Raw genomic sequence first — 60,948 nt, forward strand, 5'->3', positions numbered from 1 at the left:
AAAATGGCCTAGGTTAAATAAAATGCTAGCATGAGAGAAATTTTCTTCAATGAAACCGTAAATAAATTTAGGCCAAGAATTGGAAGAGTATGTTTTGGAACACCGTTTAATTAGGAACTAGGAGGGGCAAGAAACCTAACTGGTTTCAAGGAGGACCACTGATAAATTCTTGTAATGCACTAAATGCTATAATTGTCTGTGACAGCAGAGCCTGATCCCAGATGTCTGGAGGTTCTGGATCCTAGATTTCCTATTGGTTTGTATGACTGCTCTCCAAAGATCTGCAAGAGCTATTTTAATGAGAAAAAATATAACTCACACCCAAAGAGAAAAATAAATTCACCACAAAATTTATGAGCAGAAATCAAATAAATTTCTGCCTGCAACCTGGAGTAGGTAAATTGAAGCTAATGCCCAAGTAATCCCTTACAAGCTGTTATATTACTTATTCAAGAAGCACAGGACAAATATTTTTAATTCTCTTTTGGCAATAAAAATATAAGCCAAGAACACAGTAAACCATTGTTTTAAGTAAAAGAAAACCTAAAGGGCAGGAAGGGGAAAACATGTCTTCAGCTGCACACATCCAAGAAGCAGCAGCATTTCTTCAGCAGAAGGCAAAATTAGTGAGTTTTTTTGTGGAGAATCTGGCACCTGCTAAGGAAGCCAAAAATTGTGGAAATGCAATAACATGAATTACACACACTAGAAAAACTAGAGAACTACTAAACCCCCTTAATTTACAGGTAGAACAAGGTCTATGCTTTGGATTCATGAGTGTTCTCCTCAAGAAAATACATTTTAAAATTATTACTGTGAATGAAACAGCTGCATATAAATTAAACCAATTGTCTCTGACTCTCAACATCAGCTTATGTCCGAGACTTTGTAATCCACATTTTTGAATGTTTGAGAAACTTCCTTAGATAAAGCCAAGTCTGGTAGCACCAAAATGCTGTGGGAAAGGGTGTCTGAATGGCACTTTCAAAGACAGAACATAAAAGTGCCAGAAAACTTTCAAGAAAGCCTGGTCTCCTGAGGCTTCCAAACCAATTTTGTTCACCTCAGAAGTAAGCATACATTTTGGAGAAGCATCAAACTTCCACTCATTACCCAACAAAATCTTGAAGTTTGACATATAACGATTAATGTTAAGTCTGAGCACAGAATCCTTTTGTGTTGTCTATAGACATCATTTTCTCTTTGATCACCTTTATAATTTCAAAGCAGAGAAGCGTTAAGAAGCTTGTCAATCAACATTTGTTCTGGTAAAGATTTTCTTTTTACTGTTTTCTTTGTAGTTTTTCAGTAAAAATCACCCTATGTTTAGTTTAGGCTCTAAAACTTAAATAAAAGTAAAGAACAGTCTAAAATGGCTTCCCATGTTTTCAGACTATAAATGCTACATTTCAACTTGATCCACTCAGTATATTTCAGTGTTGACATACCCAAAATGCACGCAACTGCCACTAAACATTTTGTTGAACTGGAATCTGGCTGATAACAGAAAGTTACACAGAACAGGGTTTTTGAAGACAAATACAACCATTTTTGTAAGCAAGGGACCTAAACAGAATGTTCCCTCTGCTATCCCTGTGAAAATCTACAGTAAGTCTATCGATGTCAATGTTGACAGAATTGTGAACATACCTGCAAAATCAGACAATCAATTTAATTGAAATCAATGGGATTCACCACAGTAAAAAAGGGTGTGTGTGTCCTGGTATAAATGTGACCTGCAAGGCAGAGTTGTGTGACCTGAGGTCACCACTACTAGTTTTTCTTACAAGTCACACATCTTATCTCTGCATCTAGGGCAATGCCACTACACACTGGATTAAACTGAGATATGATTCTAGACCATTGAAAACTTTCTAATCATGGGTTCAAACATGATACTGTTTTTATGGTATATAGGAAAACTCCTTTTTTTCCCTTTGTTTTCAATCCAGTTAGGGAAACTTTGCACACATGGGGTATGTGCAGTGATCTAATCATTATACATCTTATCGCTAATACAGTAAAGTAATAGTCAAAACACCATAGAAAAAGCAATCCTCTTCTCAGATGCAATACAGTATCAGCTAACAGGGCATGGAGCAGTTAGACAAAGTAGTTTACGTTGGTCTCATCAATATCAACAATAATAAAGGAAATACTTGCCAAAAATATACAATGCATTTTTTTTCAATGTGTTGCACATAACATACTTTCCAAACCAAACGCAATAAAACTCAAAAGTGGGATGAAAACAACCTACAGGTCAAACTCAGCTCTAAGCACACTGAGTAGAACAGTTCATTATGTTTAGTACAAAGTAGAAGCTTTGCTGACAGCACACATTGCCCGTTGTCAGTAATGCTACCAAGATCTAAATAGCATTAGGTAAATTCTACTCGTCTCAGGAGAGAAAGAAAAGCTTTGCTATCCACAAGCCATGGAGCTGCTTTATTCAGACTTTGCATGACAGCTTCCCCGTTACATTCCATCTAACTGTTTACTTATGTGAAGCAATTCTAATGCAGTTTATTAAACTTCCACAATAGCAGCATGAGCGAATGTAGAAGCACATCAGGAGGGAATGGGGCTATATATTGGTGCTCATGGGCTTCTTCATGTCCCTTTGCTTTAATTTGTTGCATTTCCAAGCCTAACATCACAATCCAGAATAAATCAATTCACCTTACACTAACTCATTGCTACAAAAGGCAGGTGGCAGCTGGATCACTTCAAGTTAGTTTGAGGATCACCAGTTGTATACTTACCACAGCTTAGGCAAACTCTGAACTGACAGACAAAAATTAAAAAAAAAAAAAAATCAAAGTTTCTGCTATAGTCTGAAATAATTAGAATCAGAATCAGCTATTCAGAAAAATTAAAGCAGTAAGGTTTAGATATAGTCTGTGCACTTTGCAGATTGGAGGCACATAACAGCTGCCGCCTCATTAAGACTTTTATTCGAGGTGTAATAGGATTGTGAAAGAGTAGGAAGCAGCAAGGAAGAGGCAAATACATGGTTCTATTCCCTACTATAGGTTAGCCAGAAAAGCCATAGGATATCACAGGACTTAAGGAAGAGGTGGAGCAACAAAAGAATTATGACATAGAAAGAAACTGTTGTCCAGAATTTTAAGGCTACTTCTGAGATGCTGGACTTGCATGCTACTTTTAACAAAGGTCTGAACATAACCTCTCAATTACAATGCAAACACACATGCAAGCACTCCTACAAGTTTTTTCCATTCTCCTGTCATCCCTCCGTACAGCTACCTTTGCATATTTGTTTGTACGTCAGAGACTGGCTGACGTTAGTAAAAGAAAATGACATTATAACTCCTAACAGCAATGGCAGAACTAGCACACAAAACAACACTGCCCAAGACAGAATAGCTTTAGAACAGCCAGAAGCTTGGGGGTTATATTTGTGTGCCAAATTTAATCATTCTATGGTTACATTTCTGGCGCCAAGAAATGTTAGTACTGATACAGCAACACACCATTTTTGCTTAGGAAACTTATTCCTTACAGGTTGCAGGCTGTGCTAGTTATCTTTCTGTGACAGACAAAAACAAGTATAAAGTTTACAAGAGGCAAGCTGCTAATGTAAGGATCTATATATATAAACCAGAAGTACTTTACTGGAACAGTTTGAACCTATATTGTATGAAGGCACAGCAGTTTGCCCAGTGATGATGCAGGTTTTTAATAGTAGGCTATGGAGAATTCCAGGCTACTAAGTTACAGCCCAGTACTGATACACGTCCATAATGTTAGACACTGAAAGATTCAGTCTTCATTTTGAGACAAAATGTGAAGTCATCAACCAGAAAAAGGTCAATTGCTTCCTATTGCATGCCTTTTTCAACTCACCTTTTGGAGTGTTTTACTAAATATTATAAAGTATACATTTGCAATTTAATTACATCATCTGCTTCCTTCCTATAAGGAAAGTGCCAGGAAGCAAAGGAAAACATACATTGGCTGTGAGCCTGGCATCTTCTACTGAAGAAGCATACCTTGTACAATGACCCAGGTACAAGGATGAAAAAACGTGTTCACCTCCACAGGGATTACATATTTCCCATGCCATATAAACATTCAAATATAAACTTGTTCTATAGATTGCAAGCTATCATTTATTATCTACCAGATCTACTTACTCTAGTCATACTTATTTGTGGGCTATGTTATTGGATACGCTCTACAGCATGTCTCTCTATTGAAAGGAATTTTGATTGCATTTATAATAAAGAACATCTTATCCTTCTTGTAGTGCTGGAAATACAAATAATTCTTCTTGGCAAGATATATCCTATGTTTTTCACCCTCTTTCTCAGGGTCTCTACTATCTTTTGTCTTAACATCTGCATTCAGTCCGGTATTTCATCCTGTGCACTTTCAAAAGTCCTACAATTTACTTCCATGGTAAGAAAAAAAAAATATTCTTGTTTGTAACATTGACACAGCTGAATGCCTTTACACCTGTCCAAGACAAGCTACCAGTTCTGTATCCACAGTATATTCCACATCAGACACAGGAAGGGGAAAGAGGTTTAGAACCACACTAAAAGCTCTATGAAAACTGCTGAGATGTTTAAGTCCTACTGACAGCAGGTCTCTAAAGTCATCACTTTGGTGGCTGTGACTTCACTAAGCATCCCTTCCAACATGGAGCTCATTATGTCTGCAGAGTTAGTATCAACCCCCCCAAATCTTGAATGCTGTGGGTGATTACCATTCTTCCACAAAAAGACTAGTGTCTAAAATGCAATTTGGAATAGCATAAGATTTGAGTTACTTGGGGTGAAATTCTAGCTTGACTGAGAGACAAAAAGACTTTTCCAAGTGACTTCAAAGTGGTCAGGATTTCATTCCTTATGTGCTTCAGATATTTTATTTAGAGGAGGAATAAGCCGTTGAAGTTTAAAAAATATGCTTCATTTAGTTAATTTTCAAATGCACCAAGATGCTGGAAGTATACCAATTCTTAAGTTGTAAATGGGGAAGAAAACCTTTGAAATGTCATTTTAAAGAGAATAAGCAGGCTTCTTATTAAAGGGTCTTACTTGGCAACAACAAATTTTAGCGTGCCTTCCCATTCCTCGTTCTCCTCTTATAACTATTATTTATTGCCATTACTGGGATGTGTTCTATAATTGGATTCTGGCACAGATCAGTGGAAAGAGAAAGATCTTTCCAATCTGATTCAAAATAGGTTTTACTTTGTAAAATACACATGCAAAGAGTGAAAGATTATCTCTTTGCTCCCCAGTAGTTATTCAAACCATTTAGACATTTTAGTCTAGGCAGACTTTAAACCTGCAGTTTCTGGAGTTGTTAGTTTATAAACTGTGTGATTTGGGGTCTGGGTAAGTTTTTTCATATTTGTTGGATAGCTTTCTACTAATGGATTTTGGCTGAGCAAATAGCATGTTGCTTTCAAGAAATATACTTTGAACAAAGCTTCCCTCTCACCAGAGTCACACACTCTACAATCATAAATGAAATAAATGTGGTACTTTACAGTCAGAGTTAACAGCTGAAGATCAGGCATGTTGATGAGGCATGAATCAGTGATTCTACTTCAGTGTCTATTCAGAAAGCATATTGAAGGAATTAAGAAAAAGAAAACCATAAAAAGCATAATAGTATAATATAATAACAAATAGAAATAACAAGAAAAAAATAGCACAAGGAAAAGCTAAACCTTCTCCCTCTGTTTAGAAGATGGTCTTCCACACTTAAAGAACTTTTTCAATCAATTGATTACAATGCAAGTGGCCAAGCTAAGAACTGTCAGCACATTCACATACTCTTCAAGAAAGCACACACTGTTTGGACTCCAGGCTAACCAGAACAATACTCAGACAAGGGAATACAAAAGAAAAATGTAAGGAAAAAATCAAACTGTGCAAAACAGGAAGCTGGAAACATTTAACTAAAACATCAGTTTGTTTCAAATTTTATTCCTTTCTATAAAGCTTAAGCTATAGCAACTGCCAGCACCCACTAGTTAATAGTATCAGCCACTTAACAAATCAGAAGTACTCTGTAGTTTTGACATAAAAATAATTGAAAACTTTTCTGAGCTTTACAGCACTCTTAGAGTCATAGCCACCAACTGCTGTCTATTTTGCAAGAACTTGTGTCTCTAAGAACTACTTTACCCTTACCTGCTTGTCACTGCCAGCTTTTTCTCTACAAAGGAGGGCTGCTCAAGGATCCCTTTATTTGCTTCAGCCCAACTCAGCTGCCCTAGTTTAATGCATAAGTGCCAGTGGGTATAACTATCAGGTGGACTTGGCATGAGGTGAATTGGAAATATGTACTCTATTTCTTCTCTTAACAGAGCTTTAGGGGAGGAATATGTTCAGCTTCTGACTGGTGACAAGCAATGGATGGGTAGTGCCATCTGAAATTTGGGCAACTAAATTCAGAAGATGCCTGTCTGTGGCCTACTTTGAAGGAGGAGAGAAGCGCTGTTTCACTTCAAAGCAGTCAGGGAGCAGATCCTGTATACCAGTTCCTCTTACTGAAAATCCACCACAAACTTGCAGAAGTGTTCCAGTTTCTGTGCAAAGATATTTTTTCTAGTGCCAGCCATTTTGAGTCTTATTTTAAAAGCTTAGTACCAGCTTGTTTTTATTAAGTGGTTGAAAACTTTTGACTGAACCATTTTAAAATCTTTTCTTTCTTTAAAAAAGCCACAGGACTGCCACTGAGAATTTCATATGCATCTACAGTGATGTTACATACAAAGGGTGTATTTTTAAAAAAATATTGATAGTTTCAATTCCTCTGGATGTTTGTGAGAACACAGAGGAGAGAAATAGATATCAGATATATCTGAAAATGTAAATGTTTAATGAAAGATCTGGTTAAACTGACAATTCAATTTTTGGACGCTTTCCAGGATAAACACAGCCCATGAGTATTTCTCTGAGTATGGTTTATCGTGTATGCATAAACAAAGAAAATGGCAAAGGACCCCCAGCCCTTCAGATAAATGCATGCATATCATGATATGTGTTGCCTTCCAAACAGAACATTGGCTTTCATTAGAATTTTGGATCTATCTCAGCTTTTCATTATTCAAAGTTCATCTTAAGAATTTAGTTTTCTGAAACTCTAGCAGGAACAACGAAGCTTAAAACCTTAGCAATAAGGATAGTGCTCTAGAAATAGCTGACCTAAACAAGATACTGTAAATAAGTCATGAGGACTGTCTGTAATTAATACAGTCACATAATGTTTTTATCAGAAGCGCATGACCTCTAAGAAGCATAGACTTAATCAAAGCAAACAATAATACACTACAATGGTACCTTTTGCAGCAGTACCTCAGCAAACAGGGTAAAGTGATACATACTTAAGTACAAATCTTAAAATACAATGTCTAGCCTGTAGAATACTGTAGGTCACGATAGGGTATATAACCCGGTGAAGTAAGGAAAATATTATAAACATAAATACACACAAGCAACTTGGAGAATAAGAAAGCACAAGAGAGAGCTGCTTTCTTCGAAGAAGATCTTTCCTAAGATGGTGACTGACTGATGTGATGACTTGTTTAGCAAGCCAAATGGTGTTAACATCAGCTAGGGTAAGTATTAAAACAGGATAATGCTCTATGTCACTCCCTTTACTTACCTGTGTTTACAACTGTTCCAAGCATGCTTTCCATAAAGGAGTGTTGTGATTTCTATAAGAAACTTAAGTCCTATGGCTTTTCACATAAATGGTTTGACGGTGGTTAAATAAGAGACCAAAAATTGCTGTGCTCTACCAGAAGAAATAAAAAAATGATTCGTTAATACCATTTCATATGCAAAGCCCTAAGTGAAAAGGAGACTGTCTCTGAAAGTATTATTCATCCACCTTCCTGAGCACTTGAGATGCTCAGTCAAGGGAAGTGTTAGTTCACAGAACCACCAGGTAACAATGGAGGGCACGGTGTACTGTAATACAGCAACTTTATACACGGAAATAGCCTGAATCTGAGTCTCATCATTTTGATACAATTTGCCAAACATAGCTGTTCAAACTAGCATTTCTTAATACACCAACTCATACCAGCCCTCCAGGGCAGAAGGAATTAAACTATCAGTTGCTATTCACCACTTAAAAAGCCCTTAAACTTTGTTTCATGTTGAGACACCTCATTAGGGGTGGGTACTTAAATCTACAGACAGCATTATAATAAGTAATGATTAATTAAAATTTTTTAAAAACACAACAATTGAGGATTTGAACCCTGTAGAAAATTGCAGACACTAGGCATGTGACTATCTGGAGGCAACAATTATTGTTACTATCTCTAGAGAGTACTTGGCCCAGACATGTCTATTAATACCAGACTTATTAGGTCTTGACAGCTTATAGGACATCTGTTTGTTTCATTTCCCTTTAGTCTCGCCAAATGCTAGCAGCGAAAATCATACAGACTTTTTTCCTACTTCTGCATAACTTGAAAGACTGTTTTGCATATATGAATTTTGACAATAAACAAGATCTTCTAGTGTTCTGTATCTGATACAGATGTACAGGCATGTGTATTCAAAGAACTGCAAAGGTGGGTACATTTCTTTAATCTGAGGACATTTATCTAGGAATAAAGGTGCAGTTAGTGGAGCTAACAAACATTCCTCAGAGGTACGACAGTTTTAATAGATTAGTTTTTTAACTTGAACCAGAAAAGGTTGCAGAGACCAAAATATCTCATCAGAAGTTTTTCACAAGCAACTCCCTCAAGTGTTTCAGTATATTGCAATATTCCAAGAAAGCATTGCAAAATTCCAAGAAAGCATTACAAAATTTCAGAAAATAATATTGAGGCTTTTGGTACGGCTTTCCCCATTTTTCCACTTTTTAACATAAATGGAAGAGAAGTCGTCAGCACACAGATCCTGACCCAAATAAAGTTCAGTCTAAGGTATAAAGTACAGGTTCTACGCTAAGCTGGAAGCAGTTTTTTAGTCCATCTCGCATTTTGCTAGTCTGTTACAGTATTCTAAATCTAAATCCGAAAGGCATTTCTTTGCCATATTGTTCACAATTCTTGTAAAGCTTCTATTGTTCTTGGCCATTATTTCAAAAGTAATAGTACAGATGAGATTGAAATAGAACCAACTGAAAAAACGTAGGAGATAGCTACTTGTATATTATAAATCAATCACAGGCAGTTGCTGATGCTTTGATCCAGGTATTTTGCTATGAGTATATGCCAAACAGCTAAACTATTTAATTTACAAGAATCTAGCTTCACCCACTCGTTTGATCTTCATATGGCTGTACAAATAATTTGTTTGAATTTTTAAAATAACTTCATCTTTGATTATAAATGTAATGTGAACCATATAATTTCATAGATACACATTATTTGTAATTATTAAAAAAAAAATCAGCTTCACTCAAGCTTTGAGTAAGGTCCATTCACAGACTCAATACACAGGGTTTTTATTTCAGTTTAAAGCTTGTTTGGATGCAGATTTCTTTAAATATTTTCACTCCCAGGAACCTAATTTACAGTAAGAATGTTTTGCATTACAGATTATTTCAGAGTCAAAATTTGATTTTCAACTATTTTTTAAACTTATTGAAAATTTACTGATCTAGATTATTATAGCCACTAGTGAATTAATAATCATTAAAAAGTCAGGAAGTACTAAAAAAAATTATGAAAATCAATCAAAATTCTTAACTAGCAGAAATAGCTTTTGCAGAAGACTGCAGCAACTGTCCAGTTTCAGATATATTTTGAGATACATGTACATGATGGCATGGTTCCCTACAAAGTTTATTAATATGAGTCGGAAAGAATTACATCATTTATGATCACTCCCTGACAATACAAATAAATATATTTCCGTTTCCACCAAAAGATTTACACTCATTTATGCCAGCTGAGAGTCTGACCCAACAGTGTTGTAAGAGTCCCACAACATATCTTTGATTTCAGTGGGTCTGAAGTAAATAACATTTGATCACAATATTGAGTATGTTTTCAGTATCTGTTTCACAACAATATGCATGGTTTTTAGTATATTCTTAATACACTAAATAACTACAGAGCTTTCATTGTGCAAAAGAGATCATTACATTCCCACCATCTCAAATCTGGCATTATACCCTTTACTTACGGATTAGAAAGTATGAGTTTTACATCCATAAGGAAGTGGAAAGTGTTTTTCCAAATGTTCTTCCCTAGGAAAGTATGATGCAAATTATAAATTCACTAGTTCAAAGAGTACATAAACTTATATTTACTTGCATTTATTGGTTGTATTTTTTAACCTACTTCCTGAATAGTTGAATTGAATAGCGCATTAAATCAATTAAGAGTTGATGAAAGTGTGTGACTAGGATAAGTAGTAGTTAAAAATTTAAAAACTGAGCTATACTGGTTCTTGTTACCTAAAATACATTATTTTATTTAATTACTCACAATAGTTTGCTTTTGGCTATATTCATAAGAATTACCATGGGAAGCTAATATCATTGGTGAAACACTGGAATAAGCTACCCAGGGAAGTGGTGGAGTCACCATCACTGGAGGTGTTCAAGGAACGTGTGGACGAGGCATTGCGGGACATGGTTTAATGGCATGGTGGTGTTAGTCGATGGTTGGACTTGATGATCTTACAGGTCTTTTCCAACCTTAGTGATTCTGTGATTCTGTGATTATTTACCCTACTGTGTCCAGGAATTGCATAGGTCTCAGATTTTAATTTTTTTATCTATACAAACAGAATAGTCTTGTGTTACAGGTTGATATAAAGGACTTGTTGTAGGACCTTCTTCTGTGTGTTACTTATGATCTTATTACACTGGATTTTAACATGACAAAAATCCAATATTATAAAATGAAAGTCCTTATAACTGTAGTGGAATATCAGATAGGAAAGGGAGACTGGCAAAAATATCTCTTGTTCATTCTCATTCTGAAAAAATCTGAAAGGATTAACTGTGACAAGAATAAAAATAAAATTAAATAATACACATATAGTATTAATATGCCTGTATATTTTAACAGCATTTCCCTTTTTTTGAGAGGACATAGGTTAATTCACAGTGGCTTGACACACAGAAATCAGCTCAGTTTCAAGTTATTTTGATTGCTATCACCAGAGAAAGAAATGTTTCTGTCCAAAGGCAGCAGAACTGAGTTGGATCTTTTGTTTAGCATATTTGGACTAAGACACATAAAATCACTCCTTATTTTCTTTCCAGCATGCCCTCCCTCTGCCAGGGAACAGCAAGGGCCAGCTGCTCCCTCGGAGCTGGGGAGCCAGCAGCCAAGGGGGATCCCATAGGCAGCAAGGCAGGGTCAGAGGCTTGACATTCTCCCAGTTTGCTCGTCTGTCTTTCCTCACCACACCAAACCCCAGCACTGTGACTGGGATTAAGGGTAAACTAGCAAAATTCATCCGTTTAGTGTTTAGTGTATGAAGAAATTGGCACACTACCAACTGTGTGAGAAACTACAGTAGATCATCAACGGTGGGTAGCACAAGGATCAGCAGAAGAAAGATGGCTGATGAACACTGTTGTCAGCATTTGATGCCTACCAGGCATATGCGGAAGATATGAGTAATTCTCATTAGAAAGAATACAGCGAAAGAGATAAGGCTCTCTATGAACTAGCTGGGATGGAAGAGGAATGAAAGGAGCCAGGCTTAGTTGGCTCCCAACCCTCTGAATCCTCAAGACAAATTCATATTTCTTGACAATTCTGAAACTTAGTATCACTGAATTGTATTAACACAGCCAAGTACCACTAAAAGCATTTCTTCCACATAGTGTCTAACTTCAAGAAACACAAAACAATTCCCAATGATAAAATGGGTCCCACGGCACTTTCACTGTAAGAGATTTTTGTGAGATTGGATTCTGTTGAATCAATCTATGGTATTCTGAATTGTGTCTCTGATCAAAAATCAGGATTTCAAAATAGGTCCTTAGCATCAATATGTTATTATTCATTGTGGATCTGTATATGACTGTTAAGAAGTTCCTGGATTATGGTAGTTTTATATCAGTCATGCAGAAAATGCTGGATTTGGTCTAATAAAAAAGTTTAGCATGACATTGTCCTAGATTTTTTTAATGAGATTACTGGTATTTCTTTACTGAATGAAGTAAAAAAACCCCACAAAACATGTATTTAGGTACCAACTGCAAGGAACTAACTTGAGGCCTTAGCATAAGGACTTTAATTTGTCTCTTGACATAGTAACATTCATGCTTGTTTTTTCTCATCTACGTAAAAAAGGGTCAAAGTCATTGCAATGGAAGTCCATGTCACAGCAGGGTAATAAAGGTAACTTGCTTAACAAAAACTATTGCTATCTCCTTTAGTCAGTTATAAGTATCACAGTTTAGGTGCTCATTTGCCTTGTACAAAGGCCGTGACAACACGTGACAGCATATCATACCAATCCCATACCCATGAATCCAACCATATCTTAACCCAGCCCCTCTAAACATGGGATAGAGCCAGCTGTACTGTTAAAACAAACAGGATACTCCACATGCATAAACATAAAAATAGAAGGATCATTCTTGGATGGTTGGAAGAGTTCTATCATGAAAATCTAAAGAGCTGTCTGCTCCTTGTTTCTCAATTATTACAAACCTAGATTTTTCTATTTACACTGTCTTAATGCTATCCTAGCTACATATAACTGTGCTTTGGTTTCCAATAAAGAATGTTTTTCTAGGCAGCAGAAAGGAATAGTGCAGCCTTTTCCAGAAACCTTGATAATTTGAAAAGTATCCTAAAATTGAGTTGCAGAGCATTCCTTACACCTATAAAAACATGCAGAAGTTTGTAGATCTATCACTTAATGATGAGCCTGTAAATTGGACTACATGTATGTTTACATAGGCCTACATGTGTAAATAGGCCTACATGTGTGTTTAGTCTGGAGGAGGCTGAGGGGAGACCTTATCGCTCTCTAAAATTACCTGAAAGGGGGTTGTGGTGAGGTGGGTGTTGGTCTCTTCTCCCATGTAACTAGTGATAGAATGAGAGGAAATAGTCTCAAGTTGCACCAGGGGAGGTTTAGATTGGATATTAGGAAAAATGTCTTTACTGAGAGAGTGGTGAAGCATTGGAACAGGCTGCCCAGGGCGGTGGTGGAGTCATCATCCCTGGAGGTGTTAAAAAACCGTGTAGATGTGGCACTTCGGGACATGGTTTAGTGGGCATGGTGGTGTTGGGTTGATGGTTGAGCTTGATGATTTAACAGGTCTTTTCCAACCTTAATGATTCTGTGATTCTGTATCACGATAAGATAATGTGCGAAACAGTATATACTAATCATTAGACATTGAATAATATAAGAACGAGAGTTTACTGTATCAAAGTAAATGTACAAGTGGCTTATTTCAACTTAGCTTTAGTTAGGCCAACAAAAAATTAGATAACTTAGAAACATTAGAAATAAGTGAGATGAGTCAGGGTTTTCCATGAAAAACAGCTTCACTGCAGAGTAGCCAATAGAAACAATTTTAACCTTATTTAGATTAAGATAAAATGTCATTCTAATATCTCACTATCTTATCTAGATAATTTTATTAGTGCTTAAGATAATAAAAGAGGCATCTGGCAGCAGAACAGCATTCCTCTATCACAGGACGTGTGTTCTGCACAGGGTCCCATCTGCAAATGCAGAATGAAAGTTACTTTTGTGAACTAACTTAAGTTATGAAAGAATTTCTAACCTAATATATTCTCTTCATCTTAGTGTTCTTTAAATAAAATTTTAATTTGTCTTTATATCTGTTCTTCCTTCTTCCATTTTTTTCTTTAGTATGCATATAACCACCCATTGCATAATTTCACTCATTGCACGAATATGTAACAGGCATCTTCTGTCACATACCTCTATTTCATTGTTCTTTATATATACATTTTTACTGCATATTTAGGGTTTTATCTAAAAATCTTTTTATCTATTACCATTAAAGACTGGTCTTTTTGGAGCAGGTTCCTTGAACTCCCTTAGATCACAGCTAGTTTCAGGGTTGGCTGAAACAACGGGGATGAAGAATGAGAACAGCTGAAGATCCCTGAATGCTCTCTACAGTCAATCGCTTTGCTGTCTCGGCCTCAGAAGAGAAGAAAAAACGTAATTTCTTTCTAGAGCTAACATTTTAAAAATACACTATTTGGTAAATATTTCAATAAACATCGCACAGTATTCTTTTGGACAATATCCAACTTGCCACAGAATTTACAAGTACTCTTCTTAGTGTCGTTCATACTCAATTCAATATCATATCATTTTCCAATAGAAACAGTGTAACTTGAAGTATTTTGAACACTGTAATTCTAAAGCTCCAGTCAAAATACTCTTGACATAATGGACATTTCATCTGAATCACAGAATCCTAGAACTGCAGAGCTGCTGAGGTTGGAAGGGACCTTTGGAAATCACCTAGTCCACCCCCCTGCTCAGAGCAGGGTCACCTACAGCAGGTTGCTCAGGATTGTGTTCAGTTGGGTTTGAGTATCTCCAAGGATGGAGATTCTCCAACCTCTCTGGGCAACCTGTTCTACTGTTTGATCATCTATATAGTGAAAATGTTTTTTCCTATGTTTAAATTGAATTTCTTGTATTTCAGTTTGTGCTCATTGCCTCCTGTTCTCTCACTGAGCACCACTGAGAAGAGTCTGGTTCTGTCTTCTTTACTGCCTTCTGCCAGGTATTTATACACGTTGATAAGATCCTGCCTGTGCCTTCTCTTCTTGAGGCTGAACAGTCCCAGCTCTCTCAGCCTTTCCTTGTATGAAAGATGCTCCAGACCCTTAATCATCTTTGTAGCCCCTTGCTCGACTCGCTCCAGTAGGTCCATGCCTGTCTTGACACAGCACTCCAGATGTGTCTTATCAGTGCTGAGTAGAGGTGTATGTTCACCTCCCTCGACCTGCTGGCAACACTCTGCTTAATGCAGCTGCAAATCCCATTGGCCTCCTTTGCTGCGAGGGCACGTTGCTGGCTCATGGGCAATGTGTTGTCTACCAGGAAACCCAGGTCCTTCTCTGCCAACTCCTCTCCATGAGTAGCCTCTTCATGAGTAGCCTCATAATGACATTGGCCAGCTCCCTCAGCACTTATGGGTGCATTCTCATCAGGTTTTATGGAACAAGAGCTTGAAAATTAGGGATTCTATCTATGGAAATGGAGACCAACAACATTACCCCTCCCAGTAAATCTTTCCTGAAACGTTCTTAGCCTATATTGCATTTAACACAGTAGAAAAATGCTCCCCAGAATAAGCTAAAATGCTCAGTAATTGAAGGGAATTAACAATACATGTTACTACTTCTCCAATCTGCACACTAAAGGTCCAGTAACCTCACTTCTTACTAAAACTTTTCTATCACGATTTTGCAAAATTTTTATACACCCAATCCACAGATCCTGACTAATATTCCCATTTGGGGTGCAATAGCTCCTGCAGTTGCTCCTATATTAATTGTCTGGCACCATGATCTATTTTGTCCTTTAAACTTCAATCCTTTTTCCCTTTTGATTCCATCACAGCTTCAGGTTTCAACTTCGCGTAGTCCAAGGGCAGGAATATTTCAGTGGTTCTAATACAAATACCTTTCCAATTAGTAAAATAAACTAATATAGAAGTATTCTCCCTATAATTCTCTTTGAATTATAAATTCATATTGTAAATTGCCAAAAATTTCTAGCAACATGAAGGGAAAAAAAGAGAGAGACAGAGAAGGGGGAAAAGAGAGATGGAGGGAGGAAAGGAGGGAGGAGGGAGAGAGGAGCAAGATACTCTTGCCAGAAAGAAGATCTATTTGTGGTAAATAAAGAGAGTTATAGATATGCCATTACTAGAGATACAATTTAAATAAAGCAGCTACTGGGAAACAGAAATGTTATGTCACAGAAGCAAATAAATAGTTCAATGATCACTGGAAATAATGGGCCCTGAGTTTCAATGAATTTATGTTTTCTGGTAGGTACTCTTTTTAACTGAATTATTCTAAAGCCACTGTGTAAGTGCATCTCCTGTCGAAGAACAGAAAACCTACACAAGATAGAAATACTGTCTATGGTTTGGATTCTTCCTCTTTTTTTTCAATGAAGTACAACTTCTGACTGAACCAGGGTTAATAAAAAGTTGAAAAACCTGCCCACCAAATATTTTTCAAACTAGCATCTTTCTATGAAAAGTTTGGGATTTGCTGAGTTCCTTTTTATTTCAAAAATGCAAAGCAAAATTATTCACTAGATCTACATATTGACTTCGAACTGAAACAGTTATCCAGTATTTTAATCAAAGCATCTAGGTTCATTTTTCCAAATTATCCAAGTGGCTCCTATTTTGTATCATTTCTTGAGGGAACAAAAATTATAACAGAAATGAAGAAAGAAGAAAGCGAAATAACTAGATATTTACATACTTTGCCATGAATAACTCTTCTGATTTCCCGAAAATGCTACAGATTATAAACTCATCAACTGACTGCTTATGAAAATGCCAATTATAGACAATATCTGGTTTTGATTTTGGTCTTTTGAATCTCAGAAATGTATTTCAGGACCCCATGAGCTGATGAATGTATGTTCCAACTTCATACCAAATCTGAGGAGATAAGTGGCTTAACAGGTAAAACATTAATTTCAATCAAATAAAATTAACTCCTCCAAACATAACTAAAGATCCTCTTTTATTGCCTCTGAGGTAGTTGTATAAAAGGTCCTGCAGTGTTAGTTTCATTAGGCTAGTAAGACTTGCAATGAAGAATTCCTTTCTAATACCTGAAGGCTTCAGGAAAATTAATAGCTTTACAAAATGTTGAGCGTCCTCTTGAAGCACAACTCCAGCTGCAAAACCCAGGTATCCTTAAAACTGAAGTATAATGGGTTATTTTGTAAGGAGACTAACACGCTACGCTTACTCTGCATCTTTGAAGTTGTGCAAGACAAGCTAAGTCATTTGTTGAAGACAGAAAACAGAAGAGGTCAGAGGAAACACTTTCACTGTGCTGAATCTGGAAGAGAGAGTCCTCAGTCAAGAACTCTTCCATAAAAGAGTGCACGCGCAGGATAGCAGTCCTACAATGATGGTGAAAGTGTTTCTAACAGCTGAAAATATCTTAGTGTAAAGGACTGTATTTTATCACTTTTCTTAGTAGCTGAGGTCAACTGCATTTGCAACTGCCGTTTTTGGATAATTCATATATGGTAACTTCCTTTTCCATGTTACTCTCCTGAACACAGTAAAAAAAACCTAGCAGGAACAATTAAATATAACCTTTGAATTTAACTCAGTTTAAGACAAGAATTCAACTCAGTTTTAGACACCTGAAAGATTAAAGTCAGAACAAAGGTCCAAGTAATAAATAAGCAACAATAATAATACCAAAGAACACAGAACGGAGCTATTCAGTAATTTCTAATACTTAATACTACTTATGTGGGCTGGCAATAATAGAAGCATTCACAATGGTAATAAAGAACTCTCTTTTTTCATGTTTTGAAGTAGATCTTTAACAGCATTAGTCAATTTTATTATTACATTTAATAGTAAATGCATAATAGTAAATAGCATAACAGTAAATAGCATGGTAGTGTCTGAATATATAATATAAACCTTCCAACTTAATGCAGTTAGGAACTGGAAGGACAAATGTGCGTTTGAATGAGATCAGAAATATAAATTTCTTTTTTTTTAACACTTCTAGTTGCTTAGACATAAAGGTCAAATGATCCTAGGAAAGGAATAGGGTGTTAAGAATATTTAGAGAACATATAAGAGATTTAAGAATTGCATTCAATAAAGCACTCCATAAAGTACGCATGATCTTTAAGCCCACCCTTTCTAGCCCTTCAATAGTTTTTCCAACAAGTTATCATACAGATGATTCTTGACAAAGCAGATAATTAATACTACGCATCTATGACCACACTGTAAAGAATTAAAAATAACTTTTACTACTATATGGACAATTTAGTGGCTTATCAGCATTTATTCAGCTTCAGGGCAACTTGAGATTTTGAATTAAACTTTTCTACCTGATCTGCAAACAGTAGGCTTCTTGTGATTCTCAGCCTGAACACTTAAGTTCCTTCAAAGACCTCGTGTGTTGACACGCCATTTAACCGAGACGACTTTCTAGAAGAAATAAAGTATTGCTATTCCAGTCAATCCAGATGCTGTTTTTTCCTGTTCATGATTTAAAATGATGTCTACAGAAACATTCTTTTAACTATGCAAAACTCATAAAGTTCAAAACAATTTCTTATATGATTTAGTGCCAGATATTTTAATCCTGCAGGCCACTAGCATCACATTTTCTATTGTTCTTTTCAGTCTGTTTTTATTCTTTTAGGACCACGTATTTTTCTATCATATTTAGGAGGACTGCCTTTTTGTATTCAGAAGAAGCCCATATATGTTTAGACAATAATTATTGTGGTACGGCCAGATGGAAACTTGCCCTGAAATGAGGATCCTGAAATGATTCAAGAATGGACTCAATTTCTTGAACTTGCTAGCATGAAGGGCTTTTGAAACTGTTTCCACTACAAGCTGCTCCCTCTGATGCACTGGTATTTTTTTATCATGAGGAAAGATTAACTATAAGAGAACTTCCCACTTTTTCTGTTCAAGTTTTTTGTACCACTGCATTGACAGAAGAACAGTATTAGGAAACATAGGAATGCCAGAAAATGCTGCACTTTTATTATCTTTGTAAATGCATTTTTGGTCTTGAAAGCTAAGTGGTATTAGCAAGGTGTGTCCTGGATGGACCACAGACATTTTCACCCAGGAACAGTCACTGTTTACAGACCCAGAATTCTCTTACACGTCGAGTTTCACCGATTGTCTTGGAAACGTAATTCTGGCCAAACCCGGGGAAAATGCAAAGCAAAAGCTGTATATTTCAACACGAGAATTTTTTTCCCCTGCTTTGCTCATGGCTCCTGCGTCGTCTGGTTCGGTCAGATACACAACCTCTGTGAGAAGCCTACGTGCTATGAGCAGGCGGCTACAGCAGTGGATTCCCAAGGCTGTTGCTTAGATGAGTCCAGCGAAGCAGTTCAGCTCAATTTCAGCGAGGAAAGAGTTAAAGAGCTCAGTGTTCCCCTGTGCCCGGGAGGCAGCCTTTGTGTTTAACATTGGCAGGGGCTCAGTTTGGGCTGGAGGTTTGTTTTAATTGGGGGAGGGGGCAGAAAAGAGGGGACGCTCTGACTTCTTCAGTCTGTCCCTTTCTTTCACCGCTTTAGCGGAGGTGGAGATTTTCAGTCCCACCCCGTCAGAGGCAGGCAGGAGGATCTGGTCAGACTATCCCAGGAAAAGCCGCTCGGAGGAAATTCCCGGCAGCAGCGGCAGCAGCCACAGCATGAGCCCGAGCCCCAGCCCCAGCCCGAGCCCGAGCCCGGCGGGGGACCCACGCCGCGGGTGAGTGCGGCGGCGGAGCCGGGCGGGAGCCGCTGCCCGCTCCCGGGGAGAGCCCGGCCCGGAGCCGCGGGACACTTTGGGCCCTTCTCGCTAACGCTCCAGAGAATGATGAGGTGACGGTGGTGCACCCCCGTGTGCGTGTGTGAGTGAGTGTGAGAGAGGGAGAACAAGAGGCAGGCGCAAGGCAGCTTGGGGTAACGATTATTAAATGAAGTTTAACAATATCTAGATCTTGTCAGATGCTCTATATAGGCTGCAGGGGAGGTAGTACTGATTGGCCAAGCGCATGCTGGAATTGATCTTTTGGTAGTGTTGCAAGCGGAGAATCTTTTCTTTTGTGCTGGAGGAGGAAATAGAAGGCAATTACCCCCGGAGCCAAGCGCTCTGCTGTCCGCGCCGAGCGGGGAGCCACGAGAAAGCCGTCTCGCCGGCAGCCTTTCCTGCGGCGCTTCCCTGCCCTGCTCCTGTTACACCTCAGCAGCCTTTCCGGGCAGATTCATCGCTGTTAACGTCTTAGCTCGTCTTCAACGCTTTGCACTATTTCATTTCCAATGGTAGGGTCTCTTCTTGCGAAGAGGGAATTTTTCTGGCCTGATGCCCCAGGCAAGTCAGGAGTTTTGCCCTCCGCGTCTGCGGCGGCTCCTGCGGCGCTGTGGGAGCGCAGGCACAGCACGCGCCTGGGGCCTCCGCATCAGCACCACAGCCTCACGCACTCCGGGCAGTCAGATCACGCGTGAAGGAGAATACTAGACTACGTTATTGCAACAAGTTATTACGCATGCTAGTATGTGACTTCCATGGGGCGGTTTGCATGTCACGTTCTGCAACAATAGAAATACTTTGAAAGTGCGCACAGAGGCATGAAGGGCTCCCAGGAATCTGTAAGAAGAGATCCTTAGAAATTACGGTATTACATTTTTTCTAGTTTGGCATCCTATGGAAAAGTTTGTTCCGGGAAAGGGAAGAGATGGTCATTGGCAATTTTGTACCTAGCTTTGCATGCTGGCTGCATGATTGCTGTGCTACCACCATGTTCATATGAGAGATATAGATCTATCTCAAATTTTCACAAGCAAACGTCATTAAATAAGGAGGATACTAATGTAACCACTAAAGCATAGGGCTGTGGGTTCTGTTCATAGCTGTATCACATTTCTTTGGGCAAGTATGAACTTGGGAAAATCATTTAAATCATTAGTGATTCAGTTTTTCCATTTGTAAATTGGGGAACCATAGTCATAGTAAATAATAAAAGTATTAATACTTGCCTGAAAAAAGTTACAGTCAAATATGTCTGTTGTTTCTGATATGATTTAGAAACCTAAAGAGAAAGCACTTATATGATGCAAACTGTTACTAACTGCCCTGAGGTACCATCGTAACCAGCATTTACTAAAGAAGGATTTACTACTTAGTGTATTAAACTTTCAAATCGAGTGCAGAGGAACTCACAATTGGTCAGATCCTCATCTCAAATACAGCAATATAAAAGACTGCAAACGTGGATCCCTGGTCTGTGAGGGATAGCACTCTACGTGCCAGACAGGAATCCTCAGGTTAACCTTGCGTTCGCTGCTGTATATAGGTACAGGCACGCTTCTACAGACCACACACAACAGAAGAGGGTAATAGTAGTAAATATTTATACTGTGGCTGCATCCAGAAGTCCTGCCAGTAAATTGTCTCCCACTTTCTTTCTCTGGTAAATTTCTTGCTATAAACTCTGACTTAATAGCCCCATAGGGAATGAAATTAGGATGCGTTTATTTACAAGGATCCTCCTAAATCCTTCATGTGAGTCCCTAGAAATCAGAAAGTTATAAATACGTTACTTTCTACTCTTCTTTTGGCAACACTGCAGCACTTTGTCTTGGTTTGCAGATACAAGCCATGTAAAAAAATCTTTATCTTAAATTCAACGGAGGCTTGAAGGAAACGGTCTTGAGTGGCCTCCTTGGTTTCACTGGAGGTGCAGTATCTACATCCCCCGCGGCAGGGAGCCAGCTCAGGTGGTTACATGTAGGCAGTTGTACTTACTGGGACAGAATGCTATGAGGCTTCCCTTCCTATCTGGAAATGTCATGAGTTGTTGCTTAGAATACTAAACCAAGTATTTGTTATCTTTAAAAGAGCTTAAATTTTTATAATTAGCTTTGCTGTGTCTAAGTACTGAACATGAGTTGCAATGCCATTTGGGAACCAAATGACACATAAAGTTTGCAGGTCTTTTCCTGGCCAGAGGTCTACCCTGAGACTATAAAAGTCTTCCTCCTAATATTTCAGGACTTGTGATTCTGTCCAAAATTTGATTTGAAATACATGTATTTTCAGTCTTCATTTGAAATCCAGGTAATTATGAAGTCAGAGAAAAATAATATAAAGCCTCATTGTTGCAATATACCAAAATACCCAGAAAACTAACAAATTTACTACCTTTAATTATAAATGCAGTGCTGTTACCTTACTTTCTCAAAGAAAAAATATTAACTTTTTATTTTAACTAAAATATCATTCAGCACTCTCCAAGGCCTCTCTTTGCTGGTACACTTTTCTTGCAAGAGTATGTTTTAAAACAGAACTTCATCCACCATATTTTTTCCATTCATATACAGATTCTGTCTCAAACTAAAAGGGTTTTGCAGGATGTCATTTGTATAAGCTATCAGTTACTTATGGAATTTTTTGTGTTTGCCTTTTGTCAGACAGTTAATGCGGGTAATCTAGACTTCAGAGTAGCACAGTGATTAGAAACAGGTGTTAATACATAGGTGCTGTAGAGACTGTACATTCAAATACCCTTCCTAAGCAAGAAACAGGGTGTGTTAGTCCACCTGTTGTATTGATTCTGCGTTTCTTTCTTCTTTTTTGTTTTTGCTTACTGTTTCTCTCTGCAGGTGAAGAAGTGAGAATTCTCTCACTGAAATACTGAAAAACCCCTGTCTCACTGAATTTGCTCCTTCGGGACTTCAGGATGGAAGCCTTGTGTTTAAGAGTGTCCTTGCTGCTGCTGGTTCCAGGATTTGTCCTCAGTGACAGCTCTGACAGATATGCTGCCAATCAGAGTGACTTGGGAAACTACCTATCCACTTCCTCAGGGATGGAATCCAGCATACTCCTCACCACCAGACAGCCCCTGGTCTCCAACCAAACTGTGAAATGCTCCCAGCAGACTAAGATTGCGGAAACGTTTAAATACATTAACACGGTGGTATCCTGTGCTATTTTCATCGTTGGAATGGTTGGGAATGCAACTCTGCTGAGGATCATTTACCAGAACAAGTGTATGAGGAATGGCCCGAATGCACTGATAGCCAGTCTGGCACTGGGAGACCTTATCTATATTGTCATTGATATTCCTATCATTGTGTACAAGGTAGGATGCAACAGCAATACATTCTAACTGCAGTTTCCTTACAAGTACACTGTCTGTTCTCTGTGGTTACTTCTTTGTCTAAGTAGTGCTCTTTTGTCAATGAATAGTCCACTTAAGAAAAAATACAACTCCTTTTTGATCTATAACAAACCCCTTGCTCTCAGGTCTCACCTCCATAAAGAAAAAAAGTGTATCTCCTTTTACAGATGATGCAGCGCTTAGCTCTTAACCAAAGCATGGCCTTGGGCATTTCACAGGAACTCTTCATTTAGTATAGCTGCTAGAGCTAGCAAAGAATTTACAAGGGAAGACTTTTGATAAACTGTTCTCCTCCTTGATGGACATACAACATTGGACTAGTTGCTGTTTTTGGAATATCCTACCCTTACTTCATGTTTTTACAGAAAATACTCTCTGTGATCTGCAGGCTTCATGTTATGACTTTGCGGAGAGAGATTATGTCAGTTAAATTGAGCATTAAGGTTTTAATTTAATATTCAGTAATAGCAGATTCTCAAAATTATTCCCAAGTTAGTAAAATCAATTATATCACAGAACATTTTTGAAATATCAAATTTCATCTGGATTTGTCAAAGTATAAAAAGGATCCTCAGCAATTCTTTAATCTGGTATAAAGTTATCCTGTCCCAGTTTTTTATTTTCCTTTTTAATTAAACAAAGCCATAAAGCAGTGCTTTTTCTGATGCAATATATGTTTACTAATGTAACTCACATGATTCCAGGACAGGCTTGAATGAACAGAACTGAGTCCTTTTTAAATATATCTTGCTGACACTAACTTATCTTAGAAAATCATCAAAGAATTCTGTACGCTTCTATCTGTATCTTTGTGGACTGTATACAGGTGCATATCTGATATGCAGGTGCATATCGGATATTATAATTTTTCTCTTTTCTCAGTAAAAACTTAAGGTGCTTCTGTTAGTAAATAAAACACTAAGTAATATAAGGAAAAATACCCATTCCTCACAACTTTGGCCCTTAAAGATTCTAGAGACTTGACTTCTGTTTACACGTGTTTTAAACAAAACATTTTAATGCATAACTTTATAATAACTAGTGTCCTGTGGTTTCAAATTGGATTTTAAAATTAAAGAAACAGTGAATTGAAAAGACATATTTTGTATCTCTATAACTATTGATATCCTAACTATTGACCTGCATTATAATGCAGGTATAGATAGGACAAGATCATAAAAATTTGAATACAGTAATGGATTAAAAATATGTATATGTGCATACATTACATTTGTACAGAGGCATGTTATCTACGGTAAAATGCAGTACCTGGTTCTGACCTTCCAGTAGTATAAATTACAGATGAGTCTTTTAACTTTATCTGGTTTGAATAGAATATGAATTTCCAACTAGGATAAAGACTGTTAATAATAATGCATGTGATTTAGTGGAAATTCTAGTTTCCACTTTTCAATATTCCTCCTGGAAAAGGAAATAATCAATATGTTGATAAGGTTGCAGATATCTGTAGAGTATTTTGGATTAACAAGTTGATGAGAAAGAGTAGCCTCTGCCTGATTTGAGATTCGCCTGTCTTCCACAGCTGTGTGGATGCCTAATGGGACTTGGGAATGGGATTCTGCATGTTTTTATTATTCTTAGCGAACTGGACGCGTTGCCTGGACTGCATTTCCCATGATGTGTTACAGTTTCCTCCTTGGTAAATTATCCTGATGTCTTTATGGATAATTGCTAAGGCAGCATTCTTACTTCTTGTGGTATTTCTGATAAGAAATGTTAAGGAAAAATGGCATGTGGCTTTTTCACAGCTGAGTTTGGGAAAGAACAGGTATTTTTATTACATGATTTTTTCTAACCTTTCAAGAGCTCTGCTGCTTCTTCACAAAGAGGAATGGAAATCTGGAATTAATTTTGCCTTTGAGGATTGCCTTTTGATGGTCTTCTGAAAATTCTTTAGAAGTTTAGTTAAAAGTAACAAACTATTTTTTACATTCCTTTTATTAGTTTGCAATACATTTTTTCTATTAGTTTTCTGATACTTCTTTGGCATTCTATAGGTTCACTTACCTTGCTTTATCGTATATAATGAGTTGAACTGTGGTCCTGACTATCTCTGTACAAATGAAATTACCTTAGCCTATATGAAAAATTATTTCTATACTGCAGAGAAGTATTGGATAAATAAAGGCTGTGAATGAAACTGCAGCCCCTTGACATCAATGTATGTCAATTCCCACATGTAAGAAGGCAGCATTAAAATTGCATTTACAAGCATAATTCTAGCTTTTACTAATTTTGAGTGCTTGGACCTCCAAAATAAATTGTTTAAAAATTACCATATACAACCGTCTTGTTGTATAAGGTTAGTTGCATGCATTCTGATACAGGGAATCATTTATAGCATTTATAAGGGAACTCTAGTACTTCTGATAAGAAATTCTATTATTATTTATAGTCCCTTTTTCATATAAACCATTCAGTAATATGTCTGTTTACATTAGGAGTTGATTTTAAAGTTTGTTAAATGGCATTCTTCTTTGTATTGCTAGGGATCCTAAAATCTGTGGCACCATTTAGCTCCTCTTGTTGAGTGACAGTATGAAGGGTGGCCACTGGAAATGCCACAATTTGAAAGTGGAAGTGATAGTCTTTTAAGGCAAAAAATTAATGGGGGTGGGGAGTGTTTGTTTTAAAGTTTAAATTTTAAAGTATTTTATACACTTATTTCTGAACTTTATTTTAAAGATCCTTTTAGCTTCAGAGACAGCCTCATGTTGAACCGTATATTAGTATCCTATATAAACAAATGGTGTCAAACACTTAATACCTTATAGGTCAGATCTTCATTTTTAGGACAAACCAGCTCTGAAATCAGAATTAGAGTAAACAAGCATTCATCTGCATATTAAAATAGCCAATGGTACAGTATTAAGATGGCGACATCATATAGAACAAAATATGTAATACCATGTAATTACAATGTAATATCAGAAATAGGTGTAATCACTTTCCTGAAACATAAGATAGCCTTAACTATTTTGAAACTACTTTCAAAAGAGAAGTAGGTAATGTTACTGATATTCAAATCCATTTTACAAATCCTTAGAAAGAAGCATCTATAAGATTATAGTAATTGAAAATGTGAGGTCCCAGGAGAATTGAATCCATCATTCTGTTAGGCATTTACACTATTAACAAAGATGGGATGCTGGGAAGAAAAAAAAGAAATTATGTAATTTATGTCAGCTAAAGATATGGTCACAGTTGACTGACATTTTTATCCTTTCCTCATGGTACAGTAGGCTCAAAAATTCCCCCCTACTTGCTCCAATTACTGTAATTATATAGTGGATTCCCCTTAGCAATTTGTTAAATGGATTGAGATGTGAGTAATATTCACTAGCCTCCTTTGAAGATATGTATTAATGCCCTATTACACTTAATTACTGCTAGTATATCCACTTGTAGTATCAAATCAATATTAAAAATTGCAATGAATTGAGTTTTACAGGAAGGGTGCCAGTTATAAATCCAGCCTTAATAGATTGAACTAAGACAATTTTTCAATCACATGTTTATAGCACCTGGACCCAAATAGTTTCTTCTTTACCCAAAACATACCCATTTCAGACATTCAAGATGTCAAAGCCTAAAGCCTCCAAATCAGTAAGAATGACTTCTTTGCAGTGAAAAGAAGATTGGGAAATACAACTTTTATGTTTTATGCTGCTGTAGAGGTAGGGTTAAGGCACTGAAGAAAAGACAGGTTTCACACCTCCTTTTCTAGTATCAGGTGGCATAGCATATAGCTGAAAGCACATAGGCACAATGCATGAAAACTTTAGAGAACTGCTTTCCATAGAGAAACTGGACAGTTTTCTAAGGCTATACATAGGCCCCAGTAGAATACCCACAGCACTACTATTGCCTTGGCCTTGCTAAAGCTCTGGAAAGCCCTTATGGCTGCTGCTGCTGCTGTCACTGGCTAAATGTTAGCAAAGCAACAGCAAGAACGGCAGGTGCCCTCCACAGAAAAAGCTGTCCCATAGCTCTTTCCTGAGCTCATGGAGCTAGAAACACTCTAGGCCAAGGCTCTCACCTGTGGAATGGCAAAATTCAGTTTTAACTATGTTATTGGGAAGTCCTGAGCTACCTCTGTTTCCATTTTTATGCAATTTAAAGAAAAAAGTTTAAATGAGTTCTATTTATTGAAAACTGACCTACATAGGCTTGACATAAATTATATTGCCTTACATCTTAATATGCTTAACTCCTTAAACCATTAGTTTATAAAGAAGTAGATGAAGCAAATTAGCCTGCTTTTAACCTGCTTCTTTAAATGTGAATAAAAAACATTTTCCTAATTATTTTACTGGTATAAAGTAAAATACATCTACCCAGAAAACAAGCAAGAGTGTTCACTGCTCAAACAGCTCAAGATGATGTTTTCTTTAATAAACTAAGCTTTTTTGTTAGTAAACTGGTATTCATGCTTACCTTAGTTGCAACAGCATCTAAATCTGAGTAGACCACCTAGAACATTATGAGTCTAAATATAAAAGGTAGCTGTCAGTAAGCAAATATCTTCAGCCATCTTCAGTCCTTCTTCAGTAAAGGAAGACTTAGCTGAGGCATTTCTAGTCATGGACGTTTTTCAACATCAGAACAAATGCGTAAGTGTTAGACCCTTCTTAATCACAAATTATTTGGCATATCTGATTACCTTTACTGACAGAATTAATATTATACATAAGCAGGGATGATAATTCAACACATTGGGACTGATCCTGTAGGCTAATAGAGCAAGTGACATCTACAGTAGTTACAGCTTCGTGCCAAAGGAGTATAAGGCCAAGCCCACAGCACACATAAAGTTAAGTGCTTTAAAAGCAAAATTTGTCATATGTGCAGTGCATATTTCTCAATGAAGTACCAACACCAGTAGGAAATTCTGAGACCGCCAGCTTAACAACTGCATTCTGGCTGTCACTGAAGTCTTATCAGGGATTCCAAGAAGCAACGCGTTGGTATCCCAGTGCGATGCAGAAATCCGTATAACTTGCTCAGAACATGACCTATTATTTGGGTGTATGTCTCCATGTAGTGATCATACATAAAAGAAATCTAGAGGTAGCTCAGGAATTGATCGTTGAGGCCTGAAGGCAGAAGTTACCCAAAATGGAACAGGGAAGGGAAGTCCATCAGGAATCTGTTCTCTCCATTTACAGACTACAGCTTCCTAGCAGAAAATGTTTAATGTGCATACCAAGGTAGGAGTTAAGGAAGAGATTTTATATTCTAGGTCTTAGTTCAAGATCCACTCTGCCTTTAAATAATGGCTGTACTTTGGGGGCTTGGGATGTATGCACAGGCAGCTCCTCCCTCGTCTTCGATTTCACATCTCATGCCTGCCTTGCTGTTCTGTGGATTTGTAATACTGTACAGTACCTAGAGACTCTAGGTTTAACAGAATATTTTAGAATGTTTGCTCTCTTTATTTTTCAATCAGCTGAACTCTACAGATAACAAGGAATTGTTTTAATTGTGCATATCCAGGGTTTACCAGTTCTGCAGTAATTTCTTAGCAATCCTGTCACTCTCTTTAGCAACACACGAAAGACAACACACAGCTGGAAGAATAACAAAAGCAATATTTTGCCAGGGATTGAAAAAATTCTTTTCAACAAATCACCATGCACATAAGCACACCTTGCAGCTCATTTCCCTGAAGAAGAGCAGCACAGCTTGAGAAACAGTCTACCTAAAAGGATGGGAAGTTAGCCAACACCATGGAACAACAAAAAAGAAACTAATCCTACTTGGTAAACAGCAAAAGTACCACAGGGGAGATGTCTAGAGTTGTTAGGAATGCTTTACTGCTAAGTAGATTTTTGTAATAAATATAAACATTTTAACAGGAACATAAAACTTAGGAATTTTTTTTTACCTGTTTGTTGAGACAGAATGTTCTGCTTCAAAAACAGGGCATTTGTTTTCTTACCTTTCAGGATCTTTTGAAGTATAATCTATTTTCTCTTGTGTAAAAAATATACATTCCCTTCCATAGCTGCCTAAGCAGGACAAAAAGACTGTAGGCATTGATGAAATGGCATGAGACCCTCTGCTACCTCCACCTTTACTCAGCTGGGCAAAGGTGAGCAAAATAGCAGAAAAAGCTGTGGTAGGGCAATTCAGAGGAAAAATGTCTTTGATGGTTCTCATGCATCCCCACATAACCTGTCTTCCTTCCAGAAAAAAACACAGTCAGTCTTTTATCCACCCAAAATGGAAAAAAGACAGTTCTTGGTTGTAGCAAAATTAGGAATGTATTATTTCCTGCAAAGAACAGTTGAAGAGATGCAGTGTGCCTTCTCTACCATGGCAGTATCGTGAATCTAAGTATAAGGAAAAAACCAAGTGATACCAAAGTTAGCAGAAGCCTGAACTATCATGCCACCCTGTTATACTCAATATTGGTCTTGTGCCCTGCATTATAAAGGTTAGCCTTGTTCTTTGTTTTCCTCTATTTTTCCTCTACTCACTGTCCTTCCCAAAGTTGAGGCTTTTCACTCGAGCAGTGGTAAGGGAAGGAATACCTAGAGAGAGGCTGTGTTCTCTCTCCTTCACCCTTACAGCTCTCCCTCTTTCCAGCAAAGTGGTGGAGCACAGCTGAGTTACACAGGTGGGATAAGCAGCAGTCTGTGGGTCCCAAGCAAGAAAGGGATGAGGATCGTCCTACAATGCAAGTGTCTCTTGGATATATGGGTTGTAGGAAGAAGAGAAAGGCTTGAGAACATGCAGTGAATTCTTGTCCTATGAAGTTTCATGGGGACAGAAGGGTCCCAGCTGAGTCACAGAATCAAAATACCACAATCAAAATACCACAAGCAGGAGACTCAAGCCACCCTTCTTCCTAACTAACCAGTTTTACCGATCAGAGACAGGAGGAACACTTCAGTCAGAATCATCACCTCTTGTCACTTAATGCAGTCAGCTCAGCGGTGTAGACCTTGGACACTGCTGTGTTCAGTCAGATTTCACCTGGATTCCAACCAAAACACCAGATACCATATTTGGCCCATGCCTTGAAGCAGACAAGGGCAAACATAATTGTAGAACACAATTTGAGACAGAGCTTTACCAAGACAGCTCAGTGTCTCCTAGAGGAAACTAGCCTTAAAAAACAAACAAAAAAACCCCCCAAATGTGATGAACTGACCAAAACAGAGGAATTTCTCTTCTCTTTCATTCTGGGCTATGTTGCAAGGAAAGGAAATCACCCCAGAATACACTGGTTTTATAACTCCTGCTCCACAGTTAGGAGATACTGGTCACTTACACAACTAGGCATTATCTATACAAACAGAAATCTGTTGGTTTGGTCCCTTTCTCCATTACTGCACAAGTGTAACAGAAGTCATGGAATAAAGAAGGTATTTCTATTTGTCCTGCTGAAGACAGAGCAGAAACTGACTGCCAGGGTTGTGCCAGAGTTGTTCCATGAATATCATTGAATACTTAAACACCATGAAACCCAGGAGAGTATCCTGCTTGGGGTTGGCATGAAGGGCAAGCACTATCTGTATGAAACACAGTTCAGTTTCTGGGAAACTGCTGTGTGTCAGCACAACAATGGTCCCAAGTGGATACGGGAAGAGGAAGGCTCTAGAGCACTAGGATGAGATCAGAGCAGGAAAGGGCAGGTATGAAACCTTTGCTTTCATCCTCAGTGCCATGTGGCAGAGAGAGAGGACCTCCTGACATGTAGTTGAATTGAAGCAGTTTTTATAGAGCAGCTCAGAGCCGGTTCATATCCAGCATCTAACCCAGTCCACCTATTTTGGGCTGAGCTCCAGGGTCATCATCTGCCTGTAAACACACAGTATCAGCCTAGTATGAGATAAACACTGTGGATGCACATGAGCATGTCCTGGTGAATACTCATGTGGTTGGATTATAACATGCTCTCTTTTAGACTATCTATAAATTGCTTGGGATGCATAGTGGGACTTTATCTGTGTTTTGTACATCAGCTAGCATACTAATGGGGGTTAGAAAATAGCAACAGCATTAGAATAAAATCAACTGAGTGACATTTAAAAATCATTGCAAAGGAATGTTCTCAGCACTGCTGTCTTGTTTGTTTCAAGCTGCAGCGTCAGGGCAGAGAGGCCATATAAAGCAGCAGAGAAGGGGGGATGCTCAAGGAAGCTGTGGCTGTGGTCACTTTGCTGAGGTTTTTTAAGACCGACAGTAGAACCTTGAAATCTTTGTTTCTGATTTCAGTGTAAAAATATGCTGTTGACTCTTTTCTTGCTCAGGAATTGCACCACAGTTGAACTGTATGAAACACTCCTAAGATGCAAACTGCACAAGGGGAAAAGTGCATTTCCTTTGCCGCATGTCTTATTTTGAAACCTCAGAGATTTCGTGAGTGGGTTTGCAAAAGCACGATCCATTTGAGCAACTCACGGAGAAGTGGGATACAAGTTGGGATAATCGGCCTGATTCCTCCTATCCTTGTACCTCGAGAGAAAATGTAATCTGCTAAAATTCTATACTCATTTTGTTTGGCTACTAAAACATGCAAAAGCACTGGAAGAGCAGAGCCAGTAGTCCCAGTTCTCATATTGCACCTAAGTAAATCAGGACTAATTCAATTAAATTCCTGGGCCCATTCTTTATACAAAATAAATGTGTTATTTCCCTCTGAAGTTTCTGTACCCTGCTAGGGCAGAACAGAGGGCAATGGACTTGTTTTGATGTAAAATTAGTAAAACCAAAGACAGGATCAGATTTGCCAACTAAAAATATCTGCAGAAGAAAAATCTGGCACCTGATCCAAGGGGAAGTAATGAATGCATAGCTGATGCGGAATGATAATGGAGTATACCCATGGAAATCATTGCAAAGTTAATCTTAAAAATCAAATAACTTAATTCTGATCCCAGTGATTTTGATTAAAATCAACTTGAAAAGAATGTCTAATGATTTGGTACTGATGTTACTTTAATTAGTGGAAAAGTGTAAGAAACAAAAGGAATAAAATACTTTTAATCTTAAAAAAGGAGAGCTTCCTGGGGTGTGGGGAAGATGTGTACATGCTGGAACCATGATGAAGCTTCCCTGTGAGGAGTAATGAGTTAGTGAACCTTTTTCAAGTACAACACTTTCCTTTTTGAAGCTAATATTTGCCTTGTAGTAACAGAGTTTCACAGCCACTACAAAGTGCTTGTTCATGTCTATTGCCGGGTATATGCTACAGCCACCATCAGTGCACATAAATGAATAGGTGGCTATCTTTCAGTTGCCTTTTAAAGTGTCATCTATAATGATAAATCAGGTTTGGGGCTCTGGCTGGCACAGGGGATTGACAAAAGTCTGCTAGGGGCTCTTTTCCCTGGCAGTGCCATTTATAATTTAGCCTTAATCCAGTGGTGCCTGAAAACTATACTGATTTTACCCAAACCCAGACTAGAGTCTGGAGCTGAAATTCCATGTGACTACAACTTGCTGGAGAATTACCACGGATTCAGATCGCCCCTTCTTTTTCCAACATCTTTTCTGCAGCCCCAACGTAAACTAAAGCCTTATGCAAGAGTTCTAGGCAAAAGGCAAAAATATGCCCTGTAAACATTTGTTACAATATTGTGAATCTATCTAGAAAATAATTCTGCTGGAGCTTTCAATGTATTTTGCTCAGTCTATAAATACAGATAAAATCAGGGGAACTAATCAACAGCTTGCAGGTATAATCTCATTACCCTTGTTACTGAAGGTACTGACAATAGTTAAATCATGAGTCCTAGTGATCCATTTCCTAGCCTTCTGGCGCAAGGGGGATTTGCTTTCATCAAATGTGATTGTCCTAAACTGGAATACCATTGCAAAGGTGCTCGCATTTTCTCTGCTGTGGTCTTGATGGTAAATAAGGTACTCGGCTCTCCTTGAAGAAGGCAAGAGTTCTCAATATGCCAGAAAGCACACAGCAACATATAGCAACAGAACAAGAGCAAATGGAACCACATTTATATGATACTCTTACACTCTCAAAAAACAGGGAGTAGACAAACTTGTATTGATCCTATAGCTTATGTTGAGAAATCTCATTTTAATATTCAGCTGAAGAGAAAAAATAATCCAGTAAAGAATATAATGCCTAACGGGTAACACCTTTCCTATTTAACGAGCAGTCATACACATTTGCTTTATAGTATTAACACCCAGTTGGCTGAAATCTATGCATTGCTAAAATCTGTCTTGAAATACAAGTAATCAAATGACAAGACGAATATGGTCCTAGAGAGACCCAGGCAGCATGTAGTACATAGCTGCTTCCAGCATTTTTGAGGTATTATTTGGGGAAAAAAAAGCACAAGTCATTAGCATTGTGATGAATGGCTATCAAAGAGAGGGGATGTGAAAAAGCCAGATCGGGACTGACTATAAAGAGGAGATGAATTCCTACAAATCTGGCATTCAGCGATAAACATCCTGTAGTCTACAGCAAAGTGCTCTGAAAAACTCATGCTGTGAAAAAACAGAAAGGTAACTCCTACCTTAACAGATATAAAGACAGATATGAATTGTAACTCCCCATAGTTAACATTTGTATTGTTAAAGGTAGTGATTATTAGTATGTTTCAATTTAAAAGTAATTTAAATAGAAATAAAATGTTTACTTTGAATACTACAGTCCTGAGCTACAACCAAGATTTGTTTTTCTAATTCTGCAGACAGAATCCACCCACTCTTATTAGATGAGTGTGTTCCAGAGCCTAAGCTTCTACTGTAAAAAAATTCTAGTCCTTGTGGTTGCAGAGATAACTCTCAAAATGTGAACTGACTGTAAGCAAAGCAGTCTACCCAAGTATGAAGATGGCCTGGCAGAATAGGTCTGCAAGAAAGTAAATTCTGAAAACAACTACTAAAATTTCCATTGATTTAATTGTATTCCAAATAGTATAATCTTTGTTCAGTTTTAACTATAAAAATGTTAAAAATAGATGATTCATAGGTTGTGTTTATCATTGAAAGAAAACAAATAATTTTTGCATGCAGAATGCAATGGCATCAGACCTTGCATATTTGTGCAGATGAAAGTATAGTTCCTTGTTCTCTCCTTTCCATTTTGTGCTCTTGCCCAGGGACACCTAGACTGTGGCACATCACACATACTGTATTTATTGGAAATTCTTGTTGTGACACCAGTTTATCGCCATCTTATGCACTTGAAAATAAAACTGTTGTGAAGTTTAAACCTATTGTAGCTCCATAGAACAGTCCCAGGTCTGGATCTGACTATCTTCAAAAATTCAGCAAAATTAGGTTTTAGAAGCTTTCAGAAGCTTGGGTTTGGCTTATAATTGTTACTCCATAGTGTATCATTTGCTGTCTTCCTCCGAAGCAACTAAAAACATCTCCAAATTTAGATGGTACCATCAAAATATTCTGCGTGCAAGCCTTGTTCAGTAAGGCTTAATATAAATCCAGTGACTGCACAGCAGTAATAATTATTCTATTGTCCAGTAAGACAATTATTATTGCTGCCTTTAAAAATGTGCCCTTGTTTATACAGGGGATACAACATCCACTAGGATGTTGACAAAGTTACATATCTGGCTCAAGCACTTGGTATTTTCATTTCAAATCTAATACTTTCTATTACACAACCACTTTGACAGAATTTGATAAGAGCATAAGAACTGCTGGGCTGTATCCCACCCCGACAAAAGCTCAGTAACAGAGACTTAGGGAAGAAGATTAAAAAAACAGTAGTGCAAGAGGGACTCTTCCCCTTCTGGTGAGCAGGTTTAGTGACTTTGTTTTCCAAAAGAACTATTCATGGTGACTGTAAGATCCTTGTCTTGAGTGGAATCAGCTAAGTTAGAGCTCAGTACTTTGTACGGACTTCATAATTTTTCACTTACTATGTTTACTGACATTGAATGTAATCTGTCATTTTACTGCCAGGCACCCAGTAAAGGGAGGTCTTCTGTGACTCTGCAGTCAGTTGTAGATTTGACTATCCTGAATAATTTTGTATCCTGTATTTTGTATGCATACTTCTTCAAAGCTTTAACAGTTACAGCTAGAAAGATTACTGTTTACATGCTAATTATTCACAACTATTCACATGAACCAATGTATTCATATTTGTTATGTAAATGCCTCCTTGGAAATACTAGTCTAAACCCCAGCCACTCATTCACGTCTTTCCAAGTGGATACTTTTCTGTTGCCTTGCAGTACAGCCCACATGTATGTATCATGGTAGTCCTTTAAAACATAATACGGAGCAAATTATGTATGTACAATATTTTCTCCACACACTTAAGAATCTGGCAGTGAACATTGTCATGAGTTACACAGTGGTACATTTACAATGACAAGAATCTACTTGTGTGCAGCATGAGAATTTGGCTCTGAGGTATTTCTTTATGAACTGTGAGTTATGCTTTGGCTGCTTGGTTCTGGCACATGGTAATTGCAACCATTTATGACAGGGTTGAGTTAGATTTTCATTATTTAATAATGGTGGCTGAAGCACAATAATAAAAAATCTTTTAACAATGCAAGTTACTATTACAACAGTACGAGGTCACCACCTAAGTTTCAACTTTGACCCTCTGTGCTTCTATAGTAGCAGTTACTTCCCAGATTCACTCAGTACTAAGGATATGCTTGATGTATGGAGAATTCAAGGTTACAATGGCTGTGTCTAAGACAAGAAAGAATTACAATTGTAACATACTTGCTAAGTTACTGTTTAAATATTCTGATTATCTTCTATCTTCTCTTTAGCTCCTTGCTCAGAAGTGGCCTTTTGGAGATTCTGAATTTGGACAGTTTCTTTGCAAATTCCTTCCCTTTATACAGAAGGCATCAGTGGGAATCACAGTCCTTAATCTTTGTGCCCTTAGTGTGGACAGGTACAGTATGTTTTACTCTTTTGACAGACACTGTTCTTGCCCTTGCAGTTTTCCTCAAACTGGGAGCACTCACTATGGTCTTCTTAGCAGGCAGACTACAGTATAGATGTCAATTACGTTCTGTTTTCTGATATCCTGGCTATAACAAAGCACCACATCTGTGGCTCAGAGTATAATATGAAGCCATTGGACTAATTAACTTTACATTTTTTTTAAAGGTATTAAAAAACTCTAGTAAAGCATTATTTCAATTTCCTTTACCAGACAAAAATTTATTGGGATTTGACTCAGTATTCAGACTTCTTTCTTTCATATGACCTCATGTTTGTTTTGTATTTGAACAGGATCATAATCTTTAGTCTTAAAAACAATTTTTTCAATTCACTGCTTATGGACCATAATTACAGTGTTTTATTTTGATAGCTTTTATAATTAACTGAGTTTTATTGAAAAACACGTTGGAAACTTGCTTTGATAGTTTGACGTTGATAGTTTAAAAATTAATGCCTCTGCTAAAAGTGCTCAGGAAGATACATAAACTTTTTGATAGAACAACAGCTAAGATGCTTTTGAACATTATTCTTTTATGCTTTTTTTTCTTCACACATATAAGGCAATAGCAGATGAAGACTTCATTTCTGTAAAAGCTATTTTTATTGGTCTTGACTTTACCTGATCATGTTCTACTCCAAAATACCAGTAATTCTGATACAGAAAATACTGATAAATAAAATACAATATGTGTATTAGTACAGTGATGCAAAGGTAAAAGAAACTTTAAAATCAATCTTGGTTTGTTTTTACATAAAAAGTTGATGTACAAGGTTTGCAACGGATGAGTAACTTAGTAGCATCCATACCTGAAATACAGTTCCTCACTGCATTAGTAAGTCATTAGCTGAAGCCAGAAACAAAAAAATGTAACACAGGCAAGTGTTCTATTTCCATTTTTGAGTCTGAGAACTATAAAAAGAATTCTATTTCTCAAACAATATCTGCCCAGCATAAAATACAATCCCATGGACTGCTCTAAGGAATAAATCCTAGATCAAGCACATATGAAACAGAGAGTTTGTGAGATAAGTTGAGACCAATGCAGTTTCACCAGATTTAGTCCTACTGTTACATACATTTTCATAAACTGGAAGTAACTCAGCTGAAGCTACCTCTTTATATATGCATATGTATTTCTTTACAAGCACTGATTTGCTAATCCTTACAACAAACAAATGCTGTTTCCATTTGAGTATAAAGTCTTGTATGGGATCAGACTCAGACTATTTAATTTCCTCCCCCAGTTTACACGCTTTGCCAAGGACATATTCTTTATCATCTGGTGCTGCTCTAGTAAATGGTTGCAGAGAATGTGTGTTAGAAAACAGATGTATACAGCCAGATTCTCATATTGGCTAACATGAAGTGAATCTAGGTTAAATCACCATGAAATCAGGATCTGAGAGCACCTTCAGCAAGTTAGGTCGGGCGCTGGAAGTGGCATAATCACATTAATACAAAATTCCACATCAGCTAATGTTTACTTTTTAGTATGGAAAAAGAGTAAATATGGAATTGTGTGCTGTCACAGCTGGACTGTCTCTGGTCTACATGCGAGTTTTTTTTTTTTTTTTCTTAAAGAAGCTCCTGAAAACTATCTCATTTATAGTTATTTTGGGTGTCTATATATGGAATTGCATTCTATGAGGTAGAAAAAGATAGAGTCAATCGGTACAACAAATTCAGAGCTCCATAGCTTTGATAATTGTGGAGTCTCTGTCCTCTTGCAGACTACAGCCTTAATTTAGAACAAGATTTTTTTTTCCTACGACTGTTCTCTGTGCTAACTACCTCCTATTGTGAAACTCCACTCATCATAACTACTGCCCCTCGCACAAAGTGACTTGCACTGACAGTGTATCAAGGTTTAACTGTGCATGCCCAAGGGGAACAATGTCCTCTCACACGTGGAGAGGGTTTTAAGAGGCTGACAGAAAACACCAAACCAGCCATTCACCCTTCAGAGGAAGCTCACGTTTGTTTCAGATGCCTCTCAGGCATTTTTAAACTCCAGGTCACGATGGTGACGATAGTCTGACTCTTTTTCTAAACAGTGCCTGATTGTGACTAAGAGGAAGGATATTTCCCTTCCTGAGCTTTTACTCTTGCTTATGTCTCGGGCATAATGATTTTGATGAAGAAATTATTTTAATAAGAAGAGTGAAGATATGAATCTCATTTAATATGTATACACCCTCTTCTTGCCTCCTCTGCATACCAAATTGCACAGAACAGTAATCTCAGGGTGGTTACTTTCATCTGGCCCAACTTCCAGTAAGTGTATTAGATAAGTCAAGATTTTACCACTAAAACAAAGCTCTAAGAGCTTTCTTGTATTAAGAGCTTTGCAATCAACACACTACTGGCTATCTTTAAAATTAACAGCTGTGATCTCTCAGAACGAACAGGAATAGATCAGTATCAGCAACAGTAGTGTCATTTAGGAACAGTTCTGACACTAATCTGGACAGTGACTGCTTCTTACGTCCTTGATCAAGTCTCTTATCTTTTCTGTATTGCTTTTCCGTCCTATAAAGGGCTACTAGTGGGCCATTTAAACAACTAATTTTCTAATGCAGTCAAAAGGAACAGGGAAACAAAAGCACCTACTCTGTACAACAGCAGGCATAGGGGACGGATAGTCCACACACAAGCTATAGCCCATGATTTAATTTTCATATACTCCTTGATTTCATTTCCTAAGGCCTTCAATACATTTTCTTCTTTAATTCTGATTAGATATCACTATGGTAAAATTAATACAAATTGTTCCAAAAACTAATCTGAGCCACAGCAAAAAAACCACAACCATGCTGCATTAGTGAGACCAATACGGGAAGGCTAACTAGAGTTCTAGAATTATTCTTTACGAAAGAATGATGAAATCACAGAAAGGGCGTAGGAAAGCAACAGCAATGATTCAGTGGCCTTTCAGATCTCAATTTGTTGCTTATCAAAAACGATACTTAAGAAGCCACTTAAATATATATCCAAGTACTGAAATACAGATGATGTATCAGATATCCATGGGGTCTTTAGCTTAGCAAAGAAAAATAAAAAATGAACCTATAGAACAAGGTTTCAGCCAGACAAATTCCAAATGAAAATAAGGTACACATTTTTAACAAGGACGGTGATTAAATACAAGAAGAAACCACCAGGGAAAGGCAAAGGTGTCCTGCTCTTAATGTTCTCAGATCAAGACAGGATGTCCTTCTGAAAGAAATGCTTTAAGCAAGTTATAATTAGACAGGAGTGCAAAATACTTAATTGTATGTATATATGTATACTTCATGGTGTAATGATCCCTTGTCCTTAAATACTGTGCATCTCTAAATATAAGTAGCAGGAGGGACTGCATAGTCAATGAAAAGCAGGAATAAATAGCTAAGAATGGGAGAAAAGGGAGAAGAAGAAAACAGAGGAGAGAGAGCAACTGAAGGGCACAATATACTGAAGTTGACAGCAGATGCATGAGCAGTAGAAAATTAAAATGGGAGAGAGAAGAGAAGCCACAACATTAAACAGAGAAAAGGAAATGAAATGACCTGGAGAAGAACTGACTATTTTAGACAAGGTTGGAGACAAAAGGGAAACAAACAGAAAAAAGTATGACAAAACACACACAGATTTTAGATTGGAGAATTAAATGTAATGCATGATGCATATATTTTATGTCAGTTCCTTGGCAGGCATCCTATATTTTGTAAGTATAAGGGAAATGAACCCTGCAGAATTTTCCCACTCCTAATTATGGGAGGTTTGTGGCTAGACAAAGATCCTGTATATTACATAACTCACAGAACACCCACTTGAAAAATTATACTACCACTACTTTTCAAATCACTCTTACAGCAGTGAGTAAAGAGACCAAGTAATTGCAGGTTAATAGGCATTCAGCAAATTCTGATCTAATTACTGAGCTCCTTATGCTTTAGCTGAAAATACTGTTGGAAATGCTAACTCGTTTACTGCAGTTATTGCTAGACAACAGTTAAGTCTGCTACTGAAAATTTTACTTATGGACTGGTTTGTACTCTTACTGTATGCCCATCAGTCTTCTAATTTTTGAACCTTTTGACCAGAGCTGACAGAGATGTTGAGGTCTTAAAGCTAATAAATTTCTACAAGTTCCTTGAAAACTGGCAGACAAGTAGAGGAGAAAGACCCTCTCAGTTCCTCGATGGGGGGAAAGGCTGCAGCCTGGTAACAAGAATCCTCCAGCATTGGAGGGACAGAGAAGGTAAAGAGAGGAAGAGGAAAAGGGAGAAATGCATGGGCTGTATCTGAAACTTCTTTAAGAGTTCTCACCTTTTACCAAGATTACAGTTATGAGATGCATACACATAGGAAAGCAGGTTTCAATAATTCCACTTTTTACAGAGAAACTTGCTATCTAAGGGATAAAGTATTAGGAAAATATGTTGGTTTTGGCATGTACAGACTTCTTACCCGTGCACTTCATTTTTTCATCAGAAAGGTGATGCAGAGGCTGAAATAGCTGTCAGACAGTCTGAACTAGCACTCAGTTGTAGTCTAAGGCAAATGCAGAATATGCTGCATAAACCCAGCATTTTTAACATTGAATAATGTAAATATAACAAATGCATTTTCATTTCATGAAGAGTATTTTCACAGTATTTCATTGCATGGAAGCTCACAACTTATATAGCTGTGCTGTTACAGCTGAGGTAGCTGAAGGAGATAGCTCTTTTCTATCTATTAGAATGGCTTGTGTGCCTGGAAGCTTTTTTTCTTCTGTTATGTCAGTTGATCTAGTGAAAGATATAGTCTGTCCTCACAAACCTTGCCTACTTTAATTAGAAATCATTAGTGTAGTCCACATAGCAGAATTCCACGCAATCCTGTGCCTAAGCAGAACAGTTGCAGCCACCTCTCTGCTGTCCACCCCTTGATGTGCTCTGCTGCGTCCTAGGTGGCTTGATAGCTGGCAGAGCCCCTGGAACAGGCAGAAAAAACAAGCAATACAAGTCTAAGATGTCAGCTTTAGGATTTTACTTAATATATAAAATTGAACCAAGATATTTGAATTTAAGGAAGAAACTGAAGGTTGGAAACTAATGCCTGTCTCTTTCAGGTATAGAGCAGTTGCCTCCTGGAGCCGTGTTCAGGGAATTGGAATACCTATGATCACTGCTATTGAAATTTTCTCCATTTGGCTTCTGTCCTTCATACTGGCTATTCCAGAAGCAATTGGTTTTGCTGTGGTACCTTTCAGATACAAGGATGAAGGTTATGTTACCTGCATGCTCAATCCTACAAATAGTTTTATGTTGGTAAGTAATATCCTTTCTTCTCTTTTTGGAATCCACGGTATATAGGTTAGACAAATAAGATACTGGATTATAATACGCTTTATTCATCCATTAAAGTGCAAAGTGTATTCTAAAGTATATTGGTGCAAAGACGATCAGATGATCCTTTACAGTGACCTGTCTCTACTTTCAGCCAGCGATACTAAATGGGACTTTACAACATTTTCATTTCTTCACTACTGAGGATTCTTAATACAGAAATTTGCAATTTGGGCCTGCTTAAAGTACAATCAAGAGATGTATCAGGGTAGCCAGAGCCTTGGAAGGTATTGTGTTTCTAGGTATAACACCTTGGAGCTTGTAACTGTCAAAACCCATGTTTTACCATGATTAGTCATCATTTTGCATGCAGTAGCCAGCTCTCTTGGCAGATAAAAAAAAGGGTGGAGCCATGCTCTAACATAACTTTTCCTATTCTGTATGCATTTACAAAGTCAAACAGAAAATAATCCCTCCATTTACAAGAAATCATGACTACAAACCTGACAGACTCACATCTCCAATCTAGATAGCTTGGGCACTGTTAGCTGTCATCTAGATACAGCAACTCAAGAGCAAGAGAAGTGCCTGAGACACACCAGGCTTCTTTGGCATGTTTCATAGCCCTCATCCTCTGTGCTACTGCAGCTTAACAGTTGCCAATGCCCACATTAGCTTATTCAAAGCAAGTCAGGTGAGTAGCCGCTACAGAGTTAATAGATCTTTACTGCATAGGGGGATAGTGATTTTCCGCCTGGCCTTACACTGAGAAAATGGGAAAGTGGTATCTTAATTTTTTCTCTGTGAATCCAAAGAAGGGCCAGCCACCAGTCACCCAGTAATAAAAAGAGAGTAATATTCTGTTTTGTCTCAGAAAAGGCAAATCGTGCAAGGCCTTAAGTCTTGAGGGAAACTTCGTATTTTTTTCCAAACTAGAATTGTTCATGATAGAGTGCAGGTTTCTCTTTTTTGAATGTCTGGCACTTCTCCTTTTATTGGATCAGAACATGGCTTGGGCTAGAATTGGGAAGAACAGGGCAAAAAGAGCCAGGAAATTTAGAAAACAAAAAGTGTGGATGATTAGTGTTTTTCAGAGGAACATCCCCAACTTTAGTAGGGTTACACAGACTGCAGGGATGGCAGAAAGAGCAAGAGACAATTGCAAGAGAAAGCAAAAGGAATTCCCTAATGGAAATAATTAATGCAGGTGAAGACACAGTGGAATTGCCCAGGACTTACTGTATCTTTTTTCCTAAACTCTACAGACTGTATGACTGTAGATACTGTAGTTATTAGAACATGATTTATGAAATGCATACTGCAGCAAATTTCCCTTTTGTAACGACTGTTTTTCTCCACAAATGTGCCTGGACAATCTTCACTTCCTCTCTCCCTAGGAAAAAGAATAGTTTTCTCTTCCCTCTTCTCAAAAGCAATACAGTTCAGGTCTTCCATAGGCATGCTAACTTTAATGATTATTGTTCTATTCTTAATGTGGTAAGTAGAATAGCTTGTTTTCTTTTATTAGCAGTATCTTTTACTTGCTCAGCATAACTCAAAAGCTCTAAATCTCCCCACGCCAGTTTGATTTTCAAGGAAACAAACCAGCATTTATGTCCAAGCTGAGAGTAAATGTTGGATGTGTCAGTCAAAATGGAGAGTGTTGTGTTTCAATGCACTGCAAGCAAGTACAAACATGAGATTAAACTGGAAATGTCATTTTAACCTTAACTATAGTATTTACTACCACAAACACCACAATAAGCAATTATTAAACTTTGGGAAGGATTTATGATTTACTTTTGTTTTTAATAGGAGCTTTATTCATGTTTAAAGCTATCCTTGAAAGACTTAAAAGATTCATGCTAGACCATGATTCCCAAGAGGCTGAGTGCACTAGGAAACTTGTTTAAAATGCACATTTCCTGTAGAAAACCAGTTCCATGTGGGCTTTCAAGACAAACAAAAGAATGTCTACTTCTCTTAAATCATCCCAATTTTGTGCTTTGATGTAAGCTTTGTGAAACTCAGATTCCACAATTAATCATTTACAGACATTTTCATGTAGGTTTTATAACTTCACAAAGCCAGGTCCTCACACAGAATTGATGTGTTGGTCAGGGTTGTGACAGAGAACTCTATGTGTGCATTTTCTTGACTGACAGGCAATGCTCACGAAAGCTGGTAGACTGATATGACAGGAAGTTTTCCTCATAAACATAGCACAGATTCACACAGTGCACATTTTTTTGTGCTGCCCAACCAGTATGATTCTAGTCAGACTTGGAGGAATTTGCCACGGAAAAGATAATTGTCTCCATGTATTTGTAATCCTTTTCTCTGCAGAAGGAGTGGTAATTAGATTTCCCCTCAGTACAAACTCGTCAAATATGAGGCATATTGTTTTCTCGTTTTCAGCTGGCAGAAGCTCTGTTCCCAATGGGGGAAATTCTGCCCCCAAGGAGAGTGCAACTATGCAGCAGACTGTAGCCCCTCCTCATGCAGGGATGAGGCTAATGAGGAGGAGGAAACAAGCTAATGAACACAATTCAAAATGTCCTGTGAGGTGGGGTTGTGGCCTAGATACCAGCAGCATACTCTAAATTAGCAAGCTCTGTAAGCAGCTAACTGTGTTGGGGCAGAGGGAGAAAAATCAAGAGCATTCCCTTTTCTTAGTAAATCAACCTTCTAGTGTAACTAAAGCAGATTTAAAAATGAACATTATTAAATACTAGCCTATTAATTGCATCCGGTTTTTTCATCTGTCAACGTTTAGTACCATTCAGTTTTAAATGTAAACAAGATGTCAAAGTTTGACTTTTTCAAACAGGATTCATATAATCCTCAGTTATTAGCATTTTGACATTTGGTGTGGGAACTGTGATGTTACAAGAGCACATCCGCTAGGAATAAACAAGCTAGGGGAACGATTATGAGAAAGAAGGTTCCCTTTTACACACATCCATCTCAGTGACTAATAACATGGAGACAGGAAGTATTTAAAATGTCGTATTTCAGTGCACACTTTTGGCTAAGCATAAAAGTTAAAAACCAAGATACAGTATTTTCTCAAGTCTGAAAATATAATCGTCTACAGAAAAGAGCAATTTTAAATGTTTTGTCAAATGTAGTATTTCCCATAATACATAAATGTAGTAACTTACACCACAGCTTAAGTCACAGCTAACACTTAAAATTACACAGCAAAGTGCTGCTACTCTACCAAGTCCCTCGGTGTCCTGTCACAAAAGGCAAATCATATTAATGGCTGACAAAGGGTTAAAAGTAACTGTACCACTAGAAGCCACCCTTCCTAAGCTTTGCATATATCAGACAAACACTTACGAATTGGCTCCTATCTGCCCAGTACATAAGCAAACCAACTACCAATCTCTTCACTGATAACAAAAGGTGATTAAACTTACAAGACATTTTGAATTTTCCTTTTTTGGAATCAGGACAGAAGCCGTAGAGGTAAATGGCATTTCCTGAGACAGGCTTTTAGTAAGATTTGTTATCTCAAACTGACACTGTCTATGTTTTGGCATGTCTTTTTCATGAAACTGGATTCCAGTTTCTAGAATGAGTGTAAACGTTCAGAAAACACAACAAAAAAAAATTAATTCCAGCCCAAGACAGTTTACAAGAAAGGTACAGCCAGGCTATCTGTAAGGTAAAATAAATGTTTACACTGCCACAATTCCCATTTTGATGTTGTTCCAAAACAGATCAACAATAAGAAAGTTTACATAATTTGTGCTGTTTACCAATAGACAAATAGCGGCGTACCAACCGTCACGCTTTCCAAGACCCTTCTGTGGTACTTTCCATTGAATCATAAGACAATATCTTCTCCTTTCTTTACCTTATCCACAGTTTTACAAAGATGCAAAGGATTGGTGGCTGTTTGGTTTCTACTTCTGCATGCCACTGGCGTGTACCGCCATCTTTTATACGCTAATGACTTGTGAAATGTTAAACAGAAGAAACAGCAACTTGAGAATCGCTCTCAGTGAACACCTTAAGCAGGTAAATACTAGGAACACCAATGTTTGAAAATACTGTTCTTCTCTCTTTGGGTTAGCTTAGAAATGTTTCAAAGTGTACTTGAATAGAGTAAATTACAGAAAGGAGGATGTAGGTTATTTATGATGTTAAGATATTCATTTAAACCCGGAGCACAAGACTAAATCATAGTATAAGGGGTATTGAAGACAGCATGCTCAGGAAACTAGCCAGTTTCTTTCTTTTCTCAAGTACGTATGACAGTTGTGCCCTCCTGCTCTTTAACCTCAAATCACTACTTGCTAAATGCTTTGAAATTTAACTACAAAGATTTGCCAAGAAAATGTTTCTTTTTATTCATAAAGGTATGACTCCATGGGTCCTCCCTACTTTTGGCACACTTTGATATGCAACTTTAGTTTCATATAAAAAGCAATTGTAGAATAACCTGGTTTAGAATAGAGTAGATTTTTTTCCCAGGATTATTGCACTGTTGCAGTACCACTACTGCAGCTGCTTTGAAAAGAGCAACAGGAGAAGAGTACAAACAAATGATCGTAAAGTCACTCACAGAACTGTCAGATCTCACTTTGCTGTTTTTGCAGCACTGTCTGATGTTTAATTCCTAACTGAAATTTTAAAAACCAACTGTAGCTTTTCCCCTGTGTTAATGTCAGCCCCTCAAATTCCACTCTTTCTTTCAAATTCCACATTCACAGATGTGAATCCCTAAGGCAGTCCCCCTCTGCATCCCAGTGAGTTCTCTCAGAGGTTCCTCCTCTGCTGGTTCTGTTCCAGACCAGGGCAGACCCGAAAATCCCCTCCCCTGGTGTAGATCCTCCCCTTTTTCCCCTCATCAGGCCCCAGGGCCTGCAACTCAGTCTGTCCCAGGGCCACACACAAGCTGCTCCACCCCTTGGAACCAGAACGGTATGTATATGGGCTGCGGGAATCCACCCTCTAGCTTTCCCACCCTGACGTGCAGTGCCCAGCGAGCTGCTCAGACTGGGTGCTGGAGGATGACTTCATGCCACAATTTACAAATGCTTATCTTTTTAACTATCACCTTTTGCCCTTCTTCCTTCCTTCCTTCCCTATGGCCTTGTCCACAGTAATGCCTAGCCACAATACTTTTGTATTTTGATAAAAACTGCTATTATAAGAAGGAAGAAACAATAATAGCCATATTCAAAGCCTAACAAGACTTACTGTAATCACACATTCGAGTTTGAGTTTTTTAATGACAGAGCCGTGCAACGCTTGTTATTGTTATATTACAGTGGCAGTTTCAGAACTGGTATTCTTACCCCTTCATATGCTTCTCTCTATCAAATCCATGCCTACCAAACACTGCTGGTATGCATTGTCAAAAATCCACTAAAACATCTGTAAACCTCTAGAGCCATATAAAATATCCATTAAATTGTAATTATTTCCTGACTAAGTATTATGAGATTAAGCTGTAATACAGACATTTCTAAAATTCTGTTTGTAGAGGAACTATTTACTTAAGAACATCAAGATCACATAGCAAGGATCACATAGCAAAATTAATATACTGTGCAGTATCCCTTTATGTAACGTAATGCATGCTAAATATAAAATAATGCATCAGGGAGAATTTGACATCCTGACTAGGTACGTGATTGAATGGAACTTTTATTGCCAATTGGTTTAGCTGCCTTGGGTTTACAGATTGCCCCACATCAAGGATTAGGTACAAGTGGTTTATCAAACAGGTGTGATCCCAGTTTCCCTCATACATGAAAAAGTTTTCTTGCAGATTATGCATGTTTCTGAAGAAAGAGATTTATCTGACAGCTTGCCAGAAAACTAATCCAGTGTAGAGGAATAAGAAGGGCTGGGAAAGTGATCGGGTTCAGGAAAGCCCAGCAGTGGATTTTCCTTAGCTAAAATCTACAGTGTCCTGGCAATGACCTGTGTGTTGCAGCTGCTCCAGTCTTGGTGAGGAGCAGGTTTTGTTGAGGATGGCCAGAACCAAGAACATGGCAAGCCCCATAAAAAACAGGTCAGGGACAACAGGTAGTCTGGAAACTGCACTTTGAGAATCCTTGCATACTTTATCTAGATTACTTACTTTGCTGCTAACATCACTACATGACAATAACCTACCAATATGAATTAGGCACTCACTCACAATTATCTCTACTTCTTTTTCTAGCGTCGAGAAGTTGCAAAGACAGTTTTCTGTTTAGTAGTGATTTTTGCTCTGTGCTGGTTCCCTCTCCATTTGAGCCGAATTTTGAAGAAAATGGTATACAACGAAAGAGACCCCGGCCGATGTGAACTGCTCAGGTACTTAATTTTCTGTGTCAATCAATTGGTTATACCAAAAAAATATAATGCTGCACACTTGGAATTTATGTAAGAAATGTCATTGTGCATGCAACTGTGGTGTTAGAAGAGCAAACACTTTATTTTACAACTTTTCAGCTGCATCCATTTTCAGGGGTTTCAGTTTTAATGGGGTAGCATAATTTCAATAAATGTTGTCTGTCACCATTGCAATCACTTTCCTCTGGCATTTGTGAACTTCTGTGAGAGAGGTTATTATAGACCTGGCATGGTGCAAGATTAGATTGAGGGAGTTAGGTAACAGAGAATTAGTCTCTGTGAGAGAACAGATAGTAACCACAAAGAGCACGGATGCTTCTACAGTATACAAACAGTTTAAATCTTTTGCTTTCTCTTTTGTTGCCTAGCTTCTTGCTACCATTGGATTATATCAGCATCAACCTGGCAACCATGAACTCTTGTATAAACCCAATAGCTCTGTATTTTGTGAGCAAGAAGTTTAAAAACTGTTTCCAGGTAAGATCTTCCTGATAAGATTTTATGTCGAGTTAATGAATTGTATTAAACCACTTAGTTATTACCTAATTTTAGCAGTTGGGAGAGGAGGCATGTAAAGGAATGGAAGTTTATAAATTGCCTAGTTTACCAGCTAGCAGCTCACATAGCACACATACTAAACTGAAAGTAGAACTATCCGCTTTATCTGAAATGCTAAACCAGTAAGTAAGTTTGACATAGTCCTCATATATAAATATGTAAACTGAGATAGACATACTCTTGTAAGTACTATTTATCTGCATGTGACATGTACATGAAATAGAATTAGGTTGATAACATATTTCCCACTCTAGATGAAGAAAAAGAACACATACATAGGACACCAAGCTGCCTGCAGTTAAACAATCCCATTAACAACTAAAATTTTCAGGCTTGAATACCAAAGCAGGCACCTGAGTTGACTTTGGCAATTAAATACGCATTATGGCTTTTACCTGCATTTTTCCAGTTCCTACACATGAAAACATATTTTAAAGCTAAAATAATTTCCTTGTGGCACTGTGCCTCTGCAAGTCCCCATTCACCTAATAAATGCAATACAGGAAGAAAGAAAATGAGAGCATGTAGTGGTGAAGAAAGTAATGAAATGGAAAAGGAAGACTGAAATAGCTTTACCTGCAAAGAAAAACCAAAGATGACAGGACTGTGCCACTAAACTTTAAGTCTGCAAATAGGCAACTCAAACTACTGAAAAAATGTAATAAATTATTAGAATAGGGAATACCTGTTTGTCTGTAGCCTGCTCAGACTCACAAACTATTTTAAGGGAGTATTTTCACATGATAAATATGAAGCCAGCTTTGCTTTTTATGTTCCCCTACTTCATTTGGGAACTGTGGAGAGAATAATATGCCCGAACTTGTCCTCAGGTGAAAGGGAGAAGTAACAGTGGGTACTACCAGCCTGCTTCTCATATCATTAGTTCATTCTTTCCATCTGTCCTTCCAAATAGAATTAACATCCAACAACTCTAATTAAAGAATTTTCAGGTATTATTTAATCCTTCCCAACTTCCCGTTATAGCTTACTCGTTCCCTTCTAGTATCAAGGTCATTAATTCAGGCAATCTTTCCATTTTGTGTTTGAATTTCTCACCCTGCCTCTGTTGCTATTTTACATACCCACCCATAGATAGATAGTACGTATTTCTTAAGTCTGGCTTTACCTCTCTGCAACACTCCCTTCTCATTGAGTTCACAGAAGTCATGGATCTATGGCTGTTATTGCCATTGCTCCTCTGAGGCCCTAACTTTCCCCTAAAGTAGAGATTCCATCTGCATAGAGTTAGGCATTAGTTTTTGTGAAGGGAGGGGAGGATAGCAGAATCCTTTCTGCTTCTTTCAGAAGAGACAACTGAACATACCATCCTGTGAAGAACCTGGGAGTATGATCCTGAATGACCTTCTATTCTTAACTGTGAAAAATGATACATCTCAACCTATTCACTGTCCCTTTTCCTAAATAATTCTGTCATCTTCTAAGATGTGAAAAGAGACCTAAGTCACAGGCTGGGGAATTTTCTTCTTTTCTTTTACATGCTAAGCAGCACACTGATCCCTAAGTTTGAAGTCAAACAAATTCCCTATTGATACTGTGAAAGATTTTGTTAAACAAGAAGCACAGGCCGGGCCTGATTTGCTACGTCTGTGATGTTTAATCACAAGAATTGTTTGCATCCTAGGATAAAAAATTTGCCTAAGTGCAGCTATCACTCCCTTCAGCTACAATTGTCTGTTCATTTCCGAATGAAAAACATGGCTGGCAATCTTCATAGACTTGATAGATTTGTGGTAACCTTTTTTTTTTTTATTTCCAGTCATGTCTTTGCTGTTGCTGCTCCCAGTCTAAAAGTCTAGTGACTTCAGTGCCCATGAATGGAACAAGCATTCAGTGGAAAAATCAAGAACTAAACAATCACAATACAGATCGAAGCAGCCATAAAGACAGCATAAACTGAAAATTAAGGACTCTGATGCCACTTCAGACTCAAACAGGAAAAAAAAAGTCACAACCAAGCTATTTCAACAGGAAGCCCAGTGACTGTTCCATAATCAGTTCAGACATGTGCACCCTTATAGCTAATTCTAGAGGTGACTGAGTAGATTGACTGACTGTAACTGATGTTCTGTGAACTGAGATCCACTGGATGGTAATTCTGCCTCTGAAAAGGATATTGATGTGATTATGACACAAAAAACTGACTTGAACTACGTAGGTGGTTTGCTCTTCTGAACCAAGCAGGAACTGTCCAGTGTCTATGACTGGTACAATACAATCTTTTTACCTGACTGTCACCTAGAATTAATCACTCCGGAATTTTTCAGAAGATATCAAAATGGAATCTGTCTGTGACTATATTTTCTCTCTGCCCATTTGTCTTTTAGCTTTTATTTGTGTGGTGGATATATTCCATGCACCAGTATGTTTTGCATGTCGTTGTTGTTGTTGTTGTTGTTGTTTTTCAGGTTTATGTTGGAAAATGTTTTGGTCCACACCAGTATTTTATTTACTTATGATACAATGGGTCAGGACATTAGCTGGGCAGTTCACATTTGTAGCACTTCAGTACTCAAAAATAGGAAGAGACCATCTAAAATAGCATCAACATTTGGCACTTAAGCACAGATTAATACCAAAAAAATAGGTATTAATAATACAGTACTATACGGTGTTATTTATTCTAATGCTCTGTACAAAATAAACATAATAAACGTAATCTATATCAGCCAAAAGAATGCAAGATGCCCACAGAGGGGCACCTTACAATGTGTTTTTAATTAACCTGCCATGTTAATTCTTAAACTATATGAACCTATTAATCTAGTTAGACTATAGCTGCGTTAAATCTAAGTCGAAGTGAGGGTCAGTGGAACACAGTGAAACACTATTAAAGCTGTCCAAAAAGTTCTGAGAATATAGTTATTATCATAGCAACTATGCACAACACTACTTACGCATTGTGAACATGAGGTTATAGTCATAGTGAATGCAGAACTGTGGAAGTCTGTAACAGCTGGATGTGCACAAGGATCTTTTGTGCCTTATGCTTACAGAGTTCTTTGTCTTACTCTCGCAACATTCAAAGATTTTAATGGGGTTTGATAGTTTATTAGAATTGTTAACCATACAAATGCTATGAATGATATATAGAAAATATTGCTTGCATACATGGAAACTGGTGATTTACTTATTATTTCCATCCATTACGGTTACATGGCAAGAGATTCCTCGTTTGGCTATAAAAAATTTCAATAGGTAGCCTTTCATTAAATAGTGGAACTAAATAGTGTGGTGTCATATATAATATGCCTCATGCACAAACCTGGTAGGAAACCTATAGCATCTGTTGTGCCAGACTAAGAAGCAGTAATTAAAATTCCACAAAATTTTAAACATCTGTTACATTTCAAGTGAAAGATATAATCTTGCATATTTTTATTTTATGAGGTCAAAATGCTAGTGCCTACAGTGACTTCTGCTGCACAAGTTTCTCAAATGTTTACATTCACACAAATCTTCTAAAGTATATTAAAAAAAAAGTTCTTTAAGTTGGATTATGTATTTTTGTGTGCTTTTGTCTCTGTGACGTATATGTGTGTAAATACATACAAATTTATGTTCATGTGTTATAAACCTAAATACAGTCTTCTGACAGTGCTCTGTAGTAGTGCCTAAGAGCATGGTATTGAATGAGACTTGGCTGAATTTTATTCGAAACTCTTAATCCTCAAACTGTATCAAAGACCATAGTAAATGAGTAACAATGCTTTCCTTTGAGAAGGTTGAATTACTGAGTCTCTTTACATCCTGACACCTTCACTGCTCCTTTGACAGAATGTATTGAGCAGATGATAAAGGTAAACAGAAAACAGACATGAGGAATAGATTTAAGTTGTAAATTGCCCCTTCTTTATTTCAAGGCAGGAAAAAGCTTTGTGCGCTCTGTTATTTGTGTCTTGGTGCTCTTCTGTTATTTTTCCAATGGTTAGACGAACCAAAAAAGTCATACTATACCAGCAAATCAATAATCTGATTGTTCAGAGACAATCTTTTCTACCTGTCTACATAAGACAGTGAGCAGTAGAGAAAATCCAGGACAGAAACTTTAAGACTCTTAACTTCTACAATAAAAAAGCAGCTACCTGCAAAAGTTTCAGACCCTGAAAAAGACCATTTTTAGCCTTTACCAGCACTGATACCAACCACAAGTCATGAAAAGCTAACAGTTTTCATTCCAGCTTCAACTGGAGACACTTCAAACGTCTATTGCTTTCAAACCAATAGTTGGCTCTACTGTGTGGCAAAGAAGTATGCATGTGCACACACAAAGCATACTTCAAGCCAGGTCGGCCTAGATGGAAAAAACATCTTCCTACTCCCCAAAAAGCTGACTGACCTTAGTGGCAGCATTACAAAATACAAAACTTTTTAACTAAAGAAAAAAAGAGGGTAAAGTATCTAACAGATGTAAGAGGTGTTTTTGAGAATGCTTTAGAATGATTTTTGGAAGCTTACTTAGGGATCAAAGCCTGCAAAAACTAATTGGTGATCCTCATTCCATCTCCTCCAGGCAGTGGAAGGACAGACAGAACCTAAGTAACAGTGACAAGTGAGGTCTCGAGAGGTCTCAGACTCTTTTTTGCCACACATGCTGTTTTGTATTTTCGCTGGCGGCTGCTGCTCCCACTCACAAACCGATCATAAAGACAACGGGTGTTACGATGTGGCAACTATTCTGAGGCGGCAAATGTTTCTGTAAAACTTGCTAAGGTACTTACTTTTAAAATTCTCTCTTATTCTTCCCACTGATAATGGTAAATATTCTTCCTAGCATTGTATCTACCCTCAATTCTGAAAAAGCTACCTTTCCAAAAGAACCAACAAAAGTCTTCCACAATTCTGAAATAGAATCATATTTAATTTTAACCATTCCTTTTCCTGCCACGTTCTGCAAAAAAGTGCTCTGGAATTTCTCTTTGTGCATCAAGAATGGTGTAGGTTTAGTTGGGATTTTCCTCTGCTGTTGCACAGAAGCTGCTTTCTCTTTTACATCAGAACATCCTCCTGTTATTTCATAGATGTTTTTATGTCTGCTGTTTGCTTTCCTCTCAGCTGAACCAAGCCTAGCTTTTCTCTGCAGCTGACAGGATCTCTATTCCACAGTTTCAGATTAATTTCTTACACTTTTTGTAAGATCTGTTCATCATAATCAAAATCCATTTAACTATCACAATTATCCTTTTTGTGGACTTCACAATTCCCAACTCTTTTCAGTCCAGTCAGTGTAAAATTTCATTGACTGTTTCCTCTTACATACAGTCTCACATCTCAACTTCAAACACTTTGCAGAGGTTTCTTTAATTTTAGAATCCAGTTATTCTTCTTGTTTTCGATATGTATTTTTTTCAAACTATCTCACTAAACATTTCCTCTGTGGTATGTTTTATACTTATTTGCTTCAAAGATACAGCATACATAGCCTTTCACTTGTATTTATGTTTGTGTTTATTTATTTACATATGAAACTCTGTGCTTCAGGCCTGACCTAGCCAGCTCCTGTGCTTTGGAAAAAAATGCCTATGCTGTAGTGCATCACAAATCTCACCTGACAGAACTGCTAGCTTGGTTCTGTGAAAGGAGGCTTATGCAACTCTCACGTCTGAATATATTTATTTTTGCTTTTAACACAGTCAGTTTCAGGTGTTTACCTGTCTGTCCCTCCATCTTTCAAAAACAATGATGATGAACCCCCTACCCAATTTCAATAAATAAAGTTCTCATCATTATGAAGTTACAGAGAATTTCACAAAAACTGCAGCATGGGTAGAAAAACAAGATCCTACTCGTGCTCTACGCAGAAAATTGCTGAAATGGAGTTTATTCACATGAGAGAGAGATGTTATGAACGTTACAGATGCAGAAAAAGCTTTGATCAGAGTTTGCAACTTGTAAGACATCTGAGAATCAAACCACAACACACAAATTCTTGGAAACCAGTATTTGTAAGTTCCATTGCTTGTGGAATTACTGGCTTTTTTGCTGTTTCTCTCATCATTTACATACCTACCACAATCTTGTTACTATATCATTTGACTCTGTGAAGCCTTATGGGTTTCAGTTTGTGAGAAGACATGGTACAAGTTCAAATTCTGCTGCATTTGTATGAACAGATTTCTGCTCAAATGTCCCTGAGGCAAAGCATGCATTTTCATTAGAAGAAACACATTCAGACTGCACGCTAATATTGCCTTGCAAAATTTCTTCCAGACAATCAGTTGTGCAAAGCTTGGCTCAGCGAAGTATCCCTAATTTACAATCCTCACCCTTTCAAAGACTAAATAAAGGCAATTATCTCCAAAATCAGAGTAAGAGAAGACACATAAAAAGTTTACAGAACAGAAACAATTCCCAAGTTGCATAGCAAAAAAAACCCAACCAAAACCAGGCATGTTTAAAATGTGGCTCTAAAAGAAACACAGCTTATCATTAGTCCAAGTGTGGGAAAGGAAGATAAGAACTAAATAAAAAAATATAGGTCATCTCCAGTTTATCTAAAGGAAGATGAAATTCATTGACCCCTAGTATCTCATCTAGAATTGGCTTTTTCTCTGTACAGATACCACTGCTTCTGAAATGAACTGTTGCTTGAGTCACAGTTTTGCAGTCTCATTAGTTACAGTAGCTTATTATTACAATAAAGATCAACATAATAAGTGTTACAATTGATAAGAAAAATTAATTTATTCCATTTTTCAGCAGCACTCTGCCCACATTTCTCAGAGTAACTGAGTATCTGGAAAGTGCTCTGAAATCAATGATTTGGAAATACTTGGTGCATCCCAGAATAAGGCCTTTACTTTAATCTCATGCTGTCTTAATCCTTGGGAGTAAAAGGACTGAGTCTACAAGTTACGGAATCAAGCATCCAGAACAATTAATGAGAAGCATTTCTAAGCTATCCAAGAGAACATGCATTCTGCTATATATTTTTAACTTAGGGGAAGATTAGAAATCCATCATTACTAGACACCACTGTGCCATCCCGTAGCCACACTTTGTATTTATTGAAATCTCTATGTCCAAAGTTTTTGTGTCTCTTCCCCTCCAAAATTGTTGTACAGTGGCCTCCTTGGTATTGCCTCTGAATAAAGTATACATTTGGATTAGCTTTCTTTCAAATATCTCCACAGTATTAATAAAGCATGCATCTCCAGATACGTGGTATATTCCAATACAGAAGCACAATTAAACCACACTACCAGAAAAGTCACAGATTTTTAGGGTCAAGTTTTAAACAGAAAATTAACATAGTACTCTTGGGACAAATGAATAATACAGTTGAGTACTACTAGTGGAAAATATATTGATTTTTTTAATAGAAAAAACCCCACAAACTATACCACTTTTGCTAATTCAACCAGAATTAAAATAATAAAAGAGTAGATGTTTACATGAATAATAAGAATGTCCACAGTTACATAAGCTGGGATAAAATACTGTAAGGGCTATAAATCTTTATGCTCCACCGTATAAAATATGTCTAAATTCTGGGGATTAGGAAGGCATAAATATCCAATGCAAGATTCTTTGATTTTCCTGCCATGTTTCTCTAAAGTATGAGCTTCAAGAGACATCTCAACCTCAGACATAATTGTGAAGAAAGGGAGATGCCTTACTGAGTGTTAACTAACATTGCCTTCTTGCACTGCGAAAAAGCCATTTTTTGTAATATCCAGCATCTTCCAGGTTTCCTGTATCACAAATGAACTGCAACAACTCCAATGCCAAGGACTTCTCCAAAATCAAGGAATTGTTGAATTACTTCCTTTTTATGATCATGTGAATATATGAGAATTTGCTTGCACAGAACTTTAACCAGTGGTGGTTCTTCCATATAAAGTGCATTTATATAAAAAAACCCTCATCTTCTCTTCCATTTACTTAAAAAGTGTGAGCCATTTAGAGAGAAAGCAGAAAAAAAATACTGTGTAAATTAACTATGAGCACTTCCATACCACATATGCCTGTACAGTATGATAACCAAGGATGTGAACAGCCGATTGGGCAATTAAATACCAACATGTTTTAACATAAAAGTGCTTGTTCAGAAATTTTGTTTCAATTTTCACTATTCTACAAAAGAGACCAGCACAGTAGTAAATTTGAAAGTTGGGTAAATTCACTTGATGACAAATACAAGAATTTGGCCTTGGCACCCAAATTTGTTTAAGCTTATGTTTGAAATGGCACTGGGGTAAAGGCATGAGGTTAATCTACAAAGAAGATTATTGGCTACAACTTCAGTACAAAAAGGCAGCTAAAGAAAGATCAAATTCACTTCTAAGATCTCCAAATTTTTCAGTCTAGAAGTGGTCTTACACACGAACTGTATCCCAGTTCTGTGTTTCATAACTAATTTATGTTTCCAGCTAAGGACTTCTATACATTTTATCAATTTTGTTTTATTTCATTTTTTATAACCTGCTTGGCAAGTATGACAATGGCATCAAGACTTAGCCAGTCTAGCTTTACTTACCTGAGATTATAATTTGCTCACACAAGAATTGAATGCATCTACACTGATTGAAATAAGAAAATAAAGAAGGATGTTATTTTATTCTCCAGCTGAAGGTATTCCCTCAATCAAAGTTAAAACCAGTCATTAAAGTAATTTCAAGTTTCAAGCAGTAACTTGGGATAAAATGCTGAACCTACTGAAGTAAATGATAAAGTTCCCACTGGCTTCAAGAGGACTGGGATTTCAGTCAGGATGTATGATGGAGACCCATCAGTATGGTAACTCGGGCAACGTGACTAAGCCCATTACAGCTAAGCAGGACAGAAGAAGTAAAAGATTCTGTGGGGCTTGCATGAATAATTGCGGAATTATCATCTCATATGCTCAGGTGGAAAAAGAAGCTTTGGCACACTTTTCTTCCCATAAAATCAGCTTAATAAAAGAAGTCAGAGGTAACAGGGTTCTCCCCTCGCACCACTCCACCAACAGAGATAGGTGGCCAGAAGAGGAGAACAGGAAGATTGTTTACTTGCAGGGAACAATCCTCCCCATAGAATATTGATATTCTGAAAATCCAGAGTATTGTCCTGATCCATACTCCAAGATGTAACTCTTACTTACACAAGCTATTGTGCAGATATCAATAGAATGATTTATGTCAATGCATGTATTGCATGTGTCCTCTTCACTGTTCAGGCAGATATTGGAAATGTACAGTTGGCTGGAATATCCTAACATTACATATCCCTGACATGCCTACTGCAATTACGCAGATCAGTTTTACTGAAACAATTCTGGTCTACGCTGAAATCAATGTGGACATATTATAATGTGAGCACATATCTCTCAGAAATATAGCAACCCTATGTCAGAGGAATCACAGGATCAATATTTATTACTGCAGGGGATGTAGTACGCTGTATTCCTGAAGAAGTTGATATATACAAGAGAAAAGTATCTCTGTGGGGGTTTGTACTGCTGAGTCAAACTGAAAACCCTTACAATTCTCCTGATACACAGACCTCTGGGATCTGCCTCCGTTCAGAAAATTTCATCTTCTGTAGCTGATTACATATTTAGCTGTTCTAAGGATGTATTTTCGAGGCTTTGGGAAAACACAGTTTGCACTTAACTAAACACTACATGAGAACTGTCATGTACAGTCATTCCCACTTTGCAGTTTTTGCCATGGGAATGTGCTTTCATAAATGTTGTTCTGTATGCAAATAAAATAATCAAGTAAAATAATATGGAAAATGTATTACATGAAAAAGAATTAGATGTCACAAGAAAAGGAGCTCTCTATAACTAAGCCAACCTGACATACTTCTTATCAAGCTCCACTTGGTAATAGTAGATTACTTTTTAGTTAATCTGCTAGTAAATGTCAATAATCCTTCCCTTGAATTGAAAATAAAAATGCCACACAATGCTTAATTTATTGGATAATTGGTTAACTTTTTCCCTGCTGGGTGTCAAAATTGAACACAGATAATTAATTTAATAGACTGTTTATGTCTTCGTTCAAGGAAGATTAATTCACCCCTACTTTGTAACCCAAATTGCGGTGCTGTGCCTAGAACTGGTTAACAGTTGCAGACGTGTTAGCAACAATTTGTTACACTGGGTGCCAAGATGGAAAATGGAAAAGATTGACCAACCCAAATAAATAGACAATGCAATTCAAGAACAATTTTGAGCTCACCAGGGAGCTGAAAATCTATTCCAAATGCTGCTTCAACTACATGTTGTATAAATACTCTAATAATATTTTCCAAAACTATGCTCTGCAAGCCCATGGCAACATAAGCTGCATAACAGTTTTATAAAACATTAAAAATGAAACTTTATAATCTTTAATAGTAAAAGTTTGATGATGAGTAGTGATCTGCAAGAAATTTTGAGTGTTAACTATTCTTCATTATCCGAGCTCTGCAGAACCCTGAGAACTCTGCAAATTCAGAAGATAACAGAAACTTTCTTTATAGTCTAATACACAAGTTAGAGGAATTGGAAATTGTGTGTGGAATTCCAATTTCTCTGACTCGGTGCTTACAGTTTGTCCTTGACATCTCTCTTACTGTCTTGTCCTTCCCTCTGAGATCCTTTCTTATCCTTGATTTATGACTGCCAATAAGCAGGATGAATTAACTTATGTTGAACTCTTGACTTCTTCCACTACTTCAAATGTTAACGTCATCCAGGCCTAAAGCTGGCCTTAAGTGTTACTGCCCTATACCAAAAGTTTCAATGTGAACATACCTTAAATTGTCAGGGTAGTTCCTGAAGATAAAATAAGTAAAATGTAATAGTTGTAGGGCAGGTGATTATAGGAAACAGAATAACATTAAGGGGGAAACAAGCAATTAAATATTGGTATTGAAATGAGTTTTCCATCTTTAGAAAAGGCTATCTATCAATTTTCCACAACTTTTCTCTCAAAGCCTCTTCAGAATCACAATCAATAAAAAGATGAATGCTTCCATTTCACATCAAGGAAGCAAAAGGTTTTATGCAATCCCTATACTAAGCTAAGAGTAATAAAAAACAATTTTAACTTTTAGATATACAGAGTATAGAAGATTCTGAAGTCTAATTTGCAATGGATTAATATTTTTATTACAAACAGTTCCAGAGCTCTCAAACTACAGATATAAACAGATACCTCCAAATTAACTTTAATCTAGATTTGGTATTTGTAATCTCTCTACACAGACAAAAAGCTCGGCCTAGACAGCCTAAACTTAACCCGGCAGCACAGCAAACAATGTAACGTTCTACTGCAATTAATGGTTACAGGTACTCGAATTAATTTAGAACTAGATCAAGCATAGCTTTGGCAGTCATGTTTTTTGTTATGAATTTTAGGAAAGAAACAAAATCTCTTCAGGACTCTAATTACAGAATTTATCCTTAGAAAGGAATCTGACATAAACTAGCTACTTTTCCCAAAATTGCATCTTTACAAGGGAAAGAAAAAAAAAAAAAGAAACCCAAAACATTTGTTTCTATCTGCGGAGTTGCAGGGGTGCTGCATTAGAAATTTCACCAATATAAACACTGCCTAGAAAAAGCCCTTTCAGGTCAAACATGAAGTGTATTAACACAGCAATGTGTGGAGTTTAACAGTGTGGGAGTTTACAGCTCTTGCTGTATTGCTCATGATCCCAGCATAGCTAGAGTATTTACATTTTAGGACAATCAGCTGACACCTTTCACAAGTATCACTTTAAAAAGAAAAAGGATTTAGAAGATGAAGGATTTACTATAAACAAGGAGGAAAATCAAATTAATTTTATAATAACATCATAGAATGGATTAAACTCTAAAAGGAGTTGAACATAGAAGATAAATGGTATCAATTTGTGGAAAAGGAAAGGAATACATCTAAAGTAGATAATCAGAAGCTGCTCTCTAATGAGAAGATGGAATCATGGAAACAGACCTCGAGGTGACTGTGATCACCAAGTAAGTGATGTGTTTGCAATTGAAATATGGCAGCAAAAAGGAGAAATGCAGTTTGGGATGAATACATAGAGACATTAAGTGTCACAAGGTAGGGATTTAATTTGTGACTGTAGTGTGATTATATGTGGAATAATTGTGTTCAGAATATACAATCGTGATTTCAAACATTGCGTTTTGGTAGCATATTATTTTAGGGAGTGGACAAGCTAATTTCTTGAGAGGTCCTTCAAAAGTAAAAGTAATTTTTTTAAAAAATGGTACAAGAGAAAATTAATGCTATAAAAATAGATTAGTTTAAAATGCTGTATGTAAAATTAACATATTCCTGTCCAGCACAAGAGTCAGCTCTATTTTGTATATGTATGAGCAGTCTTTCTTTGCATTAATGATCATAAGGATCTAAAAACCTAAAGCAGGTATACTGTGACAGACCTTTCTGTCACCCATGATCATCAATAGCAGACACCTAGGGAAGGGTGTAAGGACAGTATAAGCATAAGTAACACTTCACTGGTGGACTGTCCAAACCTTCAGCAAACTGAGGTGAGAATCAGTACATTTGGGGGAAATGATGGGTATTTCTCCATTAATTTATCTTCTTGACCCTAAGTAATCCTTTGGTATTCATAGCCTCTTGAATGAATCCAGTGATTTAACTTACATTGTGTGAGGCTATGCTATGAACTTGCCATCTGATCGCTTCCTTCAATATTCCCTAGTTCTTGTATTAAGAGACAGTAAACAATTGCTCTTGGTTTACCTTGCTACTTAGGACTTTACAGACTCAGATGTCTTTTCCAGGCTGACTAGTCTGTTTACTCATATGTTGTAAGAAAGCTGTTCTCTACCATTGATCATCTTTTGCCTTTTTCTGTATTTTCCTGAGTTCTACCATGCTATTTTCAAGATGGAAGGGATGAAAGAGAGACCAACGTGACCTAGATGCAGCAGCATAATCATGATCTATTTTGTT

At 37.4% G+C, this 60,948-nt stretch overlaps 1 protein-coding gene across 1 annotated transcript; it reads left to right on the forward strand.

Annotated features, from left to right (window-relative positions):
* The first annotated feature begins 19,268 nt into the window (after positions 1–19,268).
* On the forward strand, positions 19,269–51,543 carry EDNRA (endothelin receptor type A). Its single transcript, XM_059826747.1, has 8 exons — positions 19,269–19,437; positions 22,332–22,810; positions 35,614–35,741; positions 40,894–41,092; positions 44,987–45,139; positions 47,298–47,431; positions 47,839–47,947; positions 49,806–51,543. Exons 2-8 carry the CDS (start codon positions 22,409–22,411, stop codon positions 49,944–49,946), a joined length of 1,266 nt encoding a protein of 421 aa, XP_059682730.1. The 5' UTR covers positions 19,269–19,437; positions 22,332–22,408; the 3' UTR covers positions 49,947–51,543.
* Positions 51,544–60,948: the final 9,405 nt, after the last annotated feature.

This window comes from Gavia stellata, chromosome 19 (genome assembly GCF_030936135.1).
Source record: "Gavia stellata isolate bGavSte3 chromosome 19, bGavSte3.hap2, whole genome shotgun sequence".
Taxonomy (NCBI): Eukaryota; Metazoa; Chordata; class Aves; order Gaviiformes; family Gaviidae; genus Gavia; species Gavia stellata.

Bases quoted from the DNA above. Each gene is read 5' to 3' on its own strand.
- EDNRA (XM_059826747.1), top strand. From the start codon at position 22,409: ATGGAAGCCTTGTGTTTAAGAGTGTCCTTGCTGCTGCTGGTTCCAGGA. The intron at 22,811-35,613 runs GTAGGATGCAAC...TCTTCTCTTTAG, and splicing joins TTCCTATCATTGTGTACAAG to CTCCTTGCTCAGAAGTGGCC. The intron at 47,432-47,838 runs GTACTTAATTTT...TTTGTTGCCTAG, and splicing joins GGCCGATGTGAACTGCTCAG to CTTCTTGCTACCATTGGATT.